The sequence below is a fragment of the Sinohyriopsis cumingii genome, chromosome 4 (assembly GCF_028554795.1).
Source record: "Sinohyriopsis cumingii isolate HCF-2022 chromosome 4, ASM2855479v2, whole genome shotgun sequence".
Classification (NCBI taxonomy): domain Eukaryota; kingdom Metazoa; phylum Mollusca; class Bivalvia; order Unionida; family Unionidae; genus Sinohyriopsis; species Sinohyriopsis cumingii.
Genome location: NC_142964.1, coordinates 57,273,782 through 57,335,740, shown reverse-complemented (window position 1 = coordinate 57,335,740; position 61,959 = coordinate 57,273,782). Strand labels below are relative to the sequence as shown.

Below are 61,959 nucleotides of genomic sequence, written 5' to 3'. Positions count from 1 at the left end.
AAATAAACTTTAACAGTTTTGGCACCTCACCATAAAGGCCTAAAATTGAATTATTGTTAATTCCTTCAAGGTGGTAATTCATTCAGAACACCAGTGGAATTCATTCAAAGTGCTCTATACTCTTGGAATTGTGATAGAACCTTTAAAACCATATTGGAATTTAATTCTTAATAATGTAACTTCCTTTCAAATTTTCACTTTCGTTTCTAGGGAAATAAATTATTCGTTGAATTTTACAAACCTTGGTGGTTTTCGCTCTATTCGGTTACTTAGTTTAAGATCATATATTCATAACACGACGTCAAGTTTGTGTTTAAGTCCGGGATACTAACTTCTGAGAAATATTTCAGACAAATGAAAAATGCTTTTAAAATGTAAATTCACTTTATTTCTCATTTTCTTGTACCTGGTATTTTGATTTCACATATTTGAGAAATAATTAGTGAAACCAGCAATCTGGATGAGTTATAGTCATTCAAAAGGTCGAGTTGCTTGAGCTTGCCAGACATTATGAACTTTCTGAGGCGGAGAATTCTTAAACGAAACAAGGAATTTAAAAAAATATGTTGGTCCAATATTTGGTGGAAAAAATATTTTGGAATAAAGGTGCTCTGGGTTTGATTAGTAAGTTTTGTATCTGATTCGAAGAGGAAGTTTTGAAAGCATTGCAATTTTTTAAAAAATGAGTTCGAAATTAAGATAGCTTCAGGTTCGGAAAGAAGTGATGGAAATCCAATATCAGAAACAGGCAAAAGAAAAACAGGTGCTAGTGAAGAAACAGAAAAAGAAGAGAAGCTAATGCAAATTCAGCGAGAGAGAAAGAGAGTAAAGAAAACGATAAATGAAAGCAAATGCAGAAAGAAGATAGAGAAATGCAAATTCAGAGGGAGTAAAGGGTGAGGCCGAGAGAAATGAAAAGAGGGAAATACAGATGCAAAGAGAATGAGAAAAGGAAGAAAGGAAAATGCAATTTAGATCTTTTTAAACACTGAACTGAAAGCACTCTTCCCTTTTATATATAAGTTCAAATTCTGATGTTACCAAAAATATCAGGTATGTATCCCCTTTTGAAGAAAAAGAAGTAGGTCAACCCAAGTCAACAAAATCATCGAAGACTCTAAAAATCCTATAATACCAATAACTATCAGATCGCTTTAATAGCAGTCTTAGTCTGTCTTATGAAATTGTTACCATACTGCAGATGAAATCGAAATTGTTCTAGCGAACACTTGCAAAAAGACACACTTCTAATAGTATCTGCGGCAAGTATTAATCAGGCAACTTTCTGACGTCTCTGACAAAAGGACACGTGAATTCCAAAGCAAAACTGAATTGCCTTATACTATGTAGCCGTCTGGACTGTAGGTGATATTTCTGATGCAGATATCATTGCCAAAATCTTTTTCTTTTGTAGTGACCTCGATATAATTTCTGAACACAGGCTCTAAAATTGTTTTCTAAAGAGAAGACAAGGTCACGTATTCTTGTTACATTCCATGCTTTTTTGAAAGCAATGTCTCTAGCAGATGCAAACAGACAAATGCCAAGAAGTGTGGTCAACTCAGAGGTATCAGCTGGTGCCGGCATAGTAGAATACCACTCAGTGGCTTCTGTTTCATCTTATATGAACTCACAAATTTTTCGAAGATTTCGGTGAAGTACATTATTATGCTATATCATTTAATCTATTGAAACATAAAAATACGACAGTTATTCCTAAGATGTCACTATATATTTTGCAGTTTGAAATTGGACGGAAGAGATAAGGTTCATGGAGGTCAAAGGTCAAAGGTTAAATGTTTCCTTATTTTTCTAACACTAGAATATGGAAGTAATCAAATTTCCTTTGTCATCATTTGTTTCTTAACTTCATTGCAAATGAATGAAAATAAACATTTTCAGTATACATTTCTTTCATTTTGTAACGTTAATGGGGACTTCTACTTTCCCCATAATTAAGATCATTGTACACAGAATTCTGACACAAGGCATATTGTGTAAGCAGGAGCAAAATAAGCCTAATTTGCTTATTTTCATGCATAACGTTAATGTGGAAGAAACGTTTTGTTAAGAACACCATACCCGATGATATGAAAATATGAAAAATTAATTGCACACATTTTCATTTTCGTTTTAAGGTGGCGCTCTACAGATTCACATTTTGCATAGGGCTACATTTGTAAAGAAAAATAACTTCTCCGGTTTTCCTCACTGGTTATACTGGCTATTTAAAAAGACCTCGTATATCTTGGTTAGTGTTCAAAGAACTTTTAATTCCATTTCTCTTGGGGTAAGATTGATTGATTTAATATGGCTTGCATGCTATACAGCTAGTCCTAACTTCAAACGTGCACGTATAAAAAAAACTGCTAGCTCCGCTTAAGTCAGTTTCACTTCCTGGACATTAGAGGTAGATGTAAAAACAGAGCCGATAACTTTTTTCCCCATTTTACATATTTGGAAATTCATTCATTGCACTTTCTAGAGAGGTAAATGTTGCTCTCCCTGTGTTAATAACCGCTAAAGATAGACTAATTCAGGCTGATTTTCTGAGCACACGGGAACAGTCATTTTCATTAGCTGTGAGCTTAGATCATGCAGAATTTCCGCAAGTACAGTATCCAAATAAATTTCAGCCAAAGTACATGAGATTGACATAAAGGTATGCCAACATTATCTCCAATGTGCATGTTGCAATTGCAAATAAATTAACCTTACACATGTCACTCTCTCAACAGTTCATAATATCTGTAGAGCGCATATGTTTCTTCCGGTAATAGGTGTGTGTGTGTGTGTGTGTGTGTGTAGTATAGCCATGGGAGGCTTGTCAGAATCTTGATATTGAATACCATATGATACGTATACCCGCTTGCCCCCATCCTGGGATTTTGCCAAAAAATGTATTAGTGCCAAAAACAATTCGTGTTAGCAATTTAGAAGTTGGTTTTCCTATCATATGTGTGTTTTAGTGTTTTATTTTATCGTCTTCTGCGGGGTCATTGAGTTAAATCCCGGTCCAAGATTTCCGTCAATCTCGTCTACATGCAATGGTTCCGATAGCTCTCTTAGGTCGGCCTATGGCGACACTTTATCATTTCTTTATTTGAATATACTATCTGTACGACATCAGACAGATGATATCATTTCGACTAATTTTGATGGTTTTGACATAATTACATTAGTTGAGACATACCTAGATGACAGCATTGATGACGACTTTTAAAGATCGAAGGCTTATAACAAGCCTATTAGGTGTGATCGAAGTAACCATGGACGAGATGCAGTGTCCTATATTTCAGGTAAACTGTTCTTTAAACATTGTTCTAACTTCTTTAAACGGTGTTCTTATTTTTTTGCGGATGATCTCGAAGGCTTAGCAGTAAAAATATTTGTTAAAGTTTTGAAAAATCTTTTACCGGTCTCCGTCCGCACTATTATTGCACTGGATTTATCAAACATCAGCCATGAACGAGCATCATGCATTCTGATAGCATTATAATTTTGGGTGTTTTTAATGAGAAGACGCTCATCGCTGAATATGAAAACCTCGAAGATGCTCTTATCCTAAACGACTTGCAGAACATCACAGGAGTGTGCTACCATTCGTCAGCTTTTCTGGATCCTATAAATAAATTCTCAGACTATTCATGTTTTCCACTCTGGAGATAACTCAGCTAAATAAGCAATATGTGATCACAAAGCCGTCTTTAAATATGCTTCCTGATATAAACGATACATCTTGTGCTATAAAAAGGCTGACTTAGAAAAAATGTAATACTTTAAATTCATGTATCGATTCAAGAACTAAACTAGAGAACAGTCGGCACATATATATCACCGTGGAAATTCGTATTTAAGCTTTTAACAGATCAGAGTCTGTTCCACTCCGAAATGTAACTGTGAGAAAAATGGATAAATATTGGTACAACACTAACAGTACATTGAACATGCAGAAAACGGCACCGCATCAGGAAGTTGGCTGTAAAAAATAAGAATCCATACCTCTAGAATTTGTTTTAAATGGAGATAAAGTAAATAAAAACAAACAATATAGTTAAAAGAAAATGTTGTGCGAAAATTTGAGAACATTGACGATTCTGGAACAGATTCGAGGGACGCTAATTTGTAAAGGGGAACATCACAACATGATTTCGATTCGTCTGCGTACCAATGAAGCTGGATCTAACTGTATTGCCTTTTCTGACGTTGAAACAGCCGACTTGTTATATTCCGTCTTTTTCAAACAAGTATAAACTGTTGAGAATACTAATGTTAGTGTGCTAGATAGATATATAACCTAGAATGCCTGAAAACTTGTCTAATCTCGTAATCACTGTATAAGTAATTCGTTATGCAATTCATATCTTTCCCAGACACAAAGTTAGTGGACTAGATAAAATAAGCCACCAGATGCTCAAAGAAACCGCCATAGCAGTAGTTAAGCCACTCTTTGTCCTTTACAACATGTCTCAAAGTACAAAATCATATCCCACCTTATGGAAAATAGCAAAAGTAATAATTATTTACAAAAAGGGTGAGGCAAGTGATACTTCCAATTAGAGACCTATCTCATTACCAAGCCTTATTAGGAAAGTATTCGAAAGAATTGTTTTAAACATCTGTATGGTCACGTTTTGAACATTTACGCACAATTTTGTTAACATTTATCAGGATTTCTTAACAAGAACTTAAGCTCATATAATTATATATTGTACTATATCTTTGTCAAAATGGAAGACGTATGTGGCCGTCTGTGATATTTATAAAGTATTCGACCGTGTGTGGCACGAAGGATTAATACATAAGTTAAAGAGCTACAGCACCGATATTCCTTTTGCTGATTGGATTAAGGACTATTTAATTAGCAGTGCTCAACCTATCTATGTAAATACAGTCGAATCTGCTACTTGGTACGTTATTCGAAAAGTCCCGCAGTGATCAATATTAGGCCAGTTATTGTTTATTGTCTGTATCAAACTGCGCAAGAGATGATGTTTTGACCAAGACAAGATTCTTTGCAGGCAATAATAGATTCTTCTCTCGTGCTTCTAAAAGCCGATCTGAAATAGAATATAAGTAGGAATTTATTTTTAAACTCTACCGTCCACAGTTGAAACAATCTCTTCAATTCAGTAAAGGAAAAAGCATATTATACAATAGATAAATACTACACACGTGCCTTCCCATTGTGGGGATGGTGCCAAAAATTGAATATTCTAGCGGACCGAATCGGAAATAAATGTAATCATTATATTATGACTTCTACATGAACGATTAAAGATTCACTTATCTATGTGCATGTGCTTATTTGGACAAATTAAATTTACATAAAGTGCTCTGTTGATTTGTTGATATATGGAAAATAATCTGTGTGTGTGCTTGTGTGTGTTTGTGTGTGTGTGTGTGTGTGTGTGAGAGAGAGAGAGAGAGAGAGACAGATATGCGGATTTTTAACGTAGCTTAACAAATTTTCAGTCATATCGCTACGATGTAAGCAAATGGAAAGCTTAAATAAATGTATACATTACTGCTATCACTAAGGCATGGATCAATGAGCCATGTGCTTGTTCAGACCTTATCTACGTAAGAAAACAACATTGTGGACATTAGACATGGGTTCACTCTTGTGTGCATAATTATGACAGCCAAAGAGGGCGTGGCTAAAGTGAATATTCTTTTATTTAGCCACCTTGACGCCTGTCTCCAGGGTCGCCCGCAGAAATGGTTTTTTTTGGGGGGTGGGTGGGGAGGCAAACATGTAGTGGTCAGATATTAAGTTTTACGGATGTAGGCCAAGACATGTTTAGAGATGAATAGAGGGGTGGGAGGGGAAGTGTACCCATGCCCTATGTGCCGGAGCCCATCTCTCTCTCTCTCTCTCTCTCTCTCTCCAGACTTATTTTGTTATGATTTTCTTTATTAATGATGACGATGCCACGGAGAGGATAATAATTTTCTTTAATTTCGTGAAGAATTTACAGAATTTGGTTATCTAACTTTCAATCATCTTTCGTCGCAGTGAAGCTCGCTAGTTGTCTTACAGTTGCTTTACACAGTCGGAGCTTCAAGAGGACAAGGGAGAAAACTCCGCAAGGCTTATCGAGTTCACCGCATCAACGGACTTGATTTCTACATAACTGCTTACAAAGGTTTCAAATTAAGAACCAAATCCTTGACAGAATGTCTTCAAAATCTGCCGCGAATAATAATAATATTAATAATAATAATAATAATAATAATAATAAAAATAATATTTCTTTATCAATTGTAGGTAGCAATCGATTGTTCTATATTGTAATGAGAAAAAAAATTGAATTACATTCAAATTGTAATTGTTATATGTGGGCAAAAAGTGGAATTACTTTTAGGTTGAAACACCGTGGATTTATTAATCCATTTATTTAGGTCCTTAGTGTATGGTCATTCCATATGATCCGACAAAATCATGTAGTCGTATTTTTTCCGGGTAAAAAGGACAGTTTACCACGGAAGGATTTCAGTTGTATGCAATCTCAGTTTATAGATCATTGGAATACAATCAAATTACGAAAATTGTATTAGCGAGTTGCCGTAGTTCAGTTCGAAGAGCGTCAGATTAGTAATCAACGGGTCGTGGGTTCGATACCCCTCCCCCCCATGCCAGCCGGGTCATCTGCCTCTGTGTCTCACTGAGAATGACACGTAGCTGTTAAAAGTGCCATTCAAGCAAACAAAATTAAATTTAAAAAGATAATGTTAATCTATCGCTGTAAGAAATTAATAATTATCTTAATAAGTAAATCTAAATACGTCAATCTCAAGAAAAAGGCACTGGTCTGCATTTCGAGTGTACGGTCGTAGTATTGCTATAAAACATGTGACCATGGTCCCAGTGTTAAAAGGATTTGCACAATGATTTATCTTCAGTACGGTGTGAAAAAAATCCATGAATGGGTTTAGCAGATATAAATAACTGAACAATATGCCTGAGATCGCTGACCTGGCTGAAATGTACCAAGAGTGACAAAATTAAAGAAATCTTGAAAATTGTGGCCAAATATTCCTGTTATCGATGGATGTACAGTTGGCTTGTTGATAACGCTTAAAGATATTTCGTCAAATAAGTACAACATATTATATGGATGTAGTTATGTCGTTTTAAATGGTTGACATCGTGCACTTTGCAGAGTAAGAGAAGGAACCGGATTTAACATATGTTTGGTAAACTATTGAAAGTACAGTTGCTTATACAAATATCAATTAATTGTCTTAACCAGTTAACGGGATCGACATAAATACAAGCACAATATGCTGAATTGAAATAATGATTATCTGATTAATCTGCTTACACATTACAGAAACAAGTTAGAAAAATTATTTCCATACGGAAGGGTCACTGTTACTCGAGTGATGACGAGTGGCAGGCAGACATTGTTGACACGTAAATATATGAAATATATAACGATGGATACAAATACATCTTGACAGTGATTTATGTCTTTTCAGTATATGCTTGTGAAAAAATGTTAAACTAAGAAATGGATATAACACACATGATACTGTTGGAGAAATTTTCAACAAAGTGAAAAGAGTTTTTACAAACAAGAAACTTAAATATTTGTTGGAAAAGTAAAATATGCATTACTTTTCAGATAACTCAGACAGAAAAGTGTCTGCAGTGGAAAGGTTCAGCATAGAGCTGAAGAGAAGAATGTTGATGCATTTCACTCAGAATGAATCCAGAAATGTATTCATGTTTTATAAGAATGTTCATCAATGAAAATTATCCCAGTTGAAGCTACTATGGAAGAAAGAGATTGCAAGTATAGAGCCATGTATTTATTAACCTAGTAACTGGCATGTTTGGATAACCTAGATTTAAAATTAGAGAAACATTCCGATGTCTGAAATACGAAAGGATACTTGCAAATAGATTGTGCATACATTTATGGAGGAAAATCAGGTTGATAATTGTAGTTGATCCAGTAGTCTATACACTGGAACTGGAAGATTTGGAGAAGAGAATATTGAGTTCATTCTTTCCAACAAAGATATCGATAGATGCAATCATTAAACCATTTTAATATGAGTTTAGACTTCACTCAAAGCAGGTGTGTGTACAAATACAAGATATGAGAGATATAAAGATTGTATTCAGACTTCACTCAAAGCAGGTGTAGTTGCGATTCAAACAATGACTCGATATATTATACATACTTTCCTCAATAAAATATTTATGCTTAATTTTAAGAAACTCTTAAATCAATGAACAATAAAGAGATGTCATTAAATTACGCGTAATTACTTTTTTTCACATAATCTTTATGTTGCTAATGCAACACAACGAGACTCTTACAGAGAAAATGGAAAAACGAAATACAAGATATGAGAGATGAAAATTCTGTATTAAAGAAAACGAAATTAAGCTGGTGTTACACTGGAGGAAAAGAAGAGATAAGCGTTAATAAGAAATAGAGAAATACAAGTAAACATGGAAAAACGATCGTTGAGGATCACTGTATTTGCACAAAAGCAAATTTCATACAATTCTAGGGTTAGCAACACTTAATTTAATTTGCAAATATTATAGAATTGAACCGCATCATAACTGGAGATACTACTTGAATGGAAAACAATCAGTACGAATGATAATTTCTATTGGAAGTAGTCTATAAACTGGAAGTATGCGAAGAAGAGAATATTAAGTGTGTATATTAACAAAAAAGAGTTATCTCTAAAAAAGAATATATATTTAACAAGACTTTGAAGATCACAAGAATGAAAGGTAGCAAGTATATACTCACAAACTAGAAAAGATATGAATCATTCAGTATTTGGTCACCAGGAGAAACATCATTCCATGAAAATAAACGATTGATGCACAAACATAGATAGCACAACGAAGGAGCATGAACCAGCATGGAGTGCGCATCTGAGGTAATCACGTAGCCAGAGTAGATAATAACGCTCCCAAAAACATAGCTGAATAACGAACAAAATGGTGCACATGGAAAAACATATAATAAGGCGATCAAGGTGTAGGCAAGGTCCAAACCAGATAATACATGGCATAACAGAGGGAATGAAAAGAAACATCATTGGAAAATATGGATTCGGTTGTCACCACATTCCGTTGAAGGTGAAAAACAGGTACATGTACAATGTAAAAAAGTATAAGATAATCAACGCGATCTTGTACAACCAAAAGGTTAATGGGAATAATATTCACGCTGAAGCAATCATTTGAAGATTTTTTAATACTCTCATACCTCAATTACATTATAGTTTTCTGGAAAAGAGAGTTATAATGCTTAATTTTATTGCATCCTTAAACCACTGAATCACAAAGAATTTCCATAAACTTACCCATAATTACTTGATTTGGGAAGATTGTTTAGACAATCTAGATATTAAAAATACAAGACAACAATACTATCCCAGAGGAAATGGAGAAACGTAATACAAAGTATCAGCGATGCAAATATTTGATGGAAGAAACGAGATTAAGCTGGTGCTAGAGTGGAGGAAAAGAAAATATAAGCGTAAATAACAAATAGAGAAATACAAGTAAATGTGGGGAAAAAAACAAGAAGTGGGACACGGTATTTGCTTTAAGAAAGGCAAATTTCATATTATTTTAGTGTTATCAACAGCTAACCCTTGTTCGTTGATAAATAGGTTCCAGATTAAAAAAGGCTAACACGTACAGCGTATTACATTTGTCCCGAAGTTCAATTAAATTCACTAAATTGGTTAACTCACCGTAACGGAATTAGCATGTAAATGCATTTAGCGAGACAACAATTCACGGCAAAGGATAATCCATTAAACTTTTCGAACAATTACACATTAAACTTTGACAGCAATGACTGTGAAAACACATAGATCACAGTCTGACACGAACACATGACAGAATATCTGGTTCTTGGATTTCCTTAATGCATTTGATAGACTAAAATGTACCAGAGTTAGTCAAAGCGATGTACAAATTTCGTGTTTATTTCCCTATGAGATAATTGATATCTGTCTGTAGAATACCTTTATCTGATGATGGTGCATGAAAATTAATCGACAATTTAATTTAATCTGCAACAATCCCAGAATTCCACCATCTCATGACTACAGATATTTTAATGGAAAACAATGCATAACCTGTGAATGATTATTTATATTAGAAAAAGAGTCGTTGATATAACGGATTAAGGAAATTGTGACGCGGTAGATAACGAAATTAAAGACTGCTGATTTTTGCATCCAAAATTAAGCAAAGTTAAACATTTTATATAAGAAATATTAACGTATATGAAAATACAGGCTGGATATACTTCTTTCCTTGAAGTAGTAATGGCCGTAAAGGTAAGGGAATGGCTGGATTAATCAAAGCATACAGTCTTGTGTAATCTCCATCGCAGGTGCATAGGAACAAAACAGAACATCTACGACATAAAAGTATGCATGGCAATGTTAAATGCCAGAAATTAATTTCTTCCATAAAACAGACATGAATTCATTTATTTGAATCTAACAGTTTCAGGAACTGCTATGGTTTAATGTATGAAATGGATAATAATGCTCTTTTCATTGCTTGCTCCTATAATTAAAAATGTGATAACAAACCACGAATACTAAATCAAGTACAATAATATGTTCAGCAAGGAAAGAAACAATGTCTAGAACACTTAAGTAATCACGCCATAAAATATTACCAGGTAATGTTGTTTGTGTTGCTAACTCAGATAAAACATTAGACAAGTTTTTCAAACGTTTTTTGTTTTTAATAATGATTAGGATATGAAGCAGGTTGAAGATTAGAAGTTGAATATAAATAGAATAATTGCTATCGATGTTTGCTATAATCAGAGCAATTTTGTTCATATCGCCATTACAATCTATGTAGCTATAAATAGCGCAATTGTTGATATTGCCATTACTGTCAAAGTTTATATAGAAGCAGTTCTTTCACCGTTTTCTTTAAACAGTTATTTTATATTTCACTTGATGGTAATGTTGCCCAGACTTTCAACTGATGTTCTAAATGTTTTTTTCTATTTGCTCTCCGTCTGTGTTAGATGTCCAGCTAGTTGGACTTTTATGATTTCAACTGTTCTTGCCGTGGAACTATTTTGAACTGGATTTTTTCTTTGCTCTTTACCGATTTGCTTTATTAAGGCTTCATTTTGTTTTTCGTAATTTTCAACATCAGATTTCTCAGACTTTTTGAATAAGCAACTTCTATGCCATTTATAAAAACTCTTAATTCTCTTTCTTCTTGTATGGTGTCACGACTAAAGATGGATATGCGTCTCTAACCTGTCCATCAAACAGCTTATTGTTCGTATCTGTGTTTTCTCCAGTACTTGTGTTTGTTGTCATTCTACATCAGTAGGTTCATTTGGATAGTTAGGTTGTGTATCCACGCAGACTTGATGTATACCCTCAACAGGAAGGACCGATGTATAACCCCATTTTGTCCCAACTAATTCACTTAAGTTCCTACCAGTCTTACCAGCTATAGTGCCTAGTGTCACGTTTCCTCACATGCACGGGCGACAGATTCAGTAAGTTTTTTCCTTGTCACCAGCTTGTGGTTCACTGGATGATATTGTTACGTGTTTAAGCTCTTACAAAACGTAACAAAAAAGAGTGAAAACAACAAGCTTTGTATTATTTAACAAATAAGTTATTTCCCTAGAAACACAAGGTAAAATGAGAAAAAAAACTTACGGTTTTACGAATCAAATCCAAAATTAATACAAGAATTCATAGATAAAAGTCCTATTATAAAAAAGTCCTAAACGAATCTGAGTTGGAGTCCTGATGAAATCCAAAATAGAAGGCGATGACGTCTGTTGCAACCTTCAAAGTGTCAACAGTTCCTTGTTGAATCACAGAAAAAATTAATCCAATTTTGAATTCCGAATAAATTTCAATGAATGTCTTTGTCCAAGAATTCAGTATGAGCACTTATATATTTCAAGATAACAAAATCACTTGTACTCCATAAAATAAAATTTCAACTCAAACTGGTCACAACAAAACACCTTTAAGTGTCATTGGTTTAGAGCTCGAATGCCCAAATTCTATCCAGAAAACAGTTATGCACTAATTAAAGACGCAAAACATATTCCCATATGAGGATCATACAGTCACCCTTTCAGAAGTAAATAAGAAGTTTTTTACATGTCTAACATCATGTGCTCCCAGCATGACCTTAACTTAAATCATTAGTTCTTACTATGGGAAAGAATAATAAAAAACATAAAAAAGTTGTTTTTACCAGAACCCTTACCGGTTCTGAATCAAGGTCAGCAACTAGATACGGTGTTTCTATATTATAACAGTCAGGTCAAATAAAACTGAACTTAATTTCTGAAAAAATGTCAAATAAAGTAGACAAAGTTACCTTACAATAGCATGTAATGGAATATAACCAACAACAACAAAAAATCTAACAAGCAAGTAATTAAATTACGTATACATAACAATATAATGTCATATTCTAAGGGTGCGGCCTTATTCTAAGGGAGTAATTAACGAACATAGGTGTCAAATAAAGGTAACAGTATTTAATAACAGAAGAGATGACCCAAACCAATCAAGTTAAGCCACTTACGTTAAATATTTGTGAAATGTTAGCGTAATAATGTGTAAGCTACATTATGAAATGCTATGCATTATGATCTAATGCATTATCATTGTAAGTTGCAACAGCTAGTAGGCTTTGTCATAAAATGTTATGACTAACAGCAAACGGCAAAGAATTACATATGCTATTCTAATTGAAAAGTAATTTTAGTACAGAGCTGAGCATGCAAGAGGATGCAGTATGTGTCACGCAACTAGCTAGCAATAAAGACTAAAATACTTGTATGTATGTGTATCGTGTTTCTGGTTTGGGTGCTGGATGCAGATGCACCATAGCCTTTGCTTATAAGTTTTATGGTTCAGAAAAATTCGGGTGCAACGGTGCACGAAATATGTCTGGTTCACTGCTTTTGTGATTTACCAATCTTGGCTCAATGGTTTACTCACAAGCAGAGCACAACGTTCTTGTATATGAATTCCAATCAAAAGTGTGAATTCTACAAAAGTAATAAAGTTTCAATATAATTTTAGTGATTTGATAATTGTAAATTATAGCGCACGGAATATAAATAGAATTGGTAAATGCAGATGTAGGCTATTCGAATTCTACTAAAATTCCCGTAAAAATGAGTATAAAATAAGTATTTTATAAAACTCACAAAATATCAACCCTGCAAGTGTTATTTTATGCCCGGAAATTGATCATCTCGATGGTGTAAAAATTTGTACTTCGCGTCTTTGACAAAGACTTGACAGTGACAAAAGTCGCTCTTACCATTCTTTTGGATTATAGTCGTATATCGCCCCTTGAACATTCACCACTTGTTCAAACTGTCCGCCTTCTTCCTTCTATGGCTGTCACCATTATTACTTGCTTCATATACTGTATTTGTTTCAAATCTGGGCCCAGTTTCCTAATCTGTGCGGGGTGGTCCCTAACTTAACGCCAAACATTTGAGAGTCACATCCGGATCGAAAATTCCTGATTTGTAAATTGTCCTGGTGTTTTATTGTACTGTTTTCGTACATTATGCGTACTTGTATTTTCCAGAACATTTAACCAATTGTTTTGACTGACGGAAGCCGTCGAATTTTGTGATCTTAGTTGGGGTGTTGCGTCTCTGTTAGTTTGTTCAGCAGCTTTCCATTCGGGATCCTTTCGGGGCCAGTTTCCGCCTAAAAAGGCTTTCGAGGGTCCAAATGAAAGTCCTGGCTAGGGTTCCTACCATTATTTATACCACTCTACAATATGTCAAATTTCACACAGTTATCCCTAACTTTGGGGTGCCCGAGTCGCATAAATCACAGTCTACCGAGGTGGAATAGTGATGTAGATATGAATTTTGGTGCAAAGCGTATATAATGTAGAGAAACAAGTATTTCAATCATCAAGAATAACGTGCCTTTGACTCTTGTTTTAGTGATCTTAATCGGGTATTTAGGGCATTTGTGGCAAAATGCCAGACTTTAAATTCGTTCGTCTTATTTTCAGTCAGCTTTGGTAATTTTGTGAGCTGTTTTTCGAAATGGGATATTATGTGGCAACCATAATATCCCGGATATAGCCTTAACAAGGGCCTTTTTAATTAGGCAGAATGTATCTTTTGCTCCGCTTATCTTCGTTCACTTTGTCTTCCGCACTCTTTCCTTCACGGAACTTCTCTTCTGAGAATCGGTGCAGGTCGTGGATCTCCGTAGCTGTTCGGCAAACAGTACGAGTCTTGATATGGAGTATTGAGCGCATGCATCCCAATAACAGAACTGCAGTATGTGTACTCCAAATTGCCGCTATGATGGTTTTGGTTGCCGTATTTACAACGAACGCCAGCCATGCACTTGACGGCATTGACAAAGTGGCTAACCTTATTCCTATCTTCTAGTGCTTCCTTTAGTCGAATCTCTACTGGTTCTTTTTCACTGGGTCGCCTTCCTCTTCCCCTTCTTCTCTTTCCTCCTCCTCTGCAACAGACTCACAGTCAGATTCGCAGTTGAAGTCGAGGTTCTATTCTGGCTCTGGTTCTTCCTCAGTCTGTACTCCTCGGTTTGTAGTTACAGTCTGCCGTGGAGTTTTTTGGTGGAAGGGATCCAACGTCGTGGCGCAGGATTGCTGACGGTAGTTGAGGATCGCTATTGGGTCTGGATTTACTTGGTCTGTGGCAAACTGTCGTGCCTCTTTCCTCCCCTTGCTGTCCCACAAAAATAAAAATTATGTGCATTTCTTATCTGCCATTATGCTCTGGTCCGATAAATCACACACAGACACATCTCTAGAAATATAGATGGAAATTATGTGGGTCTAATGTCACCTGTTCATTAAAATGTGCACTTTGTTTGCATACAAATCTTTCCGGACCAAACTCCCATACTCTTTAGACACTTACCGGTAATTGGTAACAGCCATATCTAGCGCGAAATTCAGAATGGCCACAGGACAGAGGGCTGTGCTATTCCACGTGGATTTACAAGTCACCAAACATAGCATTTGTTTCGGAAACATAATGTACATGTCACCAAAAGAACTCTTCAGCTGACGGTAGCTCCACAGCCGCGAGACATACCAGTAAATGCATAAAATGTACACCGATGCGTGCAGCCAAAATTGGCTGCGGATATATGCAGGTTTTAATGAATAGGTGATACCAGCACCTAAACCGAAAATCAATATCATCACTGTGGAGGGGCTGACTTATCAGCCTACTTAAGATCCAGTTCCATCTAGTAACAAAAATTATACATACAGCCTTGAGAGACCGTAGTGCATGCAAAGAAATTACAGCGGTAACAGCGGTAGTTGGTAGCCTGCTGGGTACCGCGCCTCCTTGAGCTGTTCCCCTCTCATCGCTGGTGTGCGCTGTTCGCTGTTCGCTGGTCTCACCGCGACTAAACATCGAATGGGCGTTGCTGTTTTCCTTAATAACTTCGTATTTATAGGTTACTACATTTGTATGGGAAAATATGAACGAGTTTTTCGGATGGAATATTACACGACCTTGGGAGTTAAGTATATCCATCCGACAAAACGAGTTCATATTTTCCCATACAAATGCAGTAACCTTTTTATTCTATGCTTATTTTCTTATTCTACCTAAGGCTTACTTATATAAACAAAATACACTACACGAAACAAAGTAACTGAATGTATGCCGTATTCCAAACTAAATACACAAGCGCAGATTCATCATTACACAACATTATTAATGCGCACATAACTCCGCCAAGATAAATTTAAACTTAGTCGTTTGCTAGACATAAGTTTCGAAAGCAAATGGCGTTTTTGTCTGCTTAAAATTGAAATTTGGAGTCATATTGTGAACGAATGTGCTTTGCAACAACTTTTCCATTTGATCTGTAATGAATAGATTTTGGTATTTTTTTCGATTCTACGAAATTTAGTGATTATGCACTGGATTCATCTGTGCAAACTGTACACGAGATACATCGGTCTGAAGCAGCCAGCGAGAAGCGTGTTGACATCTGCAAGTGTGTTTGTTCAATCATTAGCTATTTGAAATCATAATGTGGGGAAAATATGAAGTCTTTCAATTGCAATTATCAAAAAGACGCTATTAAGTTTAATGTTTATCTCATTTTGAGTGCAGTAAGGAGGATGTAATTGCACTTGGAATATAGTCGAAATTACAGTACAATTCGAAATGTGTAATCAAGCTTCAGAACTCATGACATGGCTCATGTAATTCGGATTCGCAGAACTAAGAAAGTACATTTTGAGGAAATTCAGGATGTAAAACTGTAAGTATATTTCTCGCCATTCTTATTGCCAGCTAAAGCAGACAGTTTATGCCTTGTTACTTATGTTATTTGTAGGTACCCAGCAATTTTATGAAATCTCGCGTCTATCGCCGAAACATATGCTTTAGTTCATTCAGAAACAAATTTAATCAACCAAAACGTACAGCGTCTGCTACACGAGTGCACATGATTATTTACAAAGTAGTTCCTAATACACTATCGGGCACACGTGTCCTGAACGTGAGTGCAATATGAAGGTGTGCAATATCGTAAAATACTGAACGATTCTGACATTGCAAAGTTAACGGAGAAAAACTGAGCATATAATAAATAACCTTTTGGCATGCACGACTCGTTAGTGTGCATGCGTTTTCGTGTCATTTAATATGTGCGTTTAACCATGCCGTGCCACCAGAGCAAGCAGCGAAAGCAAGGAAACCCCCAATGCCCCCCTCCCCCATCTCCTTCTGACCAAGGATGTGATCTTTTATACAAGCAGCAAATTTACATTTGCTTCAAATTTATGTCTAGTTACCTATTTTGTGCGGACCGCTCTCCAACCTAACGCCAAACGTGCGAGAGTCACATCCCAATCGAATATTCCTGAGTTGTGAATTTTCCTACTTTGTAATAGTTATTATTTGTACTGTACTACGCGTACTTGTTTTTTTTTCCCGAAAGATTTGTTGAATCGGTTAGGCTTTACAGCAGCCGTTGATTTCGGATGTTTCAATGCCGTGAATTTATAAAAGAACCAGTCAATGCCCTTTCTGGGCTGATTAAGTTTTAGTCGGGCGAGGGCTTTCTTTGATCGAGAATGAAAGCCCTATATGATGTGTGTGGTGCATTTTTATTTTCTTTGGGGTGGGGCGGATGAATGTGTTGGTTTTATGCTGTATGCACGTTATAGATGTGCATGTACTATATGTATTATTCTGGATGTGTGCTATAGATTAGTATGTTTCTTTTGTGGTGGGGGAGGAGTGAGGGATATTCAGGTTATTTATTGGAGATGGCAAATTCTTTTCTGTTGGTTCAGGTTTGGGCGTTTATTTTTATTGCTTAGTTTGGCAATTCTTTTCTGCTTTCTTTCTTTTCCATCGGTGTCTGCTTCTTTCCCTGCTAATCTCTAGTAACGTATGTTTGTTGTTTTCCTGCTCTTTCTCCTTCTGTTCCTAATCTTCTTTATTTCTGCAACTACCGCCTTTCCCTATTGTCCTGCTGCGATGTGTAGTTTTTTTTCCTGATCGTCTTTATTACCGCTATTTTTGGTCATGGTTTCTTGCTGCAATGTTGCCTTCTTTTCCTGATCTTTTTTATTACTGCTTCTCGTTTCCCGTGTGTCCCTTTGTCCTGCGTTGTTGTATTATGCCTGTATCCTGATCTTCTTTATCACTGCTCTTACTGGCCCCGTTGGTCCCTTGATCGGTCGGCGATTGCCCTAGTTCCCCTTTACCTGATCGATAATTTGGTTAGATAGTTAATGATTCTCCTTGTAGTATGTCTCAATTTTTATGTTTTTGAATCTCTTTTCATTAGCTAAGCTTTCCTTGCATTAGTTTAATTCCTACTCTGATCTTTGTTTCGATTGTCCCAGCCACTGCTTTTGTTCGAATCGTCGCTATACAACCGAGTCTTTCGACCACTCCGACCATTTGTTTGGTCGTAGCTGGAGCATGGATGTCATGGTGGGTGGGGGTGTGTGCATTTGCATGTGCTGTTTGTTCGGATCTTACCTTTCGGTCAATGGTGAAATCCAAGATTATCCGAATGCAAAACGGCACTTTTAGACGACATTTGTCCAGACGTCAAGATGGGCGAACAATTATTGCATTTTCTTCATTAAGTCACAAACTGAACCAAGTGTGTCGAGCTGTTTTGAAAATTGAACTATTCTTGATTACGACTGGCTTAAGTTGGAAATTAGCAGACGCAACAGGATACACTAGCAGTGTTTGAACTACCGACGGGTGCGGACTGGTGTCTTCCCTTGTGTTACATTCTTACAGGTTAGAACCCCAATCTCTTGATTCATGGACGGATACTCCAAATTTTCTTTGTAACGAACCCCTGTGGCTGAGACAACGGTCGTGAACGTTGGCCTCATTTTATGCTATTATTATTAACCAATCAGAATTTAGCACATACGATCATCGGGCTAAAAAAAAAATATGAACCAATCAAATTCATGCACCAAAATGTCTATTGTGAGACTGACGTAATCATATAAACATAAAGACCCAAGAACATGAGACATGCTATAGAATCCTGTAGATTTCCAGACAAATGACTACAGAAACAAAAACCTGCTAAATGTACAAGGCATTATACTTAAGTTGTATGTCGATAAGCCGTGTGATAAAAATATCATCTCAGTCAAAAATTACGTCTCTTACAGCATCCGTGGACAACAAGACATCGTAGCTCAAATAAACATGTTCCGCACGAACGTTCAAATCACGATTGCCGAAATAAGTCTGCATATTCATCAATTGATATTGGGAGGTTTAAGAGTGACAGTTAAGTATAATAAGTACGGCCATTCATAATTGCATGAAATGGCTCACTTTATTAACAGTGCAGTGAACGTGTATGCCATGCCGAAAATGGAATGAATGAAAATTCCATGCTGTAAACATACTAAAAGGGAAGCTTTGACCTACACCTGATGAACCGGCATAACAGTGACCCGCACCCTATGTAGTGTTTGGTTTCCAAATCAATATGGGGAGTATAATATTACTATTTATGCGTATTTACATACTGAGTATTTGCAAAATCCCAGTTTTCTTCATGAAATTAATTAATCATGTAGCTTCTGACAGAATTTCTGGGTCTTTACTGTAGCCCATCTGCATCTAATAAATAACAATTATACAGATAGAATTATGTTATGAATATTCTGCAAAAATTGTACAGTTAAACAAGAACAACAGCTAAGCATTTTAGATTTCCTTTTCATAGGAAATAATCTTACTGACATGTACAAACTATGCAGTGAATGCTCTTAATTATGACCAACCTGAGCCCCCAGTATTTCATGTATATAATCATCATAATGATGAATCATAAAAGGAAGAATTAAATATTTATATCATAAAATATTCATCCATATCATTTATACGTAATGTGCCATTCACCCGTTTTATGTATACATTTTCAATGAAGTTATTATTGACCCAGTTTCATTTAGAGAATCATGGTTGTAGGCTGATCCAAAGAATTAAAAATAGAAATCCAGGTCAAATTAATTGATAGGAGGCAAGTGTTATATTGAAAAAAAATATGCATAAAACCATATTTAATAACTATCTTTTCCAAATATAAATTTCCATGTTTCTATAACAATGAATGGCATGAACAAAGTAAAATCTCAGCAGTAATCATAAACTCGAATACACATATGAAGTACTGCTATTGTTTTACATATAAAATAGAACTAACTGTCCAAGGTGTGATAGTTCAATATATCCAGGAATATTGAATATTACTGTTGTACATGTAAAAATAGAACTAAGCTAACTAACCAAGGTGTGATAGATGAGTGCATCCAAGAAGTAGCACTCAGTTTTCTTTTCTTTATCAAAAACCAAAAATGTTGAACTTTACTGAAATAGTACATGTGCACATGCTGTTCCCCAAATATAACAGAACCATCACATGGTCATTTACTTTAACATGGCATCATTATTTTCCTGTTCCTTTTACTTTTAATTATATATGAACTTGAAATATACAAAATATGGACCTTGACTAGACTTACTGTTTGCATATAATAAGAGATTAAAATTTAAATATTTTTTAAAACTTTTTAAAATATAATCAACATTCAGTATCAAGTGTATATAATATTAGATAGATAAGCTTGAACCAAGCAAAAGGAAGTAAAGCCAACTAGCCAATCACTAATATTAGTAAAATGAACACACCTCCGCATCCTCTAGTACACGCATTCAAAACAAAGTGTTTGCAGCCATCATTCCTGTATGATAATTACCAAATACATCATTGAAGTATCCAGTGTCATATTTTAGTGAGAGAAATATGCATTACCTTGGCAAATAAAATCATAAATTCTTCACAATATTGTCCTGTGATTACTCCAAAGAAATACTAGCACATGCTATTTTTTTACATGCTTTTACCCTTCAATTCAAAATGCACTAAGTTAAATCCAAAGGTAGAGAGTTCTTAGTTTTCCAAGAATAATGAAGTCTGAGAGCACATCATGTTGCATTATGGTATCACATCAGTGTCCAGATCACAAGAATTTCCATTCATACTAGAAAGAAAATGTCAGTGCATAAAAGTGATTAAGTTGAGTATCCTCTTGTGTAAAGTGGGTTCTTTAGAAGACTTTGTTGGGCATACTGGGTGACATCTAAGTGGTATCCCATAAACTGGTATGAATAATGGCAAAAATGGAGTGTACCAAAAGCAGGTATGAAACAAAAATACACTGCTACACCCCATTTACAGGTGTGTAAAATTAAACTACACACAAGGTATGAATCATAGCTTACAGATAAGCATCCTAAAGACAATTTGTTTCTTCTTCTTTTACAGGGCATCATCTCTTCTCAAGGTCATGCGCTTTTCAATCATTTTGACTAGTCCTGCCAACCAGTAAAAGGCTGTTTCATCTTTGAATTCAAAAAAGAACCTCAGCTCCTAGGGAGGAGTCAGCAATTCACAAACTGCTCCATTTCAAAGATAATTTAAGAAGTGTCTGAAATGTGCAGGGTCTCTGTCTAAAAGGAATACATGAACAACTTATTTTCATATTGTTTAAAGGCTGAAATGTTTGGTGGGTAATGGCTGCAAATAAGGAGACTGGATCAGCCATTAATGTTGATCCACAGTTCATGAAACAAGTTCCGCAACATCCAATATCACAAGTCCATTCTAGGCATGTTGTAACTTTGTTTGTACCAACTTGTCCAACATGGGAAATCACCAGAGAAACCTTGCAAGTGGCCCTCTTTGATGCAAGCATCTCGTCAACGTGTGGCTTTGCCACTGCCATCTTTGATGTTACTATGTCTGCTCTAGAATCGGTCTTTGGGAAAACTTTCCTACCAACTCCAGCATTTAATGTTTAGTTTTAGTTCCAGTTACACCAGTCGATCAGTTCTCCTAAACAACCTGGTTCCCATTCAGAAATGCAGTTTTGGTGTCGACCACCTCATTGCTCAAAATTGGTCATGCATCCTTCGTATTTGCAGTCAAACCCACTGTGCTGTTCCACCAAGTGTCTTCTCACAACAGACTTCTTGACAAAGTGGCAATGATGGCACCTCCTACGGAGTTATCTGCACAGGTTAATAAGAAAGCAGCTAGGTTACACATAATAATAGGAATGAAATAAAAACAGTATTAATCCAGAAAAGTTACAAATATATATATATATATATATATATATATATATATATATATATATATAAAATTTTGATTTTGTTGCATCTGAACCAAGTGCTTGGAGCGTCCATCTCAGAAGCAGGAGGTTGTGGGTTCAATCCCCGGCCAAGTCATACCAAAGACTTACAAACATGGTACTAACAGCTGCCTCGATTGGCGCTCAGCAAGAAGAGGTTAGTGTTAGGACTGGTCAGACTTGTGTCCAAAGAATGTGACTGGGTGGGACATCATGCTACATGTCTGCGGCATGATGCCCTATTGGTGGACATCACAGTAAACTGCCACACTAAAGACATCGTAGTGATATGATTAAAAAATTGATAAAGGTACGTTCAGAATCCTGGTGTTCCAGGTGCATGTATTAAATACAGTCTTGGCATCATAGTACTTTTTCATGGTTTGACCTGTTAATTTAATTTTTTTTCTAGCATATTCATGCACATGTTTGATGCTCTCCTGCAGTACATAAACATAATTTGATATTATCTTATTACAGTTTCCATCTTCTTCCATGGGATGTTCATGTAGCACAGCAGGCAAAACAACTTCTCTTCCAAGCATTGTGGCATTGGGTGACACACTAGTAGCCTCATGGACTGAGGAATGATACACATATATTTAAACTCCCCATCACATTTTATTGTCTGGTGCCATTTATATTATAATGGGTCACAATAAAAATAACATTTTGTAAAAAAAAAATTCTAAGCAATATAGTAAGCCAGTCTAACTTTTGTCATCAAAAATAAAATGGGCAATTACCTGCATATTTATTGTATAAAATCACGCGTTAATGTAATATCAGACAGATCCATGAAATGTCAGGAATACGATGGAGGAAATCTTCGAAAGCTGAATTTCAATCAAAATATTGCAAATTTTTTTAACAAATAATTCCTAGTCATGTAACATTCCATCACCAACATATATAGTAAGAATTATTCTCTCAGATGTAACTGATAAATCTGTTAAATCAGTCTCTATGGACCCTTTCCATCCTGTTTTTTTGATATTTGGACATTTGTGTTGTGGTGGGTGGTGACAGGTGTCTGAGGAAATTCAGACTATTAAATCATCAGTAAAAAAAATCGGGATGGAAACAAAGTTTTCTCAAAAACATGATTTGCAGAGACAATGACTTATGTGATTAATTAAAATCTATACCCTTCAGAAATGTTGAGTCAGTGTTTATTCTAAAAAATAAAAAATACCCAATTATTTTTGTAAAATCTGATATTGCTGAATTTAATGAGCGAAAATAATCAATAGGTCAAAAAGTCATCTGCGACACTGGTAGGTAGCTTAATAGTTTAAAAGTTACAACCCAGTGGACAGTCCCAAACTTCAGGGTCTGTGCTAAATAAATGTATAATCTGATCTCTTACCCTTCAAACCTATATATATATGTAGTTAAAGACCAGGGATCTCATCAGTTGCTAAGCATTACACATGACCAACAAGTTCTTTTTTACTGACGTAACTGGAATCTCATCTGTGTCCATGTGGATATGGGTCACTTCAGCCTGAAAACAGATAGTTCAAGATCGATTCGGTCATATTGTAGCAGCCCACTATGTCAAATAAGTTTATTTGGTCCACATGTGTGAGCCTTTTGTGACCCACTACTATAAAGAGTATATAAAGAGTTCTACTTTTAAGCAAATGATAATATCAATCTGATTTATCTAGTTTAAAATATGTAAATGCAAGTATTGTCCAAACATGAATAGAATAATAACATTTTCTCATGTGCATACATGCCCTGTGTTGTAATGTTAACAACATTAAATTAAATATTAATAATTGTACTATTTATTGGTTTGTAATAATTGTTTTTAATTCAGTTCAATTTGCATAAGTGGTTCATTTTCTGCTCATTGTTTCTTATCAGCTTTATTATCACTTGACTAATGTACATGTATGTAACTGATTGCAAACTGACGACTTTATAATCTATAAATTAACATTATATCCTACTGTCTTATAACTGATCTTATGAAAAGAGTGACAAAATCTCACTTATATTATGTCTTATAATTACATTGTGTATATCTATGGCAATTTTCCATCTTTATTGCTGTTCATTTTTAAGAAGTAAATAATTATTAAAATAAATTTGTTATAGTTCTTTTAATTTTAATGACAACATTAATTTAATGGTTACTTGTACATGTGTAATTGCAAAACGTTGGCACTTGGACATATTTATACCTGTGTGTAAATGGAAGTTAAATTGAAATGTTATTGCATACAATTGCTTGCATTTTATATATCAGTGGATGAGTTTGGGGTATCAGCCTTCATCCATGGGGGTGGCCAGCTCGTGTGTCTGAAGATGATGGGAGTGCCAGATCTTAGACCTGGAGTACACAACCCTGAATGACATGAGCATTACAGACCAGTCATGATAGTTCACAACCCTGAATGACATGAGCATTACAGACCAGTCATGATAGTTCACAACCCTGAATGACATGAGCTTTACAGACCAGCCATGATAGTTCACAACCCTGAATGACATGAGCATTACAGACCAGTCATGATAGTTCACAACCCTGAATGACATGAGCATTACAGACCAGTCATGATAGTTCACAACCCTGAATGACATGAGCTTTACAGACCAGTCATGATAGTTCACAACCCTGAATGACATGAGCATTACAGACCAGTCATGATAGTTCACAACCCTGAATGACATGAGCTTTATAAACCAGTCATGATAGTTGTTCGACATTGAATAAGATTTCTTACAGGTTACTGTGTATACTAAAACCTCAAGGCAGAAAATCATTTGGACCCAAAAGTCTGGGTAGGGGTTTTGTTTTCAAGGGGTTGACCATTATCAAAGATTTCAATTTTGATGTTTAGCTGTGGTAGTTTATACATGTGTTTGTTATCTTGGTCCAGGTCCTTAGTAATCTACATAAAAAGGTGGAACATAAAGTGCAAGGTTTAATGCAGTTTGGCGGTTATATGTCTCTATGTGTTTGCATGTTTGTGTAAGATTTGTGGGAAACAGACATTGCACCATTTCTTAGGAGTAAAATGTTGTTATAGCAGATCACACATATTTGTTACACCTCGGTTTGCATCATGTCAGATGTGTAGTTCAAATTGGGTATGTAGCCTTGTTTAAATTTACATTATGCTTTTGTCAATTCAACAGTTGTACTACATTTTATTATCAGAAAATATACTTTGAAAAATTAAATTGACATACCTTTGAATTTAATATTATCAAGCTGGATGCTGGAAAAGCAATTATCACAATTTTATGCTGTCCCATGCAGAATAATAATTTATCTTTAATGAGTTTTGCTTTTGTTTTGTTTCTTTTCTTAGAAAATGGTGAAGACGTTTTACAAGACTGATTGCTCCCTAGAAGAAGGGAGTTTACCAGACTTGAAGGTCATACTCAGGAGGTCAGATGTGAATGAGCAGGTAAAGGGAGTGTTCCAAGAACATATGGATTCTGTACACACAGTTGGCGAAGGACTTTTATGTAATCTCTGCATGTGACCAAAATGATAACCACAACAGACAAACCCACAATTCAAAACCATTCCTAATAATACTAAACTATGCCCGTTAAGAACAGGAAGCCAATGTTCTGTCAGATGGTGGATGAGACTGTTGAAGATACTTATATTCTATTCTAGGAGATGGAGCAAAGATTCCCTATTCTCTTGAACATGGATGTACTAGTAATGGATAAAACAGCAGTCCAAGTTCCTGGATATGTGCTGGACAGACAGGGTCAGGCTACCTTGAACACAACAAATTTTCTGAGTGGAAGACTACAATCATAACCACCAGGATCAACTTTACAATTATGCTTCACAATTTTGAACTGGTACTTTCATTTACGTGAATTCCAGGATGGAATTATTGAAGGAAACCATTTATATACAAATGTAAACTTAAATGACTTGTACCATTCTTCAACAGCCATTCCAGGAAATCAAAACATACAGTGGAGTGCTTTGATTACAACCTAAAGACAGACATCTTGCTTCCAGAATTACTGGCCATGAGGATTTGACTGGGTTGTTTTGTAAACCCTCATAGTAAACCTGGAGGCAACAAACCAGTTGACAGGCAGCAAGAGAACATGATATTTGTTCTCAAGGATGTCATTAAAGGTTTTGGTGCTGGGAGAACAGACTGTGCTATGCTACAGTCATCCAATACTGCTCCATTTTAAGACAGGTATTAATATGGATCCATCATCCAAGGCTGCTCCATTTTAAGGCAGGTATTAATATGGATCAGTCATTCATTGCTGCTCCATTTTAAGATAGGTATTAATATGGATCAATCATCCAATGCTGCTCCATTTTAAGAGGGGTAATAATGTGGATCAGTCATCCACTGCCACTCTATTTGAAGAGAGGTATTAAAGTGGATTGGTCATCCGATGCCACTCCATTTGAAGAGGGGTATTAATGTGGATCCTGTCTACTATGATGATTAAATTGTGAATAAAAGAATACTTTTCCATCACAAATTGCAATTGCATTATAATTTGTATATATTGATAGTAGCAGAAACTGTTAATATCATATTTGTTTCACACGGTACTCTGTGAAGCAAAACATGTTAGTCAACTGCACACAAGTGGGACCAGGGCTCAAAATTAACTTTTTTGTGGTACAAACAACACTTTTTTAGCTGTAATATTTTCAAGTAGCAAAAAGTCTGTCTATTTTCAATGTTAACTAGCAAGTTTGATATGTCAGCAATCTCAGTCATAAATAGCAGTAGCAATAAAATTATATTTAATTTTTTTGCTAACAGTTTACTTGTATATCACAATTTTAACATCAATCTTGAGCCCAAGGACCCAATATTTTAACCCGTTATTTTCAGTCCTGTAAGTCCATGCTTTTGAAACCCAATATTTTAACCCCTTATTTTCAGTCCTGTAAGTCCATGCTTTTGAAAAATCAGTTCTATTTACACTTAAGAAGCAAAACAATAATGTTTTTGTACAGGTGTCACAAATAACCCAGACCAAATATAGGCAAATGCTTTTTAGAAAGTTTGACTTGAGAAAAAGAAATACAATGTTTTTGGGGAAGGGGCTTACTAGTGTAAGGAGAGTTGGTTGGTTACATTTGGAGAATTTCTTCTGTATCTTAATACTCTTACCTTGTATGAAATTTCCAAATGTACCTGATATTTCATGATTTTCTTCTATAAAAAATACACAAAATGCCATTGGTTTGAGGTATTCGTTCTTCATCAACAAGGAGTGCTTCCTTTTTTTATTACAAATCTGAATTCTATCCCCAGCAGGCTCAGGGATGTAGAATAATTCCAATGAACTTTTGCTGCATGCTGGAAGAGGCAACTAATGGTGGTAGGAACTGTGGTGGCTACATGTTTAACTTGCTGGTTTTGCAATCAAAAGGGTGTGGATTCAAAACCTATCATCAGATTATCCCCCTTTGTCTACCATGGTGTGCACTTTGACAAGGCACTTCATTCCAAATGCCTCGACATTAAATTGTTTATCTTGATTTAAATTGGTAATTAAGATCATGATAGTTATGTGTGTAAATTTTAATTATTGTATTTTAATAGATTCTGTAATGAAACCATTTGTTAATTATTAGCAGATTAGGATAAATGCTGATTTATTCACTCTAAATGTAAAAATTATGTTTAGTCAATATTGATCAATAAAATTGTTTTCCTTATAATAATAATAAAGTATATTTAGTTTTCATCATTACTGGATTTTGACATCAGTTTTCAACCTTTAAATTTAAATTCAAACATGAAAAAAGGTGACCGCTCCGGTGGCCTAGTGGTTAGAGCATCTGCCTCGGATGCGGGAGGTCGTGGGTTCAATCCCTGGCTGAGTCATAACAAAGACTTTAAAAAATGGTACTAACAGCTGCCTTACTTTGCATTCAGCATTAAGAAGTTAGTGTTAGGACTGGTCGGCCTGGTGTCACGATAATATGACTGGGTGGGACATCATGCTACATGTCTGCGACATGATTCCCCAGTGTTAGGCATCACTATAAACTGCCACATTGCAGACATCGTAGCGATATGACTGAATTTTTTCAAGCTGCTTTAAAAATCCAAATCACACACACATACACACTGAAAAACACTGAAAAAAGTATTTCCATATACATAAAATCTTGTAACCAGAGTCTCAGTGAAAGGACAAGTCACTCTTTTCTAAAATGCAATAATGATTTTATGAAGATATTAAGAATAAACTATTAATGACAATTTACAATTAGCGCAGTTTATCTCATTGCTTGAATTTGCATGCCTTCAGCTAATGTATTGTAGGCCTATTGCTACAAGAAGCATATGGCATGACAGCTTAACTAAATGAAAAGAAAATATCGAGAATGATCATTTCACACCTGTTAACATGAGTGACTGAGGACCCTTTTTCTTTGATTACTTGTCTGTCGGCATACAACAGGCCCTGTCTGAAGAGCTTAGTCACATGTATCAACTTTAGCTAATAATAATCAGGCTTTTGTTTCTACAGCAATATTGACAACAGAGAATCAGGTCTCCATTCCACTATTCTATAAAAACTAGCAATTGTTTCTATGCACATGTAGGTTTGACATGTTATCAGTTTTTGATGTCCTTCATGGGAGGTAAATGAAAGCCAATAGTCACTGAAAGAATCAGTTGTGATTATTACTTGCATCAGCTTATCCTAAAATAATAAAAAAAAATTTTTAAATGTCAATAATTTTAAGGATGAATTATTCCAATTTTAATCTCTTGCTCATCATTATTACAATTTCATCCATACATGCAAATGTGATACTTTCAGAATACCAGATTGGGTTTTGACTGTAAAATAGTTTTCAGTCATTCTGCAAAATCTATATCTGTCCATGTCTTGTGTTTTGATACAGAATGCCAATTCTCCGTTGGATTCACTTAAAGTGTTAAATTGACTTAGTGCAACATGTGCCCATCACATTTTCAGCTTCTCCTAACTATAATCCACATAAAGTCAGAAAGAGAAACTAATTTCAAAGAAAGAGACAAAGATTATTAAGGATTTGGTGGGGTTTTTTTCTTCTTATTTATATTACATTTCTTATATGAAAGATGCTTTAAAGTAAATGTTATTAGTTTGGTGTATCTAGCTTTTTAAAAAATGGAAGTACCATTTATAAATCATGTGTGCCTCATCAGTAGCAATGCAGTAAACCCATCCTGGTTTTCTTTCCATCAAAGAATCAGGTGTCCCTGGATTGAGGATAATAATGCCTCTGGATGGCCAAAGACAAGTCTGTACTCTAATCTACCCTTGTGTTGTCACCAACTGATACAGAGATCTACAAAAGATCAGCTTCAACCATGACATCTTCATTAGGAAGTCTGGGCATCGTCAGCTTCATCATCTGAAACAAATGTTATTATCATGCAGATAACGTCTGCGGGATAATTTAAAATATTCTTTTGGCTTCCTGCTCCTGCCATGTTGTACTATTCGCCCTAAAATGAAGTACCGGTATGTTCAATATGTGTTGTTTATTTCAGTCCTTGGAGCAAACAAAGACTGCAAATCATATGGTCACTTCACTAGTGTGGAAGATCCAAACTCTCAATGATTATCGGCTCCAGATGGCAATTTTTACCAGGATAATAAAATACATAAATAAAACTTTCCAAATTTGTCTGTAATGTACAATTAAAGCAATTGCATAGACTGACAGGGCAGTTCCAGTTTTTTATAAGCATCTGCAAAACTAAACAATGAAATAAATGGAAGCTTTAAATAATAGGAAAAGAAGGTCCAAGTGATTAACCTGTCTTTATAAATGTCTCAGACTGAGGTGCATCTAGCTTGAAAATATAGTCAAACTTAGGACACTTGAAATGCAGACCCTAGTGATGATGAATTTGAATTCGTTGGGAAAGGGGGTGGGGGGATGCATATTACAGTGTAACAGCATCCTGTTCAAACATTAGACAGTTATAGGGGAATGAAAAGTCACTGCAAGCTTCGGTCATAAACACTAGTGATGGTAGAGGGAACTGTGGGAATTGGGGAGCACATTATTATGAATCAGCACTGTTTCAAACCTTGTAAAGTCACATGACAAGTCAGCACATGCTTAAGGTTTGAAAACATGGTCTCATAAAATTTCCAACCCCAAAAACTGAAACATAAGCAAAGGCTTATGAACTGGGAGTTAGGTAAATAGTATATTGAAGCATAAATATTTCAACCCATTAATTAACTACTGTTGACGCTAATACTGTATGAGTAACAATTGCTTTTGTTTGAGTAGGAGAGACAACTACATTACAGTATTTACTGTGTGTGAATTAAGCATGTGAACAGCATGAAATGGGTTATAACCATCTCCTGAATGAGGACATTTGTTTTATAGGGTTTAACACCATTTTTCAGAACAGATATTCTATACATGATGGCCAGAATAAATGGTGGAGGAAGAAGCATGGAAAACCCCGGAAAGAAGCACCGACCCACATAAGCAACAAGTAGGTCTCTGCTTTATTTTATTTTCCTGACAGCGGTCAGAAAAAAAAGTGGAGACCTACTTGTTAGTCTACTTACTGGTATTACTGCAATTAATATCATATATGGTAAAATAATATTCCTCAATTAAATACTTATGTATAATTAGCTAATTAAAGAAGATAAAGTAAGATTAAATGGTCTCAATTTGTAGGAAGCAGCTTAAACTTGTACATATCTGCACATGAAATTAGAGAAAAATGAAAATACTTTGAGTGCTTTTGTATGGACAAGACTTTTCTGGAATAAAAAGATAACTAATTCACACTACAAGATTGGTAAAGGGGGTGGGGTGGGGTAAAAAGCCACTCTTTAATTCCTTTGATATTCAGAACAAAGCAGGCCGTTTAAGAACACAGGGTACTAATGAAATGGAAAAATGGGAACCAGCCTGGAAATGGGTGAACATAAAATAGAGTATATATGGGTTTGGCTGTCCTGGATTGGTAAGTAATGTAAGTTATGTTTTAGGAAAAAGAATCTTTTGAGAGCTTATCCTAGTTGTAAAAATGAAAAAAAAAAAACAAACAGAGACATTGTTTTATTGATGAAATTTCAATCCTTTAACAGTATTTCAGTTTGGAACACTCATTACTAAAATTAGCACCTGACTCTTTGATTTGGAATTGAAAGCACATGTTTCAAACACATGCAGGTCCAGAAAATGCTGTGGCTCATATCCTTTCCTGTACACAGAAGCTGACATCCAGGTTTCATCTACACTAATAAATACAGGTTTGATGATGAGCACTGAATACTTTTAAGTTATTGAATTTTTAATATAATGGTGTTTGCATAGGTTTACTATGGGAACTGAATTGGTACCAGGAGTCTTACAGACAGCCACAGCAATACAGTGACTCCTTATATGCAATATGGTCCTATTTGTGGATGACAAGCAAAATTAATACCTTTCATAAACCACAGAGTGACTTTCAGTAGGATATTAAAGTTTAAACACATGGTATGATATATAATAACTGTTGCAAAGAAGGGGGAGGTGGAACAATGTGTAGATTTGATTATGTTAGGTGGAGTGTTTTACACTTTGGTTTATATCAAAGCAATACATACACCATTTATAGAGTAATTACAGTAAGCATATGATATTTCCTAGTTGTGTTTTGAAACATAATGCTTCAGATGTGATTACTTTGGTCTCTTCCACCATGCTTGATGGTGATGACCTCTCATGACTTTGCATCCCACTAATTTCAGTGAATCTTTTGAAAGTTCATATTTTGCATTTTAACAGCTATATGTCTGCCTTTAGTTTTAAATTATATGTCTACTGGGAGGAATTTTAGGTAATTTTTGTCATTTAAATATCTTTTTCTGTAATAATATATGTACATATAGATGGTCACCTTGACCTTTTACTCACTAATTACATAAGATGACAAGGTTGGTAATATATTTCACATTAAATTGAAGAGCAATAAATGGTGATAAAAAAGATGATTCTTTTTAGACAGCTTTATTTTACTTTTTTTTTCTTCTGCTTTTCAAATGAAATAAAGCATAAATATTTAAATATTGCCTGAAATGCACCATTGCTCTTTAGGTGAACATGAACTTGCAATATAATTTAATATTCACTAATGTAATCTTTGACAAGCAGAACTATGCACACTGCTTACTTGTGTATTCCTAGGACTGTCAAGAAAATCATGGGTTGATATAGGACACACTGTAGGACACACGGTACAAATTATACGGAAGAAATGTGAACCAGTCTAGAAATGGGTGAAGAAATAATAGACTATTTACAGGTTTGGTGGTCCATAATTGGTTAATAATGAAAATTAAAATTTTAGGAAAAATATCTTTTGAGAGCTTATCCGATATGTAATGTAAAAAAAATATTGACAAATTTCTACTGATGCAATTTTAGCATTTTTACAGGCTTGACTCAGGAGTACTCAGTACTGAAAGTAGCACCTGATTCATTTGGTGCAGAATCAATAACACGTGTTTCATGCACATGTATGTAAAAAAAATTGCTGCGGGTCATATGGTGTTCTCCACACATAAGCTTGCGCCAAGGTTAGATGTGCACGAAAAATTATAGGTGTCATTATCAGCACCCATAAATTTTAAGTTATTGAATTTTGAATATGATAAGTGTTTCCATATGTTTACCATTGGAGTGGAATTAGTACCGTGAGTCCTGTAGTAATGATATGGAAAAATGGGAACCAGCCTGGAAATGGGTAACATAAAATAGAGCATATATGGGTTTGGCTGACCAGGATTGGTTAGTAATGTAACTTAAACAATAAGTTATCTTTTAGGAAAAAGAATCTTTTGAGAGCTTATCCTAGCTGTAAGTGAGAAAAAAAATAGACATTGTTTTATTGATGGAATTTCAGTCTTTTAACAGTCTTTGAGTTTGCAACACTCATTACTAAAATTAGCAGTTGACTCTTTGGTGCGGAATTGAAAGCACGTGTTTCAAACACGTGCAGGTTCAGAAAATGCTGTGGCTCATATCCTTTCCTGTACACAGAAGCTGGCATCCAGGTTTCATCTATACTGATCAATATAGGTTTGATCATGAGCACTCCAAAATTTTAAGTTATTGAATTTTTAATATAGTGTTTGCATAGGTTTACTATGGGAACTGAAATTAGTACCGTGAGTCCTTAAAGATACTGCCATAGTTGCACTCATCCTAGTTGCTAAAGACATTAAATAGCAAACACGTGCTAAGTATTTTAAAGTCCGACACAGTAAGCAAATCCAAAACAGTTGACAAATAACGTTGTCACACACAACATGGTTGGCGACTACTTCTCGCTGGTGGAATATGAGCAATGAATGTATGAAATTAAAACGTATATAGCATGCTTATGAACAAAGGCTATGCAGCGTTCAACATTTTTGGGCACACTATGAATTGACGTGCGCAACAAAACAAACACAACCGAGCTTACACTGGTTCTATGGTTGTATTAGAAATCGTATTAGACGCCGTAGGGGACAAACGCTTGTCCAATGAGAAAAATGCTGTTTAAATTTCGATGTCGTATATGTCGAAGAATCTAATATCACGTGTTGGCTCAAAGTGCATGCCCTTAAAGTTCCATTCTCTAGATGGAAATATTAGATTTTATATGTTGAATTATACAGTGGCGATTTAAAGTTATATTTCCTACGTGGACGTTTTACAGTGCATATTTTCAATTACACAGCGGTGGTTGAAATTTCAATATCTTATGTCGAGAATCCCTAATTCACACGTTGGATGCAACTGTTTGTGGTAAAAATTCCATTTCCTATGGCGAGTATTTATATTTCATCTGTTGAATTTCAGCAACGACAAGCAGCCTCCTTGTTTAAAAATAAGGAGATCCGTTCACGAGAGCGACCTGTAGTGAAGAAATTCATAGTAATTCACGACCTGTGAATGGTAACTTTCAAACTATCATAATTGAATACATAAATGATGTATCTTACTACTCGATATTATTTTGAATTGTTAAAGTGGACATTGTGTAATGTTCCTTTTAACATTAAGACTGCATTTCAACATATAAAATTAATAGTCCTACAATGTAAGACATAGCACACGTTTTTGTCATCACTCCCCAGAACAAAAATATCGGGTGATGTGTCTTAGGAATAACAATTCTGGCAAGCATATTCTATGTGCAATTCAACAGATACAACCGAACACTCAAGATACTAAATGGAACTTTCAGCGCAATCAATGTGATTTTATACTAAATTACCGAGTGACCTCGGCATTCAGCCTTAAACGACACGCATTTGGATTATCCTGAACATAACCCCGTGTGCATTAACAACAACACTCACATTTGCATCTTAATCGGCAACCATTTCGAAGACTCCAATGCTGGGGGGTTTACGCCAAAACTAAACCATAACATACTCTTTCTCACAGTTACTTCTCCTTTACATATCTACCTCACCTACCCTCTCATACACTTTTTACGGTTCTAACTCAACCTACCTTCACCTTAATCCCAACAATATTCCTGTGTGCAAGGTAAGTAACACTCAATTCCTTTTTTTATATATCTATATACATATAATAATAATTATCTCACAATCACACAAAATATCACAAATTCTCTCCACAACTTCATTCATACCCAAAATTCTAACAGTGATCTTAACATCCTTTTTTTCATTTCTTATAATGCTAAATACTGCAGCATTTCTCAAAGGCTCTTGCACACAACAAGTCTCATTCATACAAAATTTCATTTTAAACTTCATTTAAGAATAACAACAATATATCAATCTTTTATACCAGATATTCAAACAAATTCTTACCTTTACATTCATTACCCAACATTTCTCTAAGTCATTCATTTACAATGCATTTACACACTTAAAGACATCAATCATCTTTAATTCCTCAAAGGAATATCCCTCACAGCAATATCTTTTTTCTCATTTGACCCATTCTATACAAACTTCTTAAAGAATGTATTTAGTTCATTAACAAACCGCTCAAGTGGCCTAGTGGTTAGAGCGTCCGCCTTGGATGCGGGAGGTCGTGGGTTCGATCCCTGGCCGAGATATACCAAAGACTTACAAAAATGGTACTAACAGCTGCCTCACTTGCCGCTCAGCATTAAGAGGTCAGTGTTAAGACTGGTTGGCCTGGTGTCAGGATAATGTGACTGGGTGGAACATCATGCTACATGTCTGCGGCATGATGCCCCAGTGCTAGACATCACTAAAAACTGTCACACTGCAGACATAGTAGCGATATGACTGAAAAATTGTTAAAGCTACGCTAAAAATCCAAACCACACCCACCCCCACACACACACACACACACACACACACACACAGTTCATTAACAAACTTTATATTCTGGTATTGGCAAAATAAACTTGAATAATTTTATGGACAAACTGTTTCATCCTTCCACATATGGTTAAAAACACCAATATCACAGAACTAGTGCATTTTTAAATTCAGGAATTTTCGATGATAATCAAGAGTTTTTTTTTTTCAAGTCACTTGAAATCTTTAACCTAAGGTGACACACTCTATAACCTGAAATAATTTTATAACCAACACAATATTTTTTGTTGCTACCTCTTGTACTTTCTCTCCAAACTACCTTTGTTTTGTTCATTTCTACAAAGACCACAAAATAATGAATATTGATGTACAAGATGTAAAGCAGTCATTACACATTTATGTCATCTATCAACATGAAGTAATGTTCTCATCACCATACTGAGAAAGAAAGTTTATTACCACTAATATTTTCATTTCTTCTTATCATATGGCCTGAAATCATTTCACACATGATAACAATATATGGGCAGTTTAAATTTATTATCTTGATCATCTTTCAATACCATAACAATAGGATACTTTTTCATCCATAATTACACAAGATTAAATTTTTCATTAATTTTTTTTTATCCAATTTGTCATTCTTTCCTCCAAATTTAAAAAAAAACATAATAAAATGGTCATACAACCAAGCTAACTCATTCACCACTAAGTAACAACAGAAGAAAGACTACCTTTCACCCTAAGTAATGACAGAAGAAAGACTACCTGTCACACTAAGTAATGACAGAAGAAAGACTACCTTTCACACTAAGTAATGACAGAAGAAAGACTACCTTTCACCCTAAGTAACAACGGAAGAAAGACTACCTTTCAGCCTAAGTAACAACAGAAGAAAGACTAACTTTCACACTTAGTAACGACAGAAGAAAGACTACCTTGCACACTAAGTAATGACAGAAGAATACTAAGTAACATTAAGTATACATATATCTGATAAACGTAGGCAACATATTTTCAGTGACTTATAAACATTTTATTTCTTGTCAGAGCAATACACATTTTATATCACTCTAAAGATGACAATTTGAGGTTTCTAAAAATATGCTCATAAACAAGTTTCGTATTGCACAGATAATTATACTGATAAATCAAATAGTAAAATTCATTATATTCATTAAAAAAAATTCATTGAAGTATTTAAGAGAAATGTGTGGTTTGTTCTTTATAACAAATCCATAGTTATGTTTTTCTTGCAAATAATGACTTGAATAAATGTCATATTTTAGAGAAACCCATGTGTAGATAATGCTATTTCTACGGATGTTAAAAGTCATATATACATCATGTTTTACGTTCTTCTTTATGGAAATAAATATGAATAAAAACATCTGCTAACTTTGATTGCACCTGATTAAATCAACAGAAGTCAAAAACAGTTATGTGACAAGGAAATTATTTACCTGTATCAATTATCTCTGCAATGCGAGTAGTGTTTTACCTTCTCAAACCTGTCGCATGACATAATTTCTCCATAATTCAATCAAACAAGCCAAAATTTCTCATTTGTTTACAGATAATACTCTGTCCATAATCGTGACCTCCATCAACATATACAAGCTATTAAAAAAAAAATCAAAATAAAACGAACCTTTATTTCAGATAACGTCACACATGTTCAAGCACCTCTGTGTTGGTTTGGATCAGTCTCTCGTTTCACATGTGCATTCCTATTTGTCAATGGTGATATTTCCGAAAATTGATAGTCACTATAAAATATACTCGTGCTGGACCAGCGCATTAGTAATATATGTGAACATTACGATCCCATTAAAATATCATCCATTGACGAAATTCAGGTGTAGTACACACAGGCGACTTCAAAGCCTCAAAGTACTCAGTTTCAGCAATACTAAAAGCAATATTCATCTGTTCTTTTTGTAAATATTCCATTTCTTCTTCATTTACATATACAAGACCAGAATTCCCATATTTTCAACTATTTTGTCTCAAGACAATTCAGACCCATCATCCAAGTCAGCCATTTTGGATGGACTCTCGTGACAAACGATTTATATTTATAGATTGTGGGAAAACCCGTTTTGGGGGCGCTCAGTAGTGGTTATGTACTTTCGAGCACTAATATATGTATGGTAAACTTCTTTGCAATTTAAACATGCACAGTGGAGATAATATTGGCGTACCTATATGCTGCTTTGATGTAATGTGGCTGACATTTCTTTGGATATTGTACTTACGGAAATTGAACATAATCTAAACACACTACTAAATAAAATGATTAAATAACTGCTCCCTTGTGCTAAAAAATCAGCCTGAATTGGTCTAAAGTTCACTATCTTTAGCACCTATTAAAATTAGCAAAATGAATTTTGCCCAAATACACAATATCAGCTTCTGAAAGTCCAATGACTGAATTACGAAATATATAAAATGTTAAATACTTATCGGCTCTTTTTTTTATTTTTTTTATTATTTTTTTATTTTTTACAATTTACCTCTGAAATCTAGGAAGTGAGCATGATCAGGTGGAGCTAGCAGTTGTTTTTTTTTTTTAAAGATGCACATCTGGAGTAAGGCCAAGTTGTATATTCTATAACCCATATTACAACCATCAATCATACACCAGAATAAAGTGAGTTAAAGGTCCTTGGAACAATATCTAAGCTATACAAGATCTTTTTTAAATTAGCTAGTATAACCAGTGAAGAAACTCGGGGAAATTCTTTTTTGTTTTTAATTCGGCAAAATACGAAACTTTAGAGCGCCACCTTTCTTGCTAACCTACGTTAAAGTTTAAATGTATCCAAATGATAAGCGACCAAATCCACCGTAACATCGCTCGACCATTTCCGTATGGAAGGATACAAAGTCACCAACAGAACAATCTCGGCCTTTGCTTCTCGTATCATACATGGCGTACTCCGCCAGAAACGAATCACCAAACACATGGAATTATTGTGCATTCCTACAACTACTTCCGAGGTTATTTAACGACCTAACCGAAATCACCGAGCGATGTTCAGACCAACAAATAAATCCTTCTACGAAATAGGTTACACTGCTTCCTGAATTCTTTGGACCTACTCCCCACCCACCTATAGAAGACCGTTTACAAAGTTATTTACTACACTCTCCGCCATAGTCGCTAAATAAGCGAATCTGCTATCTGGCGATTTTCTAACCAGTTTTAAATATTATCCATACGCCGACCAACTCTGAGGTCACGTTTGTATGTTAAGAGCAATCATGGTCTCAACGCCATTGAAAAACCTTCCTCTCATGGCCGAACTGGACGAGAAACCTACTGTAGCCAAACTAAAGAAGGCCTTAGAGAAACTGTTCTTAGGTAAAGCCTTAGGGAAGGATGGCATCTCAGCAGAAGCCATCAAGTGCGGATGTAGCGTGCTGCTCACACACCTGTACGACCGTTTTTGCCAGTGCTGGGATATGGGTGCAGTGCCTCAGGACATGAGAGACGCCAACATCGTAACCCTGTACAAGAACAAGGGCGACAGAAGCGACTGCAACAACTACAGGGGCATATCCCTTCTCAGCACGGTTGGTAAAGTTTTCTCACGCGTCATCCTGAACAGACTGCAGACGCTCGCTGGCAGAGTGTGTGTGTGTGTGTATATATATATATATATATATATATATATATATATATATATATATATATATATCTGTATATTGTCATTTAATGAAAGTCTATGAGTATAGAATATTTATTATGATTTGACGATAAAATCTGTGGTGATGCAAATTTCTTACGATTTTGTGCTAAAAATCTGAGTATATTGGACTGTATATTGTGATTTAACAGTTTCATAATTTGCATGGGGTTAGATTTTTAATGTTTAAGAATTTCCCTGGTCTCAGTCACTGATATTACTGGTTATTTAAAAAAAGACATCATGTAATTTAGGTATGAATAAAAGAAGTTTTAATTCCCTTTATTTGGGGGTATGATTGATTTGTATAATTTGGGTTATAGGTCATATAGCTTTGCCTTACTTCAGATGTCCATCTATTAAAATACCGCATGGTCATTTTCACTTCCAGAAATTTAGAGGAAAATTGTAAAAAAGAGACAATAACATTTTTATTTAATATATTTTGTTGTCCATCCATTGTTCCTTCAGAAGTATGTATTGTTTTGTCTGTCCAAATTCATTTTTCCTATTGTAATAAGTGCTAAAACAGTAAACATTAGACTAAACCAGACTGATTTTTTTAGCATATGGTAGCAGTTATTACAGTCATCTGTGTCCTTCATTAATATACAATTTACACAAGTACAATATCCCAAGAAATTCAGTATTTTACATGAAAGTAACATAGAAGTATGTCAACATTATCTCCAGTGTGCACGTTGCAGATGCAAACAACTTCATCTTACACCTGTCTCTCTCTCTCAGAAGCTCATCATAAATGTGGAGCGTCCCCTTAAAGACCACACAGGCATTAATACTGTGTGATTTAATAGTGGTTCTGTACTGAAACGTTTAAGTCGCATTCATCAAAACAGATCTTTTGAAAAATTCTCATGTTTTTTCCCTTACAGAACAGAGTTCATTCGTAGCATAAAAGTTCCACACAAGCCCAGCCTCATCACCCCCAACTTCCCCATCATGAAATTTGAGTTATTAAAAAAATGCATATTGTATGTTCTTAACACATCAGCCAATGATATGCGAAGAAACAGGAACATGAAATTTGCTGTAGCTATTCAGGAGATTTCACTAATAAATTGTATAGTTTGAAAAGGCTGGAACAGGGCAGGTTAATGGGGGTCAAAGGTCAAAATGTAAATTATTTGCTTATTCTTCTGACACTACGATATGGAAGAAGTGAATTTGCTTTGTCATCATTTATTTCTTAATTTCATTGCAAATGAATGAAAAGAAACGTTTTCACATATATTTCCTCCACTGAATGCAACAATTTTAAAGTTATGTTGACACTCGTGTGTTGTAAGACTTCTAATTTCCCCATAATTAAGGTCATGCACGCATAATACTGCCACAAGGAATATCGTGTAAACAATAGCAATCTAAGCATAGTTAGCTTATTTCCGTGCATAACATCACTGTTAGTGTACCTTTTTGTTGAGAAGATCATACATAATAATATAAAAATAAGAAAAAAGGGTACAAATTTTCATATTTTTGAAGGTGGCGCTCTAGTTACATAATTTGCATACGGTTAGATGTTTTATAAAACAATAGTTTGCCAGGTTTGCATCGGTGGTTTTGAGGCCTACTTCAAAAGACCTTGTACATCATAGGTATTGTACAATGAACTTTTCAAATTCCCTTCATTTTGGTGCATGATTGATGGGTTTAATTTTTGTTCTAGAGTATAAAGTTTGGCCTTATTTCAGATGTGGCCTAGTGGTTAGAGAGTCCGCCTCGGATGCGAGAGGTCGTGGGTTTGATCCCGGGCCGAGTCTTACCAGAGACTTATAAAAATGGCACTAACAGCTGCCTCGCTTAGCGTTCGGCATTAAGAGGTTAGTGTTAGGACTGGTCAGCCTGGTGTCAGGATAATGTGACTGTGTGGGACATCATGATACATGTCTGCGGCATGATGCCCCAGTGCTAGACATCACTACAACATCACTACAAACTGCCACATTGCAGACATCGTAGCGATATGACTGAAAAATTGTTAAAGCTATGTTAAAAATCAAAATCACACATCACATCAGATGTTCACCTATCAAAACACTGCTATTTATGGAATTTAGAGGAAAATTTCAAAAAAGGAGTCAACTAATTTTTTCACAATTTATATATTTTGTAATCCATTCATTGCACTTTCAGAAGCTGGTATAGTCTAGTCTGTCAAAATTCATTAAACAGTTCATGTTTAATAGCTTGGTGAATTATTGCAAGCACAGTTGTTTTAAAAAATGCAGTTTGCGAGATTTCCTATTTTGATAGTTGGGACAACCGTATTCCACGTAAATACTGGTTAGACCTGTGACTATCCTAGCAGCCTCACTCTGCAATCTCTTTAATCTATCATATTGTGCATTGGATCATCCATTACAAATGATTTCTGATAGAGGCATAATACATGATAAGCTAATTCTGTCTAATGATTACCTACTCAGCTTGTATTTGAGGAATCTTTAAATGTTTAGCAATTAGATGTTTTACAAGTATAATTTCAATATATAGGCTCCAGATGCGCGTATTACTAAATGTAAAGCCCAAATGTTTGTCATTGTTAATAAATTCACGTCATTAGTTTAAGAACTTCAATTTGGGAAAGGGAATTATTCTTTTTGCTAAAAGACATGACTTTAGATTTTGCTGCGTTAAAGCTTATTGATCAAATCAGTCGTCTAAAGTTTTCCTGTCAGCACAGAGTAAATATTGGATATCTTGCCTACCTCTAGAAGCGTAAGAGAGAGAATTGTCGTCAGTGAAAAGTCAGGTGGGACAGAGTAGATCGCTTGCGAAATCATTTATATACGCAAGAAACAATAATGACCATATAACTGAACCCTGCTTTATCCCAGTTGAAACATATTGAGTTGTAGATTTTGCGGTTTTCACAACAACATGTTGTGTTCTGTGGGAATGATCGTTGGCAAATCAATCAATCAAATCTGACTCAGTTCCGTTGCTTTTAAGTTTATGGATACGACCTTCGTGCTAGACACGTTCGAATACCTTCGATACATCGCAAAATATTACAGATATTTGAAGGTCGAGTGTTGATCCCCTTGTAGGACTCATGGTACTCACCCAGCTCTCACATTACACCTATAATAACTTTAAATTTCTGAATGTTCATTATCAAACATATAGTTATCAGTATAGACATATTTGTGCCAGCTTCTGTGTAGAGAAAACCAAAACCAAAATCAAAATGAGCTGCTACAATCTGTCGATTTGAACCAAAGACTCGGGTGCTAATTTGAGCAAAGAGTTTTCCAAATTAAAAGCTGTAAAAGGACTGAAATTCCATCAAAAATACATTATCACTTTTTTGTTCAATTACAACTAGGATAATCTCTCAGAAGATTCGTTTTACTAAACATTTGCTTTCATTATCGATCAATCTTGACCAGCCAGATCCAGATATATTTTATTTTATGCTCACAAATTTCTGGGGTGGTTCCCATTCTTCCATATCATTAGGAAGGTGAGTTATAAATCCACGCTTGGTCTACTTGAGAGGCCTGTGTGTGGTAGAAGAATGCACAAGGAAACTGTGCGCATAGTTCTGCTTGTCATAGATTACATTAATGAATATTAAATTATATTACAAGTTCATGCATGACGCAATAACAATGTCAGGTCATAGGCACCCTTTAAATGTTTGAATTTCAATTTATAAAATGTTTATGTAATGAAGGCTATATATTATTTTGGTACACTTTCAGCGTAGTAAGTGGTATATACTTAAAACATAGATTTTATGGCTAGACAAATAACAAAATCCACTGTAGGTTTTCAGAAAGCACTCAACATAACTTTGACTTCGTTTCAATGTGTTATATTTTAGTTTCCTTCAGGATCGTGGTACAGTTGTCATAAAAATGTATTGTCTCGGCCATTTGAAACAAATATAAGCATTAATAGAATATTTTAAGCTTGATCATTTTACATTAGGTGTTATTCATTCCTGATACAGATGTAACAATACATACTTTCAATGATATTCTTTTTATCATTGTTTAAAATATTCTTTAATCCTCATATTTTCCGACACTTTTATGACACTGAAATTTGTGAAAAATGGACACAATTTTACTCATAAATATTGGTTTGGTATGCTAAACTAGTGAAATAATTTTTTATATCTCTCTCTAAAGTCTTTTAATAAACGTCGTTTTGTACATTATTATTTAAATAGAAAACAAATCAAATTATTTCTTCCCTAACAAATTTTATAGTCTGAGTGGTATAGCAACTTCCGATTGGCGAAAGAGTACCCATTCTGATTGTTACGGTAACAGTCAAAGGCAAAGGGAAATTTGGATTGCTCGAGGAATTCATTTATTTAGATTTCGAGGAAAGATATGTAATAGTATTAAATGTAATATTTCTCCATGAGCAACAAAATGTATACTACTCATAGTTTTCTTTTAGCTTTCTAACCAGAGTTTTCTGGAAGTTTGGTCTCTTGTTCATCAAATGTGTCTTGACTGTGAAGAGCTCCCAATAAGGCAGGGATAACATACCTTTACGGAAATAGCCATATCTTTATAACAAGTATTTAATTATCAGTCATAAGTTAAAACATTTTTTTTAATTGCAGGACAAAAGATGGCTGTGCAACTCCGATACGATGGTGAGCAAAACGTTTACCTGTGTTTGGCTGTTATTTTCCCCATATATTCCACCTATATAATGATCTCATCCTATTATTATTTCACATACTTCTGGCAAGAAAGATGACTAATGAGTTAGCCTTTATCTAATACAATAATGTTCAAATGCTCTTGTTCCTTTAAAATGTCTTCACCTAATTTTTTTAACTGATAGAAAACTACCCATCGTTCAATACGTCATAACAGTTATGAGCTTTATGTTAATTACATAATTATAATGTGAACTATACCGAGGTTCTAGCGTTAAGACGATAAATACAATATTCTCTACTTTTCGACTTAGGCCAAATGTAAATGTAAGTGTGAAACGGTGAATCATAATGACAAACAGTAAATAACCTCGTATCGGTGCCAATATATATTAGTTACAAATATACAGCGACTTTAATCAGATTGAGAACCAGATTATATTGTGCTAGGAAATGTAATGAAGGTAATAATTGTATCGATATTGCAACCGTGATAGCAGAATTTCCATTAGACTTAATTAGGTAATATGAAACGAAAACATTACCTTATCCAATAACATGGTGATGTTGTATTTAGATAATTAAGAATGATTTGCTTTTTGTTTATCAAAAGTATTGTCAGACGTATGTTTAATGGTGCTAAACTTGGAAGATATGAAGGTGAAAGGGTATTAATGTATAAGAAAGTACTTCTGTAGCTATAAGTGACACTGGTACAGTGTAATTGTTTTCAACTTCAATTTACCTCTTTGATAAAGAATATAAAGTTTATTGATGAAGAAATGGCTTAAACTAGCCAGGATAAAAATCTATTAGATTAATAGCTTCAACTGTAGGGGCCAATCTAGTTAAGAGTAGAGTTAAAGAACATAGTTGATGAAGTAGTGATTCAACTCCCAATGATGTCAAAGGTAATTGAGGAGGTATTACTTCAACTCCAAACGATGCTAATGGATATGTTAACAGAACCGAACTAGGATTGAAGTCAATAGCTAATGCTTTAAACTGAAAATGTTTTCGATAAGTATACTTCCATTTAACAAATCGGCAATATCGTGGTTATTTAATTCTTTTGCTGTGGGTTGTTACATTTTTAGTAGAACATGCTATATTATTCTTGGCTCCTTTATTTCCCCTTGCAGTTTATATAATATATTATCTAGATATATCAGCAACTGAGAAAGGAACAAACTAAATTAGAATATCCAATTATAAATTATGGCTCTAAGTATTGAATTTATACGAAAAGATCTTCATATCGTTTGTTTTGTATTTCATAAATATGCATGCATGTTTTCATTATCTATTAAAATCGCATCATCTGTGGCTGTTTGTAATTTATTATTGTGTGACATAATTTAATCTAACCTAATTTGCATATCAGTTGGAATCATCTGTATACCTCAAACTATATTATTTATGCATATAAATGTTTTTGTACCATTTATTTTAAAGTTGGATTTTCATATTTCATCAATATCTGATTATGATGCACAAAATAGTACATTTTCTTCCAAAATAATAATATTTGTGACTTTGTATAGACCAAATGAAGCTTAATTTTCTATTTCTATTTCTGCTAGTATACAAACGTGCATGACACTTTGTCTTCATCTAATATTTTCAATATTTTCGTTTATTCAATTATCATTATCATATTCATAATGTTGTATCATGATTATAGCACATATAACATACAAAACAAAACTAACAACATGTAAGTGTGTCTACTTCTGATCTTCTATTCGATGCACCCATATATTGGTATGATTGAACATAAACTAGTAAGTACAGATTTTGTATACTAAGAATCCAATATCGGATTTGTGATTTATGTCAGATAATTTACATATTTCTATGTATGTTTTATATATTACTATTGTTTTTTGTTTTTTTGATGATTTATTATTATTATTATTATTATTGGATTAAACGCAGAGTACAGCTGGAATCAGTGTGTTTCATTATATATATATATATATATATATATATATACATAACTGATTGTGGTAGTTTTTCAACGTAGTCATTACATTTGAATCTTAGTCTATATTTCTGAAATATACTGATTAGAAGTAAAATAAATATTATTAGCATAATATATCCAATGATTTCTGAAATATTTCAAATCATTTTAGCAATTCTTCATTAAATGCATATCCAAATCTACTTCCTGGTATTGAGTAAACTTGTGGAACAGAGGAAGAGATAAGCAAACGTACATGCATTCTGCTTAATTCTCGATTCTCCCATACGTTTTGAAATTAAATATGGGCGCTGACAATGAGGATTATATTTTGACTGAGAGACATAAAACATGTTCTTACAATTAACGTGCATCCAAAATGATAAAAACGAAAATTTAAAGCTAGTGGTAAATATCATCGATATTGTTATATGTATTCAGTAACCTTGTTTGCCCTCCTGTACTAACAAATTCGTTGTACTCAGCATTCCTACCTATATGCCTTTAAAAACTGTAGAAATAATGCGTAGACACTATTAAATATGGCCGAGTTTACAACAACTGTTGACAACGTATAAACTAACTTCATTTCAGAAAGCACTCAACATAAATTGACCGAATTTGAAAGAAAACATCCTGGTGGGAGGTTCTTTAAAGTTTCACAAATAATATTGGTCCTCCTTAAATGTGGTTGCTGTACCGAAGACGCGAAAAGTCATTGTTACTAAAACTATGGTAATTTAATTGACTTCTTCCCCAGCCGTTATCAAGGTTTCACACATTTTGATGCTGATGTTTGTATCGAGCAAAAACAATTGTGTGGATGCTTAATGTGTACTAATGCGTATCTCTTCTGTCATAACATATTCTACTCAAACTCAACACATATATTATTTTATCGAATAATGCAAAACAGAGAGAGGAATCGAGAATTAGGCAATGTTTACATCTCTCACCTTCTTCCTTGCCCACTCTAACTAAGAATAACAAGCATATATTTTTCTTCCTAATTATTTGATCCAAGTTTTAAATTATATTTTTATGAAAAATTTTCAAACGTGAAATTGTTTCTATCCAACAACGCAGCGACGTTCTTCATTATTTTATTTAAATTGATCTTTAGTATTTACGTTGAAATGTTGTAAATGTAAAAATTTGGTGAATCCGAAGGATTTTCAAACATAGCAAATTCTCCAAGTAAAATCATCCAGTTACATTTTGACAAGCCGAGATCAATCTGCACCCAGCATTTGATCAAAAATTGATAATACATTATTTACAAACTTGGCCATTGTTAAGTGTACGATCTGTATTTATCGATAAACAAATCTTGTCACGAGTCATGCCATCATTTAAGGCCAGGCCATTATGAACGAGGCATCTGCGTGTATTGAAAATCAATTCACTTCACTTGTATGACTCGTTGTCAAATAAAATAAGTATTTTATTTCATTTGATAAACAGAATCCTATATTTATACCCATTTCAAACGAATTTTGTTTAATTCGTCGAATACTCAAATACTTCCAATCCTTTTCCAGTCAAGGCTGGAAAAAGATACCAAATATTCGTTTTGCTCAATAAAGTTCGTTTGGAATAACCACTCATGCAGTATCCCTGTATAAGTATCATATTGATAATGTAAATAAAGAATTTCATTTCTCATTGAATCTTACGTAACAAAGTATGATATGTAGAAAGCTGTTTTGAATGGAAATTTTGACAGATATCAATACGACAGCATGAATTATCCCGAAGATGTGGTATGTATGGCGATACCCATCCGATACATCCTTCTATCTGTAACTCAATCTCTTTCAAACTACTGAGGTGGAAATTCCACAAATCTGGTAATAATAGCCATGTGACAACCATCAGCAAGAGGGTTATAATATAATTATGCCTCTCCCTTACATGTTGCGTATTTTATTTAATCAGACGTTATACCAGAGGTCAACGCAGTTGTAAAAATAATGAAAGTACCTGATTTTTGGTTACGACCACTGAATCACAACCAGGATGTGGGGATCTGATTTGGCCCCAGGGGGATGCGGAGCGATAAATAAAAGCGTCGGGTTTTGCAATGACGCGCACGAAGAAGATCTATTTGTTGACTGTTCTAATACCGTTCAGTCTATTTCCAAAATCTTAAGCTTAAGATGCTGTTGTCCAGTGTTTAAATTTCACATTCATTAAGAACATATTTCATCACTATTTGATGGTCCGTCTATAAAATATAAGCATGATAAACATACCTGAAATATAAGCCAGATTATAATTTGACATAATTAATTATTAATTAATTAAGTAATTAAAAAACATTTAGCAGATTAAAAGAATTGATAAGCAAGATGACAAAACAATAGACTTGCAAAACATTATGTTTTCAATACGTGTAAGAAATGAAATATCATTAGGTTGTTGAGTGTCGCTTGGAAAGGAAATTTCCTTCCAAGGCCAAACAACCAAACCAGAGAGAAAATTAATTCTTTTTTCAGTTTGTAACTTGTTGTTTAACTTCTTTCTAACATTGTTACGTTGCAGACCAGGAACACATTTGCCTATCAGAAAGAGGTCTACCGGTGTGCCAGGAAGGTAGGCAACTTATACGCTGAGTTTCTGCGCAATAAATCAACCACTAGATCTCTTTACTCTTTTTTTTAATTCTATAAACCTTTTTCTTTCAAATTGTTTCAAATAGCGGTCACCCTATATGCTATGTTTATCCATTGTAATACACTGCCTCACTGATGCCAATCTTTGCTTTTTTCCGTTCATGCTTTGCTTCTTAGCTCTCCTGCTTAAAGATCAGAATAACTAATGCACTGACCTGTCATCCATTGTGTGGCATACTTCCATTAGCACTAGTTTATTGTATTACTCTTCTAAATATCTCGAAGGAGAATGTTGAAAATTGGCTAGTTTCATCCTGAAGTCTAAATGGACCTTGAAGAAAATAGTATCCCAAGGATTTCAAACATGGTATCCAATGTGACCATTTTGAAGAAACTCTTATCGCATATCCGCCTAACATATGGCCGTATCACGAAAGACGTCTAATTAATAAGCAGATGATCCTAGATGACGATGGTGTAGATTTCAGTATTGCTGTATCTGTGAACATCTTGAAATAATGTTAACACTACTCTTTCTGTCATAACGATATGGGGTTTACATAGCAATACCTCTTATTGAAACCTGTAGATAGTCCTCCATGAAAATGATGCAGGTTGACCCAAAAAACATGCCTGCCTTGTCTGTTCTCTTGAAAATCTTGTCTTTGTTAAGCGTCCTGAACGGTTGGTTATATCGACAAGAAAATGTCACTAAATGACTTTTTGTTATATGCGTATGGTTCTGGATGATACAAAACTTATCTCTGTAATGCTACCAGGGCTCTCGCTACATCACTAGGTAGGAGGAGAGGTTTGTGATCATATGTGCAATGCCGTTTCACTACCAGGACGCATAGATGATAATCATCATTTTATACATTCATTGGAATCGTATGATAGTTAAAGATAGATGGATGAAATGTAAAAGCTGAATAGGAGTAGTTGTGAGTATTTGCGATGGTTTCCCATGTAACTATTTAATTTCTGCCAGGTAACTATTTATCATGTCAGTATGATAAATTAACATATTTACACGAATATATGTCAAATAAAGCAGAACATTTGCGATGTTTATTTCATTTTGATCCGCTGTGTGAATAATGTATGCAGTATTATTCTAGGTCTTCTTCCCCATCCAGAAGAAAAAGAAGGATTAGATATTTCTAATGTTGACATCATTTAGACAAAGAATTTTACATAATGTAGACAATAAGATACAATCTTACTCGGGTCGTTTTGAAACTCAACTAAAATGGGTCTAAGGGTGATTGGTATCTGTCCCTTAATCTATTGATGTCATAGTCTACTTGGTTCTCTCATATATTTTGAATTTGTCAATAGGGGTGGAGGAGGGGCTTGTAGTGTTTGTAGTTTTCTTTTGATTGTTTTCATATCTATATATTAAGGAGGTCTCGGAGTTTTACTTATTTGCTTTTTTATGTCTTACACTTGTTACAGTTGGGGCAATTGAAGAAATACGAGCCATTCCAATAGAGATACTGCCATTGAATAGTAAGTATAGTTATTTATGTGGATATCACAGATGATTGATGTGATGATTGAGAAGATAATTATATGCCATAACTAAAAAACACAAACAAGCAGATTCTTTATGATGGTGTATCGTCGGAGTAAGTGATCGAAGAAACAACACATCTCTTTCAAATGATATTCGTGATATTAATTTATATCCGAACATTAATAGTCTCTCCGTTTCTGTATGTTTTGTGCTTATATTTTAATGCCACTTTTGTCTCGCCTGCAAAGCGGAGACGAAAGATAGGTAGTACTTTTTCAACGCTTTTTGTCATTGTTTCCCTGTCAACATTGAGTTTATACAGAGGGCTCAGCTTCTGTAACTCAGTCCTATTTTATAGTAATGATACTTCATCTCTATTTGATGTTCTGACAGTATAAAATAAGCATGATTAAAATGTCCGATATATGAGGCAGATTCAAATTTCACACAGTTTTGTAAGTATTTAACGAATGTAGACAGGCGTGAAGTTCTCAATAGGTTTAAGGAAAGAAAATGATTCGATCGGTGAGTGTCAGTTGAAAAGATAATGTCCATCCTCTAATACCCCAAAACCACACATACAATACAGGTGACGCTCACTATTCAATTTACACGCTTTCATATTAACGCCGTTTATAATGAGGAGATATCATTCAATTTGAGTGACTGTGCTCGTTTTAACGCCATTGCTGGCGCCATGTGATTTGCCGAGTGCGCAGCGCACGTACATAATCTATGCATTGATTTGTTTAAAAATTATACATACATAATCATGAATTGAAAACTTAAAGGTATGATTTGACAAAGACCTTTCTTGATTTACGAGGCCCCCATGGGAAAATTACTTTCGCTTTACGCCAATGTCATAACTTTAGGAACGCATCTTTGGCCTACATCGAATGTCGCATGTACTTCTTTTCCCGGGATAAAAACGTTTTTCTTATTTCTTTCTTACATGCTACTTTGAAGATCAGGAAAACATTCACCCATCGGAAAGAGATCTGCCGGTGTGCCAGGAAGGTGAGCAGCTTAGAAGCTGAATCTCTATACAATGAATCAACCACTAGCTCTCTTTACTTGTTTTCTCCTCCTGGATATTTTTTCTTTTATATAGTCACAAATGGCGATCACAATGTCGACCATATATATATCATTGTAATGTGTTGCATCTCATATGCCAACCTTTGGAATTATCTCTTCATTTCCTTTTCTCTTGCTCAAAAACAAGAAGAACTTATCTGATGACCTGTCGTCCATTGTATGACATCCGTCCGTGAACACAATTTGGTTTTATTACTTTTTCCAAACTGCTGTAAACAGACTCGTGAAAGTGGCTACGATTTCATCCTGAGACTAAATGGTATGCAATTATGATAAGCTGATGAGTGGCTTTTAAGATGTATTTCTATTTAATAAGCAACCACTAATCTCCTTTATTCTGTTGAGCTTTTTTGTTTTTAAATTTTGACAAACGGCAGTCACAGTGTAGAAAATATGTTCACTGTAATACACTGACTCTCCTATGCCGATCTTAGGAATTGTCTACTCTTTTTCTGGTTATAATCTCGCCTGGTGTCTGACCGTTAGCGCAGGTTTGTTCTATTATTCCTCCTAAACAGCTTGGAGGAAAGTTGTGGAACTTGGCTACAATTTAATGTTGAGGTCTTACTGACTCTTAATGAAATGAGTGTCTCTAGGACGTAAATAAGGCCTCCACTGTGACCATCTTGAAGATCTTGCTACCACATCTCGTCCCGAATTTATGATCTTATCAACATATATCATTTCCAGTGTACTCTTCCATTTGTCAAGGAGGTCTCGTGCATGCCCTTATCTATTATTTTATGTATTATTCTGTTTTACAGTTGGTAACACAGAAGAATGCGAAACTCCATAACAATAGCACAGCGAGGAATGAAAACAAATTCAGGAATAACGACACTTCTCAGTCTGAATTGCCTTGTAATTTTATTAACTTTCATAAACAGCCGGATGTACATCTGATTCAGTGATTTTCAGTCATGACTGTTAAACCTATTCTATCCGTCCGTGCATACGGGATTTTAAAACGCAAACGACTCATCCGTCCTATATTTGTTATGAATGAACTACTGTTGGGGACTTGTGACCCATTTTTCTTAATAAAATCCATCACTTTCCATTGGGACTTTAAAGCTGTAGTTTGGAGACGCCAAAATATCCATAGTTTACGCTATGAATAAATGGGAATTTATAATATTAGACATGAAGATAAAATGTTGTGTTTGACTTCTTGAAACAAGTTGGTTGTAAATTGTCTCTAAATATTAATCCATTAATGCATTGCACTATCAATCTATAATGTGTCAGGATTCACTCTCATCGTGCTAATAATGTTGCATATATTAGGACATACTTTTTTTGTACAAATAATGATTGAAATTTTCTCTCAGTTGTATTAAAAGTAAGTTTTGATTAAATTATATTGAAAGTAATTTTCTATTAAAACATATATTGAGATTAAATCTATTTATTTCGGTATTACAATTGTATACTATTTAATGCAGATTGCACCCGTATGAGCAGAAAGGCAAAACCCTTTTGTACATACATTTCCCTTGTATCATAGAGTCAGCAAAAACCACACTCACTAAGTTGTGTAAGTTACCGCATTGCGGAAGCCTAAAATTCCTGACTAAGCTATTAGCTCCGTGGTAGAATTGTCTGTCTAATGACGTGCATAAACCCAGACGATAGTCTGTAAGAAACTATGAAGCCTCACTTTGAGATTCTGGTGAACACAAGAACCTGGCATATATCCATATTTGGCTTTGTCCTAAGAAACTGATATAAAAAGCGTCAAATCCACGCACATGCCAGTTTGTTCGCCAGAGACTCAAACAGACTTCTGTCTTGACAGGTAAGATTATAGTCTATGCACAATTTTTCATATAATATAAGGGTTTTTAGCGTTATAAGAATTTTTTGTGTTAAGATGTTAATCTATCATCAGTATGTTTAAACATTAGATTATTTTAATAATTCGTTACTATTTTTTAATATAATTTATTTGAAGGTTTAATTGTTTGAAGAACTTATATTTGCTTGTAATTATATTGTTGATTATTGTAAAAAGCAAAGTTCGCCACCAACTTCATACCAGTAATAGTTAAGTTAGAAATAAAATGCTCTTTAAATAACAGAGTTTAATATGTTGACATTTTAGAATAAAAACAGGAACATGTATTTCAATTACGGTATTAGTCTGAAAAATTGAATTTTAATATCTTTAGCTATGGTGAAATTTTTCGATATTTAATTATCTGTATTAGATCCTAAAAGGCAGAAATGATACAAATGTATGATGTTGGTAAGTGAAAGAATATCGTAGTTTTATATGTATCTCTTATATCCGCAATTTAAGCTTATGTAGATTGATATTGGAATGTAATTTTATATGTTGAGTATTTCAATAAAATTTGTTCGCCAGGGACTCAAACAGGCTTCTGTCTTTACAGTTCGGTCCCCTACCCTCCCAAGCCAAATTCCCCAGATCTAGCCACATCTTCATAGTCAAATGACACCTCTTTCAAGAGGATTGAACTTCGTCCTTCTTCCTCTCTCTCTCTCTCTCTCTCTCTCTTGGGTCATGGAAACAGCTTGACCAAGAGTTTACGAGAAAATCCGTCTCATAAAAGCTGATGGACAATCCTTTCTCGTAAAGGCCCATGGATAAATCTTTCCAATGGATAAACTCTTTTTTCATAAAAGCGGGTGGCTAATCCGTAACAGCTGATACAAACTTCTTTTTTTCATAAAAGTGGGTGGCTAATCCGTAAAAGCTGATACAAACTTCTTTTTACTTTCCATAAAAGCTGGTGCATAAAACTTTTTCACGTAAAACATATTATACAATGAATGTATACGACTGTGTACACCCTTCATACAGTCTGCTGTAAATTTAAGAATTTGCATGTATATCACACGAACCTTCAATTATGAGTCCGGAGACTTGCCAACTGAGTTTTACAGCTTGAGGATAGCTAGGAAAGAAACACTTTTATCTAACGGCAAATTAGAAAGAGAATAACTGTAAAATATCACACAAACATAATTAATTCAATAATGAGTTCTTATAACTAGTTTTTCGCTTATTTTGACAAACAAGTTAGCAAATCAATGTCGTGTTAGAATTAAAATTAAAATATGTAAGTATTTTAAAGCTATTGTTTTTCAACAGGACAGATATTAACTAAGAAAATAAAACCTCCCAAATCATTTTTTGTACAGTTTATAATATATGTATTCATTATTAATAAAGTTGGCATCTTAATTCCTACAGAAATTTAACTGCACAAGGAAGGGTTGTGCATTCAACAGACAACATCCATCCAGCTAGGCTCTGATAAAATATTGAAGCGTTAAGCAAGTTAATATTCCCAGTGTACACTTAATTTTGCAAAAGACTTCTTCTAGTATGTAGAGTTTGTTTCCATTATGCATTAATAATATTTCAATGTTGAATATTGACTCCAAAACGCGTATTATCAATCCAAAACTTCGAAGAAAAACAATTCCAGCACCGGTACCAAAGGAAGAGATGCAGTGGGGTGTAGCACAAAGTAAACAAAAGAGAGTCGCAAATTATATACGTATTTACACATATGAATTGTTCATGTATTCTCATCTTACAAGGTTATATGTGTAAAATACTTTAAAAACATGGCAATATGTACCTTTTTACACTGTATGTGATACAAAGTCATTTTTCACACGTAGTTAAAACACTTTAGAACCTTTAAATCCATGATGTCTTTATCGCTCTTTGCAATTTTTAAAAAATATTTACGTTACATATAATTTTTTCAAGAATCATAAAAAATTGTATCCTGATCACGCTGTGCGTGTGTTTGTGTGTGATTTGGATTTTTAAAGTAGCTTTAACAATTTTTCAGTCATATAACTACGATGTCTGCATTGTGACAGTTTATAGTGATGTCTAGCACTGGGGCATCATGCCGCAGACATGTAGCATGATGTCCCACCCAGTCACATTATCCTGACACCTGGCCGACCAGTCCTAACACTAACCTCTTAATGCTGAGCGCCAAGCGAGACAGCTGTTAGTACCATTTTTGCAAAACTTTGGTATGAGTCGGCCGGGGATTGAACCCATGATCTCCCGCATCCGAGGCTGACGCTCTAACCACTATTCCACCGGATATGTAATGTAAATATTTTAAAAAATTACAAAGAGCGTTAAAGACATCATGGATTTAAAGGTTCTAAAGTTTTATGACGCAGTTGTTTAAAAACAATTATATAGTGTTGTTACAGATTGTTTCATATTTGCTATAAATTTATATTATGTTGAATTTCTATCTTGTAATAATACGAATATTGTTAAAATGTGGATGAAATTTGAATTAAATACTCAATAATACTATTGATATTATGATAATATTTTGTTGTTGTAAACTATTTCTTTTCTTCCTATGTCATGGGTTTCTTATTAAGAATGTTTTTTTTCTCCATTCTTCCTCAAATACATGTTGGTTAGTTTAGGGTTAACTGGGTATTCCCTGATTTTCAAATTCGGAATTTTGTGGAAAAATATTCAATTGATGAGCCTTATCTGTGTGTGATATACAAATAAATAATTCGTCTTTGTTTCCTTTTGCAATTGTATATATGGAAGGCTGTTTAAATTTCTTTGGAATTTACGAAAGTTCAGCACAACTATTTCCTTGGGTATTAAATTCTTTTTGAGTTACAGAAATGATGTCATGATTACTGTCTGCATCTTTTTGAATTTATTGCTTTGTATCTTCTTCTAAGAGTGACATCTCAAAATTCACCGTAATGAAATGATGTTAGAATGCATATTCTTCTGTCCATGTGGACTTTGGAGTTTCCTACTTAATTATCCCCTGATACTAGTACCTATAATCCATTATCTTGCATTTGGAGATCAGGCGCATAGCAACGCAAGTAAACATGAGCGGGTATGATTATATTTTGGTTACATTAATCTTTCTTAAATCCAGATTTTAAAAAATGGAACGCATATATATATATATATATATATATATATATATATATATATATATATATGTGTGTGTGTGTGTGTGTGTGTGTGTGTGTGGATCTATCGGAAAGGATTAATGAAGTTTTAACTATACTTCTATACTTCCCCTGCCCGACAAGCCTACGGAAACCAAAATCTATCGAATAAATGACAATGTTAAAAACACATTTAAAAAGTTTTAAAAAATATTTAGGGGTTTTCATATATAAATTAAGTACAACTGAGCGATGATTTGACCAATACAAGCTGGTTCAAACAAATGCACATGATTATAGTATGTGACACAAGTATAGCATACACACCATATAACACTGGACAAATAGATCACTGACAAGGGTCACTGAAGCTGAATTGGTATATGGCGATGAAAGCACCTAAAAGGCGTATACATTTGAAGGGGAGTACAGGCCATAGCAATGTATTTTAGCATAAGTAGCTGAACGAATGGGGACCGGAAAACACGGTTCACTCCAAATATCGAAAAGATGAACCTTATTCACAAAAGTAAAGTTTAGAATTTTCCATTCAGAATTCTCGTTCATTTCTTTTGATGCCAACATCAACAGACCTTGGGAGCTACATACAGATATTTGAAAATTCTTTAACAGTATTGGCACCTCACCATAAAGGCCTAAAGTTGAATTATTGTGAATTCCTTCAAGGTGGTAATTCATTCAGAACACCATTGGAATTCATTGAAAATGCTCTATACTCTTGGAATTGTGATAGAACCTTTAAGACTATATTGGAATTTAATTCTTAATGATGTAATTTTCTTTTCAAATTTTCGTTTATAGGGAAATAAATTATTCGTTGAATTTTACAAACGTTGGTGGTTTTCGCTCTATTCGGTTACTTAGTTTAAGATCATATATTCATAACACGACGCCAAGTTTGTGTTTAAGTCCGGGATGCTAACTTCTGAGAAATGTTTCAGATATATGAAAGATGCTGTTAAAATTTAAATTCTCTTTATTTCTCATTTTCCTGTTCCTGGTATTTTGATTTCACATATTTGAGAAATAATTAGTGAAACCAGCAATCTGGATGAGTTATAGTCATTCAAAAGGTCGAGTTGCTTGAGCATGGCAGACATTATGATCTTTCTGAGGCGGAGAATTCTTAAACGAAACATGGAATAAGAACAAAATATGTTGGTCCAATATTTGGTGGAAAAAATATTTTGGAATAAAGGTACTCTGGGTTTGATTAGTAAGTTTTGTATCTGGTTCGGAGAGGAAGCTTTGAAAGCATTGCAATTTTTTAAAAAATGAGTTCGAAATTAAGATAGCTTCAGGTTAGGAAAGAAGTGATCGAAATCCAATATCAGAAACAGGCAAAAGACAAACAGGTGCTAGTGAAGAAACAGAAAAAGAAGAGAAGCTAATGCAAATTCAGAGAGAGAGAGAGATGAGAAGTGCAAACAAATGCAGAAAGAAGATAGAGAAATACAAATTCAGAGGGAATAAAGGGTGAGGCCGAGAGAAATGAGAAGATGGAAATACAGATGTAAAGAGAACGAGAAAAGGAAGATAGGAAAATGCAATTTAGATCTTTTTAAACACTGAACTGAAAGCACTCTTCCCTCTTATATATAACTTCAAATTCTGATGTTACCAGGAATATCAGGTATGTATCCCCTTTTGAAGAAAAAGAAGTAGGTCAACCCAAGTCAACAAATCATCGAAGACTCTAAAAATCCTATAATACCAATAACTATCAGATCGCTTTAATAGCAGTCTTGGTCTAGTTTATAAAATTGTTACCATACTGCAGATGAAATCGAAATTGTTCTAGCGAACACTTGCAAAAAGTCACCTTTCTGACGTCTCTGACAAAAGGACACGTGAATTCCAAAGCAAAACTGAATTGCCTTATACTGTGTAGCCGTCTGGACTGTATGTGATATTTCTGATGCAGATATCATTGCCAAAATCTTTTTCTTCTTTAGTGACCTCGATATAATTTCTAAACTCAGGCTCCAAATTTCTTCTCCAAAGAGAAGATATGGTCACGCAATCTTGTTGCATATCATACTGTTTTCAAGCAATGTCTCTTATCATACTTTTTTCAAGCAATGTCTCTAGGAGATACAAATATACAAATGCCAAAAACTGCGGTCAACGCAGATGTATCAGCTGGTGCCGGCATAGTAGAATACCACTCAGCTGGCTTCTATTTCATCTTATACGAACTTACAAATTTTTCGAAGATTTCAGTGAAGTACATTATTATGGTATATCATTTATTCTATTGAAACATTTAAATATGACACTTATTCCTGAGATGTCACTATATATTTTGCAGTTTGAAATTGGACGGAACAGATAAGGTTCCTTGAGGTCAAAGGTCAAATGTTAAATGTTTCCTTATTCTTCTAACACTAGAATATGGAAGTAATCAAATTTCCTTTGTCATCATTTGTTTCTTAACTTCATTGGAAATGAATAAAAATATACATTTTCAGTATATATTTCTTTCATTTAATGAAACAGTTTTAAATTTGATTAGATTTCACTCCTGTTTTCCAAGACTTCTAATTTCCTCATAATTAAGATCATTGTACACAGAATTCTGACACAATGTAAGCAGGAGCAAAATAAGCCTAATTTGCTTATTTTCATGCATAAGGTCAATGTTGAAGAAACGTTTTGTTGAGAACACCATACATGATGATATGAAAATAAGAAAAATTAATTGCACACATTTTCATTTTTGTTTTAAGGTGGCGCTCTACAGTTTCATATTTTCCACAGGGCTACATTTTTAAAGAAAAATAACTTCTCCGGTTTTCCTCACTGGTTATACTGGCTATTTAAAAAGACCTTGTATATCTTGGTTAGTGTTCAAAGAACTTTTAATTCCATTTCTCTTGGGGTAAGATTGATTGTTGTAATATGGCTTGCATGCTATACAGCTAGTCCTAACTTCAAATGTGCGCGTATAAAAAACTGCTAGCTCCGCTTAAGTCTTTTTCACTTCCTGGACAGAGGTATATCTAAAAACAGAGCCGATAACTTTTTCCCCATTTTACATATTTGGAAATTCATTCATTGCACTTTCTAGTCTGGTAAATGTTGCTGTGTTAATAACGGCTTAAGATATACTAATTCAGTCTGATATTTTTGAGCACATTGGAGCAGTCATTTTCATTAGCTGTGTCCTTAGATCATGCAGAATTTCCGCAAGTAGAGTTGACATAGAGGTATGTCAACGTTATCTCCAATGTGCATGTTGCAATTGCAAACAACTTCACCTCACACCCGTCACTCTCTCAACAGTTCATAATATCTGTAGATCGTATATGAGTTTTTTCCCCCGGTAATAGTTTCGAGGAAAATGACAAGTGATGCTTCCAGTTAGAGACCTATCTCATTACCAAGCCTTGTTGGGAAAGTGTTCGAAAGGATTGTTTTAAACATCTGTATGGTCACTTTTTGAACATTTACGCACAATTTTTTTTATAATATTTATCAGGATTACTTCAAAAGAACTTAAACTCATATAATTATATATTGTACTATATGCACTTCCTTTGCCAGAGTAGAAGACATATGTGGCCGTCTGTGACATTTATAAAGTATTCGACCGTGTGTGGCACGAATGATTAATAGATAAGTTAAAGAGCTCTCTCTCTCTCTCCAGACTTATTTTGTTATGATTTTCTTTATTGATGATGACGATGCCATGGAGTGGATAATAATTTTCTCTAATTTCTTTAAAAAATTTACAGAATTTGGTTTTCCAACTTTCAATCATCTTTCGTCGTAATGAAGCTCGCTAGTGGTCTTAACAGTTGCTTTACACAGTCGGAGCTTTAAGAGGACAACAAGGGAGAGAACTCCGCAAGGCTGGTCGAGTTCACCGCATGAACGGACTTGATATCTACATAACTACTTACAAAGGTTTCATATTTAGAACCAAATCCTTGCCAGAATGTCTTAAAAATCTACAGTGAATAATAATAATAATAATAATAATAATAATAATAATAATTCCTTATCAATAGTAGGTAGCAATCGATTGTTCTTTATTTTAATGATAAAAGATTGAATTACATTCAAATTGTAATTGTTTTGTGGGCAAGAAGTGGAAATACTTTTAGGTTGAAACACCGTGGATTTACCTATCCATCTATTTAGGTCCTTAGTATATGGTCATTTTATATGATCCCATCTCCCTCCTTAACACAGACTATAATATTCTTAGTAGGATACTAGCCGAGCTGGTAAAACAAGATATGGGGAAAATAATAAATAAAAATCAAACATGCGGAACCAAAGGACGAGACATACAAAATAATATTCTAAATATCAGAACTATCATTGATTATATAAATACTTCGGGTCAGAGGGGTGCGATGGTACTACTCGACCAGGAGAAAGCCTTCGACAGATTAGAACAAAACTATATACAGAAAGTTTTAAAGAAATTTGGATTTGGGAAAAACTTCCGAAATTGGACTAAAATCCTGTATAATGGAATTACTTCAACAGTACAGGTTAACGGAGCCAGCACAGATAAAATTGACACAAAATGATCGGTGAGGCAAGGATGCCCCCTGTCGATGCTATTATACGTGATAGCGATTGAAATACTAAGTATAAAAATACGTGAGAACAACCAAATTAAAGGAATTCAAGTCCCAAACATAAAAGAAGAAATTAAAATGCTTCAGCACGCAGATGATTGCACTAACTTTATAAGGGATGCCAATTCATTCAAGTACCTTATGAGTGAATATGATAAATTCGGTAAAGCATCAGGTTCCCATAATCAACCACGGAAAGACCGAAATTTTAAAAATAGGCATCTGGAGGGGAGATCACTTTGGGATAACCCCCAATCTAATAAAAGGTACGGTCCAAGCATTAGGAATATACTTTGGCAATAATGAAGATAAAGAAAATTATAACCATATTAAGAACAAAATAACCAAAAGTGTGAACATCTGGGCTCTAACGCCATTATGTCTCATGGAACGGGCACAAGTAGCAAAGACATATATGTATTCAAATATCAACTATATAACTAAATCAATTGACTTTAAAAATGATAGGCTAAAAATAATAGATAACCAAATTATTGACTATACCTGGGATTTTAAAACTCACTACATTAAAAAAAAATACTTTACAAAGCAAGGGAAAAGGGGGGGGGTTAGCACTTACTAGTCCAACTATATTAAAACAATCAAATATAATAAATAGGTTTAAAGATTTAAAACCCATGCCAGATATGGCATGGGAAGGACTTTACATATATTGGTTTGGTTTTTTAATGAGGCATAGGAAAGACATATACAATAATAATAAACTAAGCAGACTACTGGAAACACCCAAAAAGTTCAGGGAAATTAGAGAAATACTTATGAAATATAGAGACAGAACAGAACAGTGGGAATTAGAAAAAGACATGACATACAATTGGATTAGGGAAGATATAACCGGGAAAACTAAGAGTAAAGTAGAGTTAGAAAATATATATGTAAACTGGGATAAAGCATGGGGAAACTGGGTGAAATTAGGGTCCTTAAAAATGCAAAGCCTCTGTTTCAAATACATGCATAATGCATGGTTGACTGGAGAAGTCGCAGTGAGGCGGCACATGATCAGAGTATCGCCGAAATGCCCACTGTGCAAAAAATACAATTTTACTAAAATACATACTATAATACAATGTGAAACAAGACAGACTCTAAGACAGAAGATAATTGATGAAATTAAAGAGAAGACTACATACAAGACGCAGAATCTACTATATCTCGACGGTAATTTTGACAAGAAAACCTTGTACACAGTGACAAATTACATAGTAGACACCATGATGAAATGTGGACAAATTATAAAAATTGGAAGAGACTGACGGACAACCCTCTGCAAATCGCAAACCTCCCATTTAGGGGAAGTAGGGGGAGGGACAAGGCCCTTTATGGAGCAAGTACTATCAATGAACCACAGGGCTATATCACAAGGCGCCACGCGAAGTTAACAGGTCTGTGGAAGAGAATGGAAAGGGAATTTCAATAATGCAACATAACACAAAAACTGACTCTTAACATTTAGTCTTACTTCTTTTTCCTTGCCTACTATATTCTCACTCCTCTATTTCTATACAAAATTTAGAACAAAAATAAACTTTTGAAATTTTGGAATAAATAACTAAAGACAACCTGCTCAAGAGGGGGGAAGTACAATAAATAAATAAAATACTGAACCCACCTCGAGCACAGTTGTCTTAATTGAAAAATACGAGAGCGACACCATATAGCAAACATATAAACCACTAGGGTTTTAATTTCACAACAACGCAACGCTATCTCGTCCAAAATCAAAATTATATAGCCTCCGAGAGAGGTGATAAGACAACTGGGCTGAGATTTGAACA

At 34.6% G+C, this 61,959-nt stretch overlaps 1 protein-coding gene and 2 long non-coding RNA genes across 5 annotated transcripts; 2 read left to right on the top strand and 1 right to left on the bottom strand.

Moving 5' to 3' along the window:
- Positions 1-19,600: 19,600 nt before the first annotated feature.
- On the bottom strand, positions 19,601-37,122 carry LOC149801211 (uncharacterized). The gene is made up of 4 exons (XR_016420594.1): positions 36,717-37,122; positions 28,899-29,135; positions 23,118-23,255; positions 19,601-21,626 (listed from the first exon to the last, which is right to left on the bottom strand). It is a non-coding gene; the product is annotated as an uncharacterized LOC149801211 (long non-coding RNA).
- LOC149801212 (uncharacterized) lies at positions 21,500-27,500 on the top strand. The gene is made up of 2 exons (XR_016420593.1): positions 21,500-21,634; positions 25,078-27,500. It is a non-coding gene; the product is annotated as an uncharacterized LOC149801212 (long non-coding RNA).
- Positions 37,123-37,281: 159 nt separating the features above from the next.
- Positions 37,282-52,977, top strand: LOC149801210 (uncharacterized). Of its 3 annotated transcripts, XM_089955264.1 has the most exons (6): positions 37,287-38,648; positions 43,364-43,396; positions 47,916-47,966; positions 49,445-49,498; positions 50,475-50,525; positions 51,371-52,977. In XM_089955264.1, the coding sequence occupies exons 1-6, from the start codon at positions 38,318-38,320 to the stop codon at positions 51,400-51,402; spliced, it is 552 nt and encodes a 183-aa protein (XP_089811390.1). In that variant the 5' UTR covers positions 37,287-38,317; the 3' UTR covers positions 51,403-52,977. The 3 variants fall into 3 exon arrangements, with proteins under 3 accessions (XP_089811391.1, XP_089811390.1, XP_089811392.1); XM_089955265.1 differs by lacking the exon at positions 50,475-50,525 and having other exon boundaries at positions 37,282-38,648; XM_089955266.1 differs by lacking the exon at positions 50,475-50,525 and having other exon boundaries at positions 37,291-38,644.
- Positions 52,978-61,959: the final 8,982 nt, after the last annotated feature.

Coding starts and splice junctions, on each gene's coding strand:
- LOC149801210 (XM_089955264.1), top strand. CDS start 38,318: ATGTTAAGAGCAATCATGGTCTCAACGCCATTGAAAAACCTTCCTCTC. Junction 43,397..47,915: donor TGTGCAACTCCGATACGATG/GTGAGCAAAACG, acceptor GTTACGTTGCAG/ACCAGGAACACATTTGCCTA. Junction 50,526..51,370: donor TCTGCCGGTGTGCCAGGAAG/GTGAGCAGCTTA, acceptor TCTGTTTTACAG/TTGGTAACACAGAAGAATGC.